The sequence below is a fragment of the Hoplias malabaricus genome, chromosome Y (genome assembly GCF_029633855.1).
Source record: "Hoplias malabaricus isolate fHopMal1 chromosome Y, fHopMal1.hap1, whole genome shotgun sequence".
Classification (NCBI taxonomy): domain Eukaryota; kingdom Metazoa; phylum Chordata; class Actinopteri; order Characiformes; family Erythrinidae; genus Hoplias; species Hoplias malabaricus.
The window spans coordinates 40,372,157-40,444,245 of NC_089820.1; the positions used below are offsets into that span (position 1 = coordinate 40,372,157).

The 72,089-nt window shown below is 38.2% G+C and overlaps 1 protein-coding gene and 1 long non-coding RNA gene across 3 annotated transcripts; one reads left to right on the top strand and one right to left on the bottom strand.

Annotated features, from left to right (window-relative positions):
- Nucleotides 1-3,633: 3,633 nt before the first annotated feature.
- On the bottom strand, nt 3,634-19,442 carry LOC136679031 (uncharacterized). 2 transcript variants are annotated; one of them, XM_066657293.1, is made up of 10 exons: nt 19,368-19,442; nt 13,749-15,834; nt 12,268-12,367; nt 11,311-11,388; nt 11,062-11,154; nt 10,691-10,823; nt 9,449-9,563; nt 8,429-8,553; nt 6,699-6,782; nt 3,634-5,328 (listed from the first exon to the last, which is right to left on the bottom strand). In XM_066657293.1, the coding sequence occupies exons 1-10, from the start codon at nt 19,405-19,407 to the stop codon at nt 5,213-5,215; spliced, it is 2,970 nt and encodes a 989-aa protein (XP_066513390.1). In that variant the 5' UTR covers nt 19,408-19,442; the 3' UTR covers nt 3,634-5,212. The 2 variants fall into 2 exon arrangements, with proteins under 2 accessions (XP_066513390.1, XP_066513391.1); XM_066657294.1 differs by lacking the exons at nt 3,634-5,328; nt 6,699-6,782 and adding an exon at nt 7,945-8,003.
- Nucleotides 19,443-21,217: 1,775 nt separating this feature from the next.
- On the top strand, nt 21,218-48,132 carry LOC136678050 (uncharacterized). The gene is made up of 3 exons (XR_010796458.1): nt 21,218-21,332; nt 21,867-21,970; nt 35,660-48,132. It is a non-coding gene; the product is annotated as an uncharacterized lncRNA (long non-coding RNA).
- Nucleotides 48,133-72,089: the final 23,957 nt, after the last annotated feature.

Here is a 72,089-nt window from a genome sequence, read left to right on the forward strand (position 1 = left end):
GTACATCATGTTTATGGGATTTTCTTTCCAAACTATATATTATGCTATAATACCTCTATAATATATTCTTATATTCTTATATGTATAACTTACAACATTTTAAAATATTTTCAATATATTCACATATATATATCCAGGTGCTCCAGTTTCCTCCCACAGTCCAAAAACACATGCTGGTAGGTGGATTGGCTCAAAAGTGTCCATAGTGTTTGTGAGTGTGTGTGTGTGAGTTGCCCTGTGAAGGACTGGTGCTCCCTCCAGGGTGTATTCCTGCCTTGCACCCAATGATTCCAGGTAGGCTCTGGACCCACCACAACCCTGAACTGGTTAAGCGGTTATAGATAATGAATGAATGAATGAATGAATAAATGAATGTAAAACTTTTGCTCTGTGTTTACTTTCATGAAGTTAGCATGCTCCTGAATTTGGAAGAGTCTGTTCCATCTACAGATAAAATGTAGGTTATCCACCTATGGAACAGGAATAGAGCAATATCCTCATCTCGATTCATGCTTTTCAATGTTTGGAGTCTCTCCTTTGTCTAAAAACCTCCAGATGCCAGTTCTCTGCCGTGAGCAGAGAGAGAGGGCCTAGCATACTGGACCGAGACATTTGTTTTTTACAGACACTGGGGTTTTGTGAACACATTAGACTGGGTTTAAGCATGTGAACGTACTGGAGAGCAGCAAACGGCAAGGAAACATCCTCTGAATTTTATAAAAATGTTTTATATATATATATATATATATATATATATATATATATATATATATATTGACTCATGATGTATTATTACTTGTAAAAATTAATGATCAATTCCGAATGCATTATTAATAATGCATTAATTAATACCATTTCTTTTACCCTTATTGTAAAATGTGGTACCAAAAACACATTGTTACTGTGAAAAGTAGAAGCTTGGCCCAGTTTAAATACATGTAGTTTATGAACCACGTTGTTGAGGTTTTTGATCGAGACCCCATCAGTAAGCAACTGCATCTTTTCCTGACTCATGGGAAAACGTCTCTCTAGGAACAGAGTCTTGCTCTTCTCCAGACTCCTTTTCTGACCAGCTCCACAGCTGGAGTCTGGAGTAGAAATAAAAAATATCCACTCCATTACAATTTAATGATTTGTTTCTTTTTATAAAACACACTCTACACTCTATCTAGATCTCAAGTTTATATTATAAGGCAACACTTACTAATGTTCCTGCTTATACTACTCCTTTGGTCACGCTGCCATATGCACTTGTGGCAGGGACAGAAGTTTTACACAATGGCACAAAAACTCCACTTTTTTTTAGATGCAATGCATCTTTAGCTGCTATGCTCATTACCTGTACTGTACACTTTATGATTGTAACACTGAGATATTTATTTACGTTGTTCACTTACTATATCTGCACACCTCACCTTGTTACCACCACATACACTGCCAATTAATGCACACAAACACCTAAGCTGCTATCACTCAGAGTACATATTTATTTTTTTAACTATAGCTTGCACTTTAACTTTATTCCTACCTCTACCTGCTGACTTTGCACATATTCTGTATTCTGCATTTAGTTTTCATGTACCTTAGTCTTGGCCATTTGTCTATTTCACTGCACTGGAAATGGAGTCTGAACATACATTAATTAATTTAATTCATTGTCTAGTTATCCAGTTCAGGGTCACGGTGGGTCTGGAGCCCACCTGACTCACACTCACACATTCACTCACACACTCACACCTATGGACACTTCCTGAAGTACTCTGGAACTCAGTATTGAGCACTATAACGAGTACTTTTGAAAAGGGATGGTGGGTTCAAAAAGGGCTGGGTGGGAGTAAGAATCAATTATTTACCTTGTTAGCACAGAAATGAAATTGACTACATATACAAGCAAAAATAAATATTTAGTATTTAGATTGCTTAGATAGCAGTAATATAAGCAGCAAACATCTGACTAACTTAAGATGACATTTTGTTGTTTTGCTGCTTTTAGGCACAACTCTGAGGAAGCTAAGTGTGTACATTTCAAACTAGCAATGGTATTTAAAATATCACTGGATTCGTAGTATTCTTTGCAGTATTTATTTTTCTTAGTTATTCTTATTCAGTATTCACTTTTTATGCCCGAGCATCCCCTTGAGTCCCCCCTCAAATGCCCTGGTTCAATTGTTGCAACTGAGGCCAGAAGAATTATCCATGCTCTATGCTTTAACACTTGGTGATCTGTGAGATTGTTTGTACCACAATGAAAGTTACTGAACTTTTCAGTACGACCCCTTCTACTGCAGTGTTCATTTGCTGGTGGACTCTGCCCTTCCAACAGCCAGATTCCGCCAGTGTGTTTATGTATGGAAATGTATTCTCTATGCTTGATTTTGAAACCCTTTAATATTTTTGAAATGTACTGTACATTGTAGGTATATTATGTAAACAAGGTATATTTATTTGTATTTGCTGTCCAGATATATGTAACCACTTATCCTATTCAGGGTCACGGTGGGTATGGAGCGTATCCGAAATCACTGGGTGCAAGGCAGGAACACACCCTGGAGGGAGTGCCGGTCCTTCACAGGGCGACACACACTCACACATTCATTCACACACTCACACCTATGCTTTTCCTCCTACACTTTTGAGTCAGAGGAAACCCACGCAGACACGTGGAGAACACACCAAATTCCTCACAGACAGTCACCCGGAGCGTGACTCAAACCCACAACCTCCAGGTCCCTGGAGCTGTGTGACTGTGACACTACCTGCTGTTACTATTGTATATAAAAATATGTAAAATTGATTTTAAGTTTTGCAAAAACAAACTCAAGGTATAGCTTTGAACAGTGTATGCAGATTTGAAACAAGAAAAAAATATTATGCAATCTGACATAAAAAAAAAAATATATATATATATATATATATACACCAACAAATGGGCCTGTTGTGGGAAACTTTAGTTCAGACATTTCAGTTCAGACATTGTCTATGCACGATATCTAAGGTATGTTTTGGATCTTAATGGAGCAAACTTTAATTTACATCAATATGAAAGTATGTAAATTTACTCAAAAACTATTTAGATATTTGAAGGTTTTGAACTTTAGAACTGACATTAAGTGGCATGCCATGGAATTACCTAAAACTTAATTGAAATATTCTGTACTCAAGTCTTTGCCCACAAGTATCTATCGACAATCTGACAACTGTCAAGTCAGCAATATTCCCCATGATTGTGTAGCCTACAGAACTAGACTGAGAGACCATTTAAAGGCCTTTGCAGGTGTTTTGAGATAATTAGCTGATTAGAGTGTGGCACCAGGTGTCTTCAATATTGAATCTTTTCACAATATTCTAATTTTTTAAGATACCGAATTTGAGGTTTTCATTATTTGTTAGTTATAATCATCAAATTAAAAGAAATAACCACTTGAAATATATCAGTCTGTGTGTAATGAATGAGTATAAGTTTCACTTTTTGAATGGAATTACAGAAATAAATCAACTTTTTCATGATGTTCTAATCTTATGACCAGCACCTGTATATTAAGTTAAAACAAACAATATACAAAAAATAAACAAACAAACAAATAAACAAAAAAACGAAATTTTATCTCTAACCTAAGTTTTATTTTATCTCTTTAGAATGTATTTGGTTGTTCTGAATGATGTTAATATTGTTCTTGGCCTACAATATTCAGTACAGAATTTCACAATTGTTGAAACCTGTTTGTAAATGAGACATATTCAAAACTAATATTTAATCCTAAACATAGAAAAGAAAATCATGGTTTAGGGCCAAAATATGCTGATAATTTACACAAACATCTTAAAAAAACATACAATGATAAGTACACAGCAGTCTTTTATAACCAGTCACGGAATAATAAGTATTACCTTAATGTATATTCAGAGGTATTCCAATCACAATGGAAATAAAAATGGTAATAATAATGCATTGTTAACAATAAACACATTAGCTTTCTTTCCACTGAAATTACCATTTTTTATTACCATTATTATTTTTATTATTCCACCTGTTTATCCTAATTAAAGCCAGCATTAAGAAACTATCTATCCATGGGTTGCAGTCACATGATTTCTTTCGGCATGGCCATCTTTTTGGGAATTAATTTTCTGGGTTCAGAGTGCAGCACTAATGTAAACGGTTGGGGCATAAAGGATGCCGCAGTGTAGCATGAGGAGAAAAAGACTATTAGCCACATTAGCATTTTCGCCATAGGATTTAATGGAATATTGTTAGCATGTCAGGTACTAATGTGTTTCTCTGCTCTTCTAACAGAATCTGAGTGAGTTAGACATACACAGATCATATACAAGCTTCAGTAATCCTCTCATTTCACTTATGTTTGGTTTAGCATGTAAGAAACTAAAGACATAAGGAACATATTCTTTTTACTCAGCCACTGTTTACAGGGTAAATAACCCGACCTGCTGACCCTGTGCTTTGAGAGTGGAACGGATTCTTGGAGGATAACGATTTATCATGACTGCCTCAATTAACATTTTGATTTGACTTAAAATTGAATAAAGTAGTTCTCCTTGTCTGAAAGTGTGTGTGATTAGTGAGAGATGTTTCCAAGCTGCTGTGAAACTGAATCCCAAATATTTACAGTCCAATATACTAATTTTTCCTTCATTATGTACTTTTTCTTGGTCTTTATAAACAAGATTAATAAATAATTTTAATCCAGCACAGTGTCAACATTTTTAGCATAATGATTTTATATCAGTCATACCCATTTTTATATCTCTCATAGTTCTTGGTAATATTTGTATTAGTTTTTTTTTTTTCAGAATAAAAGTCTCTGTGAATTTAAAAGCTTTTTGAGACATTTGAGAAGTTTAAAAAAAGAGTTATAACCTGTACACAGGACAGTAATCTGAATGGTCCGATGGTGGACCAACAGTGGTCTACAGTCAGTGATGTGCCAAACGTTTTATGCCAGTAGACCCATATATGCCCAATGTCTGCTGACTGAGAAAGAGGAATAGAGCCCTGTTTATAAATTTGACATGGATAAATGGGTCAATGATCCATATTTAAATTTCTTTTAACGTCTAAATGAGACTGAATGTGTTTACAGAAATTGTGTAATGAGTAGATCCTCAATATGATGGCTACTCTACACAGTGACATCAGCTGCAACCTATGGATAGAAATCTTGAGAATCTAATATCTGTGGTCACTGTGTGGGCACTAAATCTCAGAATGATGTTCACTGCAGCACCAAACCATGGAGAAAAAAAATACAGAAAATAAAAGGATGTGGATCTTCCAGCTACAGTTACAGGCCAGCAGACCATCTGCACCACCTGAAAAAAACAGAGAGACATGATTCACTTTGTACTTATAACACAAAGTGGTTGAATTTCCTCAAATTATAATCAGTTTTATCTTGTTTCCTATTCAACAGGAACGCTAAGTAGTAGAGCCTCATTGTTGCTTATCTATGCTTAGCATTGCAGACTATGTAACTTTAGGAGGATGGTAGGATACTACCCTCCCTCCCCCATCATATCAGGGCAGTGTTGTACATGTGAATTACACTCTGGGTGAGCCTATGAGCCAAATATCAAATCTTCCTATACTAAGCAGCTCTGTTCAGAACGACCATTTTCAGTTCCTGTTCTTTTAAATATGAATGATCCTCGGTTTACTCCAAATGCAAGATGTCCAGGTATGAGGTGAGGAGCAGAAACATTGTTTTTTAGTCATTTTCACTCAGTTCTCTTAACTCGCATTACTCGTTTACAGTATATTTAATCGGTATGCTAATTTATCCATCCTCATTGTATTTCCTCTCTTTAACCTTATATTTGCACTCTCCCATAACTATGGGACCACTGCTGTGATTGGAGACACTCAGACAAGGGCAACTAATAATTCTGACATGCCTTTATGTAAGACTCCCAATTTAAAACCAATCCTATCAGGCTTTAGTCAGATAAATAAATACATAAACAAATAAATTTACTGGGTTGTTTTATTTGACAATGTGTTGGTTGGTAGAAACACCAGATCCCCAAATTAATTTGCTAATGTACTCAAAAAGTGATTTCATAATTATGTCACTGTGATTTCCACCATGTACAGATTTGTCTAATTGCAGTAAGTCTGTTGTAGCATTTTATTAAGGTGAAAACTATTGTAAATATGCAATATATAGTGATCCATTCCAAAGAAGAGCAGCTTCAATGTCTTATCTAGTTGTGTTTTTTTAATTTTCCAAAATACAATAAGTAACTACAAGTATATGTGGGCGGAGCTTAGATTGTTCAGCTGGGCTTTTTATGAGCACTTTGTTCTTAAATATCACTTCAATATTTAGGACATTTCAAATCTCAAAATTTCAAGGTTGCCTAGCTTTTTGCTTAGCAACATGCCATCATATTGTCCACTCACAAATTATGATCTGTTTCACAATCTAACATTGTAAGCAAGGCTTGAGTAATAACATAGGTGACGCCAGATTGGACATGTACCTATTCAGACACTTAAGACCTTGTTTGTGTTTGTGCTCATGTGTAATCTTTGGTGTGACTGCATTAAGAGATTGCTTAATAAAGCCTTAAACCTGAGCTGAATATCAGCACACAAACAAAATACCAGCAATTATGGGCATTGCATAACTTTATATATGTGAATGAGTTGAGTATGTGAGGTGTTTTGCAGTTAAACTTACTTTTCACACATTGTGTGCTCTGCATGAATTGGCCCATCTTCTCATTGTCTTTCACAGAATTCAACTTATTTTGATTCATCTGACCTGGGAGACAGGGTCAGATTTTGTTAGCACAGGGGAACTACGTTTTTTGATTGGTTCTAGCTTCACATACAATTTTTTAGAAACTCTTACTTACAGGCCACTTGAGACTCCACCTAAATTAACTCCATTATAAATACATTTTTGGATGATTAGGAATTATTTTCAAGATCCTAAACTAAATATCCAACATCAGTAACTCATTTGTGCATTATCTCAGTTTGAGACTGGGATAGTTCTAGCTAATTTGTGGAAAATAGATAAAGATTGGGGAGAAAATTAAGTAAAATAAGGAAAACTATGAAAATGTGAGAGAAGTTAGGAACCTCTGACACTCACCATCTTTAGAACACAAACATAATGTACAGATCCCATGAACAAGGTCATTTCACCCATCTCATATGTACACATTCTACAATAAATAATGAAACCTGTAACTGGAGCTTTTAAAGCTGAATAACCTGAATAGGTGCAATGCACTTTTTGTGTAATCTTTGTAATGTACTTCTTGTGTCATCTTTGTAATGTACCTTTTGTGTCATCTTTGTAATCTTTTTAAAGCCGTCTTTGAGGTCTTGGTAAATAGTAACATAGTTATTTTCTGATGATTGTGTTTACCCTGACATATTTTTGAAAGCAGTCACAAAGGTGTATTTAGTTATTTCCAGCTACAAACATATGATCTACTATAATAATGTCATTTAATATCTGTTTCCTTGCTGTGTGTCTTCAGGGTCTGAATGTCTGTAAATACCAATATTTTTATTATTATTATTTTATTAAATGAAACATTATATAAAAAATTATTCAATTTAATATGCAGTGTCTACTACTGCAACAAATTTAGACAGATTTTCTATTTTTATGTTAAATACTAAAAGTCCCTCAAGTGAAACTCACAGAATCTGCAGTTAGTTATGATAATAATATATAATTAATTATTTCTCACTTGTAGCTCATTAAACCAAGTGGAGAGGTTTTGTTGAAAGTCAAGATGTAAACTTTCAATCCATACCATGTAGAAGATATTACACATTCTCATTTGAATGTGAAGAAAAGTTGTTCTTGTATATGAAGTCTTTCAGAAAAGAAAACACTTTACATGCCTTCCATGTTGGGATGTTCTGAAGAAGCTGCACATGAGCCAGGGGTCATCATGTTCAATGCCAAGCATGGGTTAGAGAGCTGTGCAGCTCCCCAGCACTGGGAAGGTCAGTAGTGGAACTACATTTACATAGTATAGCAAAAAGATTATATTAAGTATAGGCTGTTGTTTTTGTTACAACAAAATCCATACTTCACTTTAGAAGACACTATGTGTAATACATAATGCATTGTACATAAGCCCCCACTGCCACATGCACCTTTACTGTTTCAGAACAACTTAAAGCTGGACATTCTCACATACCAGAGCCAGGCCTTGGGTTACAGTATATTGTTCCCTGTTTATTGGTGAGAGTGAGTGTAAATGGACTGAATGGTTCATTGTTCAGACAGACTGAACAGTCCCTCTCAGGTGGATGCTGGAGGGGGTAGCATCAAAGCGGGTATGGAGAAAGACAAAGGCTCAGTAAAGCACTCTGGTTATTCAGGCAGCTCAAGTGAACATTACAGTTTAATATCGCCATATTATTAAAAATCAATTTCACCTGACACAAGGAAGGTCACCTGCATGCACTTTCCTTCTGGCATTGGTGAGAGGGCTCCAGGCAAGATGGACACTCTGGACATGTTGATGTCCAAAATACCTGCTACCCTTTTACGGAAATCATACCTGTCAAAATAGTAAGAGCAAAATATACAGATGAAAATGTTAAATTTAGTGCCTTAGTTAAATATAACCATGACACCTGACAGTTTCTGAAACCTTAATGCCTAGGTTAACGGTGGTGTAAGCCATTGCAATGGAAATATTGTCCACTATATGTGTAAAAAATTCTACAGAAATCCCCTCTATTTAGTGAATTCAGCTACTTTAATGTGCACCTATTTTGAACACAGATATTCAGTGTTCAACTCCATAGAAAAATGCAGTGTAATAGGACAAAAATGCAAAAGTTATCTTCCCACTCTAGGCCACTATCTACACTCAAGGCCAAGCATGGACAAGAGGGGTATAAAGTTCCTTGGAAAATACACAGGCCATTTATCACAAATTTGATTACTTCCTTATATTTGCAGTGGAGCTACAAGTGTTACGTGACTATCAAAGCATACAATTTAAAAGTTAACCAACAATATCTCAAATATGTCTTTTCATTTCAAGTGTAATTTCAAATAAAGGCATTTATTTGGTTAATGATGCTTTATGACATACTGCTATCTATCAATTGGACAGGTGTCTATGCTTATTCCTCTCACAGTTACAGTGTCCTCAAACCTCCATGTTTATTCTGCATTGAGTCATCATCCTCTTAAATGTGAGTTATAAGCCAAAGTGTTTAACATCTAAAATTCTGAAATTTTTTTATGGAATAAAATGTGCATATGCCCTGCCAACATATAAGAAAATAGGAAAAATAGGGCGAGAACATATAATAGTTAAACAAACTACATCAATAAAAACTGATTGCATTAGCCTGCTTCTGTTAACATTATTAACACTTTAAATATTTACTTTCCTCTGTAAATATAAGCCAAATATCTTTACAAAAAATGTAAAGAAATACCTGCTGAAAGATGTCACGTTGCGGAAAATCTGCTGAGCTGAGGGTGATTCTGGGACAATGTCTGAACAAGCAATGGTTTCATTTCCTGCTATTAGGACCAGCGATCTGTACACAACTGATGAAAGGACATTTGTTGTTATAGAGGTAACCTTAATATAAATCCTCAGGAATTTATCTGATTATACATAACCCTGATTAACTAACTTGGTTTAAAACTAATTACCACATGGGAAAGATCTACAATTACAGATTGTACCCCTTTCAGCTGTATTTTAGACTTGCCAGCTTTCACTCTTAAAATAGGAGTAAACATAATGACTATATACACAATAACACCTAACTAAAACATTTACATTAAAAATCTTTCCAAATAGCATTATGCCAACTGCTGGCCCATTATAATGCACCTGAATCCGTTTGTGTTGTATTATTAAGTAATTAAAACTAGATATGCTTATGTAATTTCTGACATTATAGAGCATGCTATTCATCTATAAACATGAATAAAGGTATGCTGCAGAGCTAAAAGCAGCAGGAGCTGCCATTTTTGTATAACATAATTGTGTGTTACTCTACCTCAAATTATATAATATTTGGACATGGTTGGAGGCAAGTGATTGACAATTTAAGACATTTCCACAGTGCTAACTCAAGATTATAAGGTTCCATAACATGTTAGCTACACTGGCTTCATAGCTCCAGTACAACACTAAAGAGGCAAAATCCAGACCGTTGACATTTCTTTAGTGAGTAAGTACAAATTAGTTTAAAATTGGGTAAGTAGTGGCAAACCAATACTTTTTGACCAGGTCCAGCACCTATGGGGTACAATTAGATAAGCCAATCAATCATTATGCCCCTCTAAACCAAACCAAGTGGAAGCACTTTTTTTTCCAACCTGAGAACAGAAACTGAGAGAGTAGATCAGACACCTGCAACTGTTAAGAGAGGGAATTAACGCTTTAAATATATTCATTCACAACAGTGATATCTTGTGACTGAAAGAGTCTGATGCTAAGAATATCTATAGTAAGATTTGTGACCATTTATTAGAACTCGAATCTCACACCTGTGCCTCTTTTTTGCAATTTAGTGGAGATATAACTAAAGCTAATGTAGCTAATGTAGCAGTAACATGCCACAAAATAGCATGGACAATATCATAGGGGGAATTTAGGGCTTCAAAGATTTTCTTAGCCAGTAGCACAGCTCCAAAGCCCCACATTTCATGTAATTTTCTACCTGTGAAATCTCCAGCCAACTGAACATGTGAGTCAGTGAACAGCTGTCTTTGCGTCAGACTGATGGAACCATGTTTACCAGTCAGATCCCCCACCGCACAGGCCAAAGGAGTGAGCTGAGAACAGCTGGAGCTCTTTTGGGGAGGTGGTATGAGAGAGAAATCAAGAGTTATTCTTTGTAAAGCCTTAATTTTTTTCTTTAAGAAAACCTACCTACAACTTACCCTCAGAAGACTTATATTTATGATATCAGGCAAAATAACGTGCATATAATGTGTCAAAAAACCCTCATGGCTTTCTATTTCCTTGTTCTAATAGTAATTTTATATAAAATGTAATGTTAACTAAACTGTTTTTTAACGTTTCTCTAACCTGTGCTGTCATGTTAAAAGGGTTAAATATTCCTCCCATTCCGGTCTGTCCTTCAGAAAGATTTTCAGTAATAAACCAGGAGGCTTTGGTGACCTGAATAAAATAGAAAGAGAGTTGGAATTGCATGAAGAAAATACAGCTTGTGCAAATACTTTTGTTAGGCTATTATGAAGATTGTCTTGAGATGAAAACTAACACTAATCTTTACAGTATATATACAGTATAACTTATTAAACATCAGCTACTCACATTAAGAGTTTTGGATGCACAGACATCCACCAGCAAAGTCACGTCTTTGTAGCTGCCATCAGGGAAGGTCTGTTGGGACTAATGATATGTAAAGAATGCAACTAATTATAACTCAACACTATAGAAAACAATGTCCAAAATGTATATAGTCTCCTCATAAGAAGTAACTGTATATAATATTGTTTATAATATTGTAATATTGAGCCTGAGGTCACCACTCTCAATGCCAAGTATTGGCTGGAGGGTTATGGATACCAACTAGCATGCAGAAAATTATTTTCATGCCTAAAATTAACAAATCATGTCCTTTGACCAGAGTTTTCTGCATAAATATGTGATCTTTTACCCGTAGCCATATCGCAGGTACAAAATAACATGGCTTCTACAAAGAGCAATATGTTTTGTCATTTATGTCTCACAAGAATGTATCATTAAGGTACACATGAGGTATTTATACTGAGATGAGTTTTCTCCTAGTACTGTAACAAGAATTGCCAGCCACATTTATTATCTCCTCCTCTCTCTCCAGACCCAGCCTATGTCCTCAGCACCACAGTGAAGACAGAAAGAGGAGAGCGTCACATTTTTCTGGCAGATTTAAAGAGATATCTCTCTCTTCGCTATAACACATTACATCCAGTGTGCCAGCTGGAGGCCAGCAATGCAGCAGACTCCTCTTATAGAAAGAGAACTATTACCCTGTTTCGGCCATTGACTATAATGAACACTAAATGTCATTATAGTTTTCAGGTACGTTTATAAATGCACACATAAAATCAAGCATAATGAATGAATAAAATAAAATGAGACATTCTATAGCAGCTGCATATGGGTCTAAGATCATCCTGCCCAATGTCAGAAGGGTATAAATCCTCTCAGCATTGGGCTGTGAACCAGTGGAACTGCATTCTCTAGAGAGATTAAGCTTATCTTATACCACTGGGATGGTAGTTTTACCAAGGTTATTGTCCCAGTCACAGAGCCACTGAATGTTGCCTTGGCGATGACCCAGAATGCATCTGAGGAGTTTTCAGCCATGATGTCCGCACACTGCATTCTGCAAAACATTCAAAAGTAATGATACCAAAAAAAACATCAGAACATATTAAAGCCAATTTCACAAACAGTTGCTTTTAGTTTAAGACTCAAAGCTCTTCAAATATTCATCTGTTACTCACTATTACCAAAGTGAATTATTTTTAGCTTTTAAGTCTCTGTTTCATTCTATAATGATTAGCTGCCCTGGAATGTGCCCAAAACTAACTATAAGATTAGAGGAGACTGTGCTTTTGCTGTAACGGCCCCTAAATTATGGAACAGTCTGCCCCTGTACATTTGACAGGCATCTAAACTGACACTTCTTAAACTGACTTTCTCTTTTCTCCTTAGATTTTGTCACCTAGTCTGTTGATTGCAGTTGTTTCTGTTTTTATTCTGTGTTGTATTGTTATATTGTTATGTATTTTATTTTTTGTACAGCATTTTGGTCTTTTTGTGAAAGTGTTAACGTGCTGTATAAATAAAGTTGGATTGGATTGGATATAAAAGAAATGATTCAGCATTTCCAAGACACTCAAAGTCATCTGACTTCTGCTGCACTCCAAGGCCTTTTTCAATCAGAGAGGAAGTCACTTTGCTCAATGCCATGTGTCAGTTAAAAATGTACAAACATCATTTGGCTGTGGTTGAATGGTGCCTGTAATCCAGAACTGATATTTCAGGATGAAGTATTTGTGGCTGAATTAAATCACAGATTTCCACAACAGCATCCCACCATCTAGTCTAAAGCCTTCCCAGAAAAGTAGAGGCCGTTGTTACATCAAGAATTAAAAAGTCCCTAATGATGCTCATGAACTCTTGAGAAATATTGAGTGTAAGTGTCTTCAAACATTTGTTCAGACATAGTGAACTATACAACAGAGAAGAATTGCTAGGTATGTAGATATCTGACCCTATAATGGATCCCAGATTGTTCTGGGGTAAACTGATATGAGCAGTGTGTTTCTCTAAAAGGGTTCAGATATGCCCACTCCAGGTTTACAGAGCCATTTTTCTCCACATTTTCAGATTTTATATTTAATGATCCTCTTCCCAAAATATTTTGTCTATAGGAAAACTTTAACCCAAATACCTTCAGCATTATACTCCAGTAGAATTATTAGTGATTTAGAGATCTTAGGCCTACTAATGCATTTATATTCATTGACTGTACCTTATGGGAACTGAAGAACACAATGAGGAACCAGGAACTCGACCACAATAGAGCATGTCATAAGTTGGATTACAAACAGTACAAACTGCTTCTTTAATGAATATATTTTTTCTTCTGCTATTGGTTTCAGTGAAAACGTTAGCTGTAAAAGTAGTATGTAGCATTATTCTAGATTCATTAATCTGTGATCACCTAACAGGGGGATTAAGATAAAAACTGAACTAACCTGGATCCGTTTTTGTAATGGATAACCAGTGAACGTCCAACGATGCTGTTGGGTCCACTCAGTGGCATATTACTGTCCATGTAATAGTTTTGGAATTCGGTCAGATTTGTTAGAAACCCAAACTTTCCACTGATATCTCCAATCTCATACTGATCCACTGAACCATTGCCAGGAGCTGGAGACAATGATATGTTCACAGCATAGGGGTTAAAGTGACCCATGATGTTTTCATTGGAACAAGCCTCTGCCCCAGTCTTTAATGGCAGTAAATGGACATGGTAACCAGCAGCTCTGCCCTCCAGCCCATTAAGAGAAATGTGGAGGTTGGTGAAACCCTGGGGAGAGGATTGGAAGAAGTGGACTTGTCCTCTGGAAGACCCAGGACCTTGCCAGGATCCAGACTGAGCGGTGGGAAAGCGTAGGAGGGTGAGGTTAGCACAGGCAATGCGATCACCTGCCTCATCAGGTCCATGGATCACCACAGACCTGCCAATCATGGCACCCAGTCCAGACAACCAGGACGTAGTGTCTGTGAAGAAATACTTATTGGCTAGCTTGCCTATACCTGCACTCAAATTCAACAATCTGTGCTTATTGGATAAGTCTCCAACTTCACAAGTAAAAGGACACTCTGGTCTGCAAAATACCTTGTAGCTGCTCAAGTTGGTATTGATTTGGTAGGGGTTCCAGTGGCCCCCAGTGGACTGACAGCGACCCTTGTCATAGTCTGTTTCTGTGCTGATGGGGTAGCTGTGGATGTGCCAGTGATGATTTTGAGTTGCAGAAGTGAATGGCTGTCCATAACACAAGTCCAAGAAAACAGAGACATCAGAATATGGGTTTCCACTCAGCTGGGTGAACAGGATATATCCCACCACTGGGCTTTGGAAGATGGCCCTGGCTGTGATCACTTCTCCAGGATAGCCAATGTTTGTACAAGCAAATCTTGTTCCATTTGGCTGGTGGAGAACCACGGAGCGACCCACAATGCTGTTCTTCCCAAACAATGGCAAATTCCAGTCAGTGAAACTGGCCTGAAAGACACTAGCATTTACTAAGGACCCATGCCTGGAGCTCAGATCTCCAACTTCGTAACTGTCATGTGTTGAGCCGAGAGGTGGGGGGTACACAGAAGCTTGAGTATTTACACCAAAGGGGTTCCAGTGACCCCCAAGATTATCATTAGTGCAGGTTCTCTCGGAAGGTGATCTCAGCTGTGATGTGGGAAACATGTGTACATGATATGGCCCCACCCTTCCATTGAGGTTAGTCAGGTTCACTATCAGAATGGTGAGGTCAAAAGGTGATGGCTGGCAAAAAGTAAGGTGACCTCTGATACCCCTCATGTCTACATGAGCACGGACCACCTTTGTTTCTAAAGTCCTGAGCTCAGCGCATGAATAACCTGAACTGTGGTTGATAAGAGCAAAATTGAACCCAGCACCAAATGAGATAATCTCGAGACGGGACTTGACAGGTTCAAGAGGAGAACCAGCCTTCAGTTGGCCCAATGTTTTCAACCCACTTAATTCTAAACCGCCCAGTAATGATTCACAGCTAGTTGCAGAACTTTTGGACAGAAAAACACTAACATTAGCAACAGGGGAGTCAGTCTGGTCTACACTAACCAGGTCTGCAAGAAGTATGCTACGTTGCTTCCCTGATACCTGCCTGAGGTAAATATTCCCAGCCACGGTTTTAAAAAAGCGAGCCTGCCATGTGCTGACTGTTGAGTTAGCTAGGAGCCCTGCACAAGCCTTCACACCATTGCAAGTTTCTACCAAAAGAGATAGTGCTTCCAGGTTGGATTTCTGCTCAAAGATTCCAGAGATGTTTACCACAGAATCAGGGTTATCCACAGAGAATGTGAAGATACTCTCTCCTATGTTTGCTTTCTCACAAGGTTGGGCCATGTGACCATACATTACAGGAAACTCTGTGACGGATATGTTGAAGGACCCACATTTCTTGGCACTGGTTCCAGTGAGGTTCACAGAGGCTGTCTGCAGTGTGGAGTCAAACCAGACGGAACCTGTTACTCCTGCCATGTTAAAATTGGCCAAATATTGTCCATTGGTAGAAGAACCTGGGAATTAAGAGTAGAAACATGTGGTGGAAGGCATATGTTATTAAGGACATTTTCACATTTATCTTATTAACACTGCAACCTTTCACTGCTTTACCTAATGTTCTGTCACTTACTTCACTTGTACATGGAGCAGTATTTTATTTGTTAACAACTGGACACACTCCAGGTGTTTAAAACACTAGGACTGCCAAAGTTCCACATTTAGTAAAAGGAACATTGTAAATATAGAAACTATATGTTTAAATAGGTTTGGTATTGTAGTATGGTTATTGTGGTTTCTTCAAACTTCTGTTGATGCCTGGAAAAAACTGGAATGTTTGTTGCCATGAAACTTCTCTGAGTTTATCACAGTGTTTCTCCATGGTAAAGTAACATGAGCAACCGACATACTATCATTCCACCACCCTAAATACATTTTGCAAAATAATTTTGTAAGGTAGGAATGTCTATATGGTTAGAACAAACAAAATGTCTCCCTGAGTAAATATATTTTAGATATTTCCTCAGAGAGAATGAAAATGTGACAGTATCTGTCACTGTTTCTGTTTGTTCTGTGTCTTTTACTGTGTTCTGATAGCCATGTTCTCTTTTTCCCCCACCTGTATCTTTAGCTGTGCCCTGCACTTTCCACTTTGAGCTGTCAGGCAGTCATGTGATTAAGCTCACAAGCATTTCCTATTGTGTTTAGTTTTTTTAAGCTCTATGTTTGCAATCTTAGGCCCCATCCACTTTTTTTAAGAACTGTGATTTTCCTCCCTTCATTTGTGAAAATATCTCAGTTCAGACTAAAACAAAAATGGTTGCATTATAATGCCAGTCCAACAGGGGGACATAGTACCACTTAAAAAGAGTCATAAAATACCACAAATCATGAGAGAAATGCAGACGTTTCATCTCGAATGAATAAATTATGAAATTACTGAATCTAGATCTTAATAGTGCTGATAATAGTTTCTGATTATATATATATATATATATATATATATATATATATATATATATAATATATAAATATATAAATATATATATATATATATATATATATATATATATATATATATATTTATTTATTTATTTATTTATAAAGCTGTATGTCCCAGAGTGCATTGTGTTAACTACACTGAGGCCAGACATGGTGCTTTACACTAAAAGTAAACGGATAATTTATCTCAGAAAGAAAAAGCTGAAGTATGCAGACTTGGCGGCTGAAGTGAGGGAATGCGGGTGGCGGGCACATATAAGACCGGTGGAGTTAGGTGTTAGAGGATTTGTAGACAAATCGTCCACATCTCTGCTTGTGAAGTTTGGCATCAGGGGTCGGAAACTAAGGGCAACTGTGAAGGAGTTATCAGAAACAGCTGAAAGTTCTAGTCAGTGGTTGTGGATAAGGAGAGCCCAGATTACTTGGGGGAATGCACTCTAGAAGTGCTATTGGGATTGTTGGTGATGTAGCATGTAAAGTTCACATGGAACTGGTCACCAGAGTTCACTGTTAAGCCTTCTGGAGGTGTTGTATGCTTAATTCAGCAAAACACCATAGAGAGGAGGGGCCTGCCTAATGACCCCTGTGAAGAGTTAGTGATACAGTGGCTGGTTTGGATACTCAGGATAAGGATAGCCAGTTGCTGATTGGATCATAAACAGCCACAGCATCCTTGTGTTGAGGTGTAGGATTCAACAGGAATTTTGGTGGTTAAGTATGATTATACTTACTGATACAACATCATTCATATTTATTCATATGTTGGAATCTGAAAGCTAGTACTATCTGAATGTATACATTTGTTTGATTGTTTTAAATACAACATTTAATGAAACTAGCAGGTATTATGTTCATGTTTGATGTACAATATTTACACTTTTTCTTAGCAATTTAACCATTGTTCAGTTCTTCCAACTAACTAGGACTCCCCCAGTAATATATTGCTATCAAGTAAGGAGAGAGAAATAGCTTGAGACTTATGAAGCTACATTGTATCTTTTAAAAGTGCTGCTATCACAATAATATTGGAGTTCAACAGTTACAAGCACCCCTAAAAATTAATTTGGATAATAAATAACTGGCAATAAAACATGACCCATTGAAAACTGAAAAAATTCCTCTGTGTCTTTAGCACTTTTTCTCATGGATGCTTGTCATCAAACTCACAAAGAGGATCCTTTGTATTGCTCATAGATTTAAATTATAACTTGTATTTTGATTTTCCAGTCACAATTTATTTTGTCCTAACTCATTTGGCTTGTCATCTAGTTAAGTGCCTTTGCTTCAGATTTACAGTGCATGCAAATGAAGGTGTAGTAACTAATTAACTTTCAGCTCAGTTTCACACAGACATTGTCCTTTACAGCATTCTGGAGAAAGGCTATGAAAAATGAGAAGTCACACACCTCTGCAAAGGAACAAAGTGCCACAAAAGTGAGAGCAGTGTGCGACTGGAATACACAGAGCTCTTGTAACAGCGCTTTTTTAGCATCTGGCATCGGATGACAGTTGTGTAAATTTGGTGTTTTATTAAAAGTGATTATTCAACAATGCACTAATTTTCCAGGGACCTGTTCAAAGAAAATGCTGATGTCATAGTCCTTTTAAGGTGGAGTAAAATATGCAAGAATGAAAAGCCCATTTTAATCCACCTGACTTAATCCAAATTAACTGATGGAGAAAGGAAAGAAAAAAAAGAGAAACACAATGTGAAATAGGCACTAGCGTTTTTATCGGAAACAAATACTTTTTAGATGCGCTATGTAGGGTCAGGGTCACTGAGAGATGTTATTATGACATTAAAGTGTTTGTCACACACACACACACAAACTCTCTCGCTCTCTCATTTACAAACAGTTCTTTAGGGAGCAAAACAGTATTTTATGGAACTTTAGACCTCACACAAATTACAGAGGCACATTTTTAGACTGATGACAAAACAGTGATAAATCAAAAAACAATTTGGGAGTATTATGCCTAACCCCGTTCACTTCACAAACTTATCTTCAGTCATGTGTTTGTAATGATTTACTGTGCTAGCATTCCACTCTCTCCAGAAATTAGGTTTTTATCAACCCATGTGCATATCTTAAAAAAATGTTTTTGTTTTGTTCCAGGTGATTTTTTTTACATTGCTGAGACTGCCATAGTCATTTATACATAATTTATGTAACATTATGAACCAACAACTGAGCTATCAGTTTTGCGCTCTTAACGTGAGCCATGTTCAAGTTCTTGTTTGTGATACATTTGCTAAATGTAATAAGTGTAATGCCAGAATAACTTCATTCTAGAGTCTCAGTGCAATAGAGTCAAATTTAAAAGAAAATGGCATAGGACATCTGCTGTGACTGGAAGAGTTACAGTACACATGAGCTACAGACAGAGAATTAATCTGTCACCATCAACAGACTCAAGGGTCTAACATTATTAGAGAGCTAAAACCCTGAAAAAAAAACAGAAGATGAATGGATTTCAAGGACAGAAAATGACCTACAACCTGCCTTGTCCCCAAAAACAATCCAAAATAATCATAAACAGGACTTACCCCACAGACACAACAGGAGAAAAGCTGCTGAAAGGCACATGTTGGCAGCTGTGTGTTTCCGTGTATGTGTGTGTGACAGGGTGAGAGAACAAGAGTGTGTGTGTGTGTGTGGGTGCTGGGATTACTTGAGTTGTTTCAAAAGGGAAGCCCCTCGCTGCTCCTGTGAATGGGTCTGTGTGTGTGTGTGTGTGTCCTCAAATCTGTGCGATATTAAATTGCTGTAATTGTTTTTTCATGCTGTTCATGCTCAGTTTGCTATACACACTAACCATAGTCAGGAATATTTCAATAATAGATGTATGACTTCTCTCAGAAAATCTTTTGTTTTGCTTGTATTGGGGAAAAAAACTGAGTAAACTGTCCACCTACTATTCCACACAGAACAAAAATAGGCACATTTGGCATAAATATCTTTATGTTATGTAGACCATTGTACAGAGTTTGGATGTATAATTTATATATTATTCATTAATTCATTGTCTGTAACCACTTATCCTATTCAGGGTCATGGTAGGACCGTAGCCCACCCAGAATCTCTATTTTATATATATATATTTTATATAATTTGTCAAGACCCCAATCACTGTAGAGAAGAATCCACTAATGATAGCACAAGAGCCCCTTTGGTCACTTCATGAATGCTCTTCATGAGTGCTCATTAAAGAAAGAGAGAGAGAGAGAGAGAGAGAGAGAGAGAGAGAGAGAGAGAGAGAGAGAGAGAGAGAGAGAGAGAGATTTAAATTTATGGTTAGGATCCTGGGGTTGTGGGTTTGGGCCCCACCTTGGATGACTTCTGTGAGAAGTGGTGTGTTCTCGATTGTGTCCGTATGGGTTTCCTCTGGGTTGGTAGATGGTTAGGCAATGCAAAAAATGTCTATAGTTGTAACTGTGTATTTGTGTGAATAAATGTGAGTGTGTGGTTCCCTGTGATGGACTGGCACCCTGTCCAGGGTGTGTTCCTTCCTTGCATTCCGGGTAGGTTCTGGACCCACTGCAACCTTGAACTGGATAAGTCACTGACTGAATGAGGTTTTTCCACCCTCCTCCAAAAGTTGCATTATGCAGTTTCTGCAGTACTGAGGCCTTAGTAGCAAGGAGAGGCTCTGTTCTCCCTATTACATATCAGTGAAGCATCATAATGATTATGAAATTGTAACTTTAAGGTAAAAATATTACATCATTCATTTTAAAGCCCTCATTATTTATCTGAGTGCTCGCCTGATCTCTAGTGGCTTTTGTTGAAATGACATGCAATTCCAAATATAGCCACTAGAATGAGACACAGGCTCGCTTTATTTATCACGGTGATTTTGCAGATACACCTCTATATGCAAATCTGAAAATGCAATACAATATTAGAATCATTTCATTGAAAGTCTTTAAATGATGATGATATATCAATAAACAGCACACCAATAATCAATATCTTCTTTCTACTACAGCAGTAGCATCAAGCTAATACAGTGGACCTTCAGTTTCCTCGTATAAAGTATCAGTGAAAAACAGTATATATATATATATATATATATATATATATATATATATATATATATATATATATATAAGAATAGAATATACTGTTTTTCACTGATACTTTATACATATATATATATATAGTTATACATATAACGAACCATTAGTTTGTAGAGGCGGTTATTAGTAATTTGGTCCACTGTGTAGGGAATAGGGAGCCATTTGGGATTCCACCTCAGTGTCTCACTGCTATAATGTGCTGCCCATCTGAAGACCTGAGGGAACAGATGGTGGATGGTTTCCTGCCACAAAGTGAATCTATGTGCTGATCTCTATGTCATCTCCACTCAGTCTCGTTCATCAAACTCTTGTTTACAGATCGAGCAGAATATGTGGATCCTCGCGAGCCGCAGTTCAAATCGCTGTGTTACGGCGCGCGCTCCACTCGCCGCGGGACTGAGAACAGTTTAATGAGCTCTGCGCGCGCTCCAGGTAAAAATAACCGCCATTCAGACGGTGACGGTTGGAGCTAACGCTTTTACCGCACGCTAGCTTTCTGAAGTCTGACATTATTAGTAGTAGCCTGTCTTTTCTATCATAATATCACATTTTCTGCCAGAAAGAGACGGAGGACATTCGATACCAATAAACTGAGTTTATTATAGACTTTAATAACCGCTTTCAAGCTGTTTCTAAACCTCTGTGGTAGTGTTATGTTGCTGAGGTTTGGCGAACGAAGCTAATCTAAAATAAAAGTACTCAACAAATTTGTGAAATATCTACAGTGGGGGTGGACTAGAACTTGAGTTCGTGAACACATTTGCTGGCAGGAGGACATGGCAGTGGATGCTCTACTGATATTTTGTTGAGTTTCTGTGTGTATGTTAAGCTCGTCCAACTGGTATCTCTACCTCAACATTTTCCTCCCTCTCTCTCTGCTCGACTCCTTATCTTTGTGTCTATCCGTCCCTGACACCTACATTCTTTCTATTTACATTTCTCACCCTTCTGTTCTTTTATAAACAGGTGCATCTGAGCTAGAGCTACCCTTATAGCAAGGAGATGGCCCACTGAGGGCAAAGTTGGAGGTCCACTAGTGTTTTGCACGGCGTTTTCTGGGCGGACCTCTGGTGATTAAACAGAATTTTAGACAAAATATCACATTTTAGCACTTTTCCATTCACAGTCCAATTTACATTTTTTTCCTTCATTAGGTTCTTTGTTATCCTTTATAAACAAGTTTAGTAAATAATTTTAATTTTGAGTTTGGTGTGTTCTGTATGGAATCATATTTGTGGCAAAAAGAATCGCACAAAAAAAATAATCTCAAACATAAAACTTATAAATTGCAAACAAAATATCCAGCTTTGACGTTTGTGCGTGAACTCTCAATTTTGTGTGCAAGCACTCCAAGTTATGATCGTCTGATCCCTGAGTTTTTGGCACAAACCTCCCGCGTGGGCGGGTTTTCTCAGGGGTGCCTTCCCATTGGCTAATGAGTTTTTGAGTGATAACACAGTGCACTGACATTGTTCACGACTCAACTGCAACAAGCATGTGTTACTTGGCTTTGGGATTCCGCATGTGCCTAATATCAAGCATATGAACTAGTGATTGACCGATATATCGTTCAGCCGATTTTTGGCATTTTTTATATAATCGTCATGGCCGATATATTAGAAAGAGGCCGCTATTTACACAATGCACACAGGCAAAATATCCCCGTGGACCCGTGGCACACCTACTTTCACGTAGCTTAGGCTCTCAGCTTTCCAATGACATATCAGTCAAGTCTATAGACCAATCGGGCAGAGTTACGGCAATGCACACCCAAGGAGGAGGGACAAACATGCATCAGAGCGGATATGTTTTCAGTGCCTCAGACACCACGCGAGAGACTCAAATGGTTCTATTTGGCAGCCACAAGCTCCACAAACAATAATCAAGTCAATAAACTTGTTTCAAAGCTTAGATGTCTTTTACTGGTTACATTTCCCCCACTGAGGACATTTAAATGGAGCAGGGGTGTGGGGAAGCTACCTCACTCTACAGCCAGTCAGAGTGCAGCTCTCGCCTTTTAACACATCAGTCATTTAAAGGAACACTGTACTTGGTGTGAAACAAGTGTAAACATCAGAAATAAACTCAGTACATCAGAATAAAGCACATCATAACTAAGGGTTTTTACAGTTTGGTGAGGGGTAAATGGCCACTTGGTGAGGGACAGGAGACAAGTTTCTCATAGAAAGTCAAGAAAACATTGTAAGATGTTGACATTAGGTCTAGACAAGATATATACACTGTGTTTTTGCAGTAAAAGTAATCATTTTACTTATGGAGAGCTTGGGGTCTAAAGAGACACTTGGAGAGGCCATCTGTCCACTGTCTGCTCCAGCTTGAATAACTTCAAATCAGTAGGAGGTATCAACTCCAAATTTTACCTGATGAAAGTAGACCCCTGGAAACACAAGTTTAAAAAGGAAAAAGTAATGGGACTCATGAACTCTTCAGTTTATTGTCACTAACTTTTTTTTTTTTTTTCAAAAATAAGACAAGCGTCTACATTTTTTGTGGTTTTCATAAGCTTTTGACCACTTCATATATATTTGAGGACCTCTAAATGGTTTCTTTTACAAATTTGTAGGTTTTTCAGTAAAAATCATGATAATGTCTCAAGTTTATTCACTGCCTGAGGATTGGGATTGTCGGCTTTACATATTGGCCATCGGCCACTACTGCTGTCTAAAAATCTGCATCGGCCATCAAAAAACCCATATCGGTTGATCACTAATATGAACGTTGCTGAATAGCTCTCATAGAATTTCCCTGTTCTTGTTTATTAATATTAATAATACTTATTATTATAATTATCGCTGATAATGATTAATTTTTTTTTTTTTAAATGAATCATTCACATTCACTTGTTTGCAAGTTATAAGTTTTATGTTTGAGTTGATTTTTTTTTTTTTTTTGTGCGATTCTTTTTTGGCACAAATCTGATTCCATAGTTCTCACCATGTGAGTGTGGGTTTCCTCCCACGGTCCAAAAACACACGTTGGTAGGTGGATTGGCGACTAAAGTGTCCGTATGTGTGTGTGTGTGTGTGTGTTGCCCTGTGAATGACTGGTGCCCCCTCCAGGGTGTATTCCTGCCTTGCACTCAATAATTCCGGGTAGGCTCCGGACACACCGCCACCCTGAACTGGATAAGCGGTTACAGATAATGAATGAATGAATTAATAAATAATTTTAATCCAGCACAGTGTCAATATTTTTAGCATAATCATTTTATATCAGGCTTATACTCATTATTATATCTCTCATAGTTGTTGGTAATATTTGTATTTTTTTGTTTTCCAGAATAAAAGTCTCTGTGAATTTAAAATCTGAGGAGATTAAAAATAAGTTATATCCTGTACAAGACAGTAATCTGAGTGGTCCGATGGTGGACCAGCAGTGGTCTACAGTCAGTGGTGTGCCAGCCTTTTTATCCCAGTGGATTGATCGCTGTCTGGGTAAAGCATAAAATGTGCTGTTTATAGACATACATGAATTGTATTTGAGTTAAGGTGGGTTATCTAAGGTCAGTGATGGCATGAGGATAAAACGGTGAAGCAGACGTAGGTAGTTCCTCTTCTGCTACAACGAACACACACGCACACACCCAAGCTCTGTCCAATTGGAAAGGCAATACAGATTCTATCTCTCTCTCTCTCTGTCACCCTCACTTATTTTTCATAAGGACACTATGAATAGTGCAGATGCTGTGGAGACTATGCCTTTTTTCTCTTTTATTTCTGTTTTCATCTGTCCATGTGAGGTTGCAATTTTCATCCACTATACACTTTTGTTAAACACTTTTATGGGTTGTTCCTCATTCGTGAACATAAATATTTTATTGGATCAGATTGATCTGATTGGTCAGAAAATATGACCCAGTGATACACTAACATAAAACACTGTGATACATTTTAAAAACAACATTTTTATCATATCTTATAACCGTTTTAATTTGATTAAATTATATAATCTGATTAAATAATTAATCTGAATCTGAATATACTGGGCTGCCATTCATTTAAATGCTATTAATATTGTTTGCTGTATGGTAATTTTTCATTTGCATATTTCTAGGTACAGTAATCCCTCGCTACTTTGCGGTTCATCTTTCGCAGATTTGTTACTCCGCATGTTTTTTCAAGGGAGCTTATGGCTGCTATATCTCGGATATTGAGGGAAAATCTAGGAAAACCGTGAAAGCCAAAATATTTCATTAAAAACTTGCTGACATAGTGCGTTGTAAGATTGGGGCAATTGGAGAGACGTGTTCTCCCCGTGTCCGCGTGGGTTTCCTCCGGGTGCTCTGGTTTCCTCCGGGTGCTCTGGTTTCCTCCCACAGTCCAAAAACACACGCTGGTATGTGGATTGGCGACTCAAGTAGGTGTGAGTGTGTCAGTGAATGTGTGTGTTGCCCTGTGAAGGACTGGTGCCCCCTCCAGGGTGTATTCCCACCTTGCGCCCAACAATTCCAGGTAGGCTCTGGACCCACCGCGACCCTGACCTGGATAAGTGGTTACAGATAATGAATGAATTTGACTGGGCCATTCTAACACATGAATATTCTTTGATATAAACCATTCCACTGTAGATATAAACCATTCCACTGTAGCTCTGGCTGTATGTTTTAGGGTCATTATCTTGTTGGAAGTTGAGTCTCCTTCCCAGGCTCAAGTCTTTTGCAGCCTCCAGCAGGTTTTCTTCCAGGATTGCCCTGTATTTAGCTCCATCCATTATACCATCAACTTTGACCAGCTTCCCTGTCCCTGCTGTAGAAAAGCATCCCCGCAGCATGATGCTGCCACCACCATTTTTCAGTGTGGATGGTGTGTTCAAGTAAAAAAAAAAAGTAGTACTTTTCCACCCCACGTAGCGCTTTCCATTTAGGCCAAACAGTAAAAATTGGTCTCATCTGACCAGAGCACCTTTTTCCACATGTTTGCTGTGTCCATGGCTTGTGGCAAATTGCAGATTTCTGGAGTGCTCGACTTATAGTTGTCCTGTGGACAGATTCTCCCAACTAAGCTGTGGATTTCTGCAGCTCCTCCAGAGTGACCATGGGCTTCTTGACTGCTTCTCTGACCAGTGCTGTCCTTGCTCGATCTGTCAGTTTGGCCATGTTTTGGTAGGTTTGCAGAATACTTTTTCCATTTTTGTATGATGGATTGAACAGTGCTTCTTGGGATTCTCAAAGCTTGGGATATATTTTTATAACCTAACCCTGATTTAAACTTCTCTACCACTTTATCTCTGACATGTCTGGGGAGTTCCTTGGTCTTCATGATGCTGTTTGTTCTCTAACAAACTGCTGAGGCCTTCACAGAACAGGTGTATTTATACTAAGACTAAATTACACACAGCTGGACTCTTAACTAATTAAGTGTCTTCTGAAGGCAGTTGATTGCCTTGGATTTTATTTAGGGTTATCAAAGTAAATGGGGCTGAATACTTTTGCACTTCACATTTTTCAGATTTTTATTTTGGTAAAAAACTTTGAAAACCATGTTTCATTTTTCATTCCACATCACAATTATGTGCTATTTGTGTGTTGGTCTATAACTTAAAATCTCAGTAATAATATACATTTAAGTTTGTGGTTATAAGGTGTCAAAATGTGAAAACGTTGAAATTGTATGAATACTTTTGCAAGCTGCTGTATATTGTATCTTTATAAACTTGAGCAATCTTGCACACTACAAACAGATTTCATCTGATGTAACACTTTTTGCAATATCAAGAGAGTGTACTTCTTCCTCTTTGTGTGTGTGTGTGTGTGAGGGAGAGAGAGAGCGAGGGAGGAAGAAGGGATGAATATAATTATGAGAGCATTAGGATATCAGCCCTTAATTTGAATGTGTCCAAGTGGACAGCAGGACTGTCGTTAGCTTCCCCCTGTGTGTCGGCCTTATCAAAAACATATGTGCCGCACACTGATGGAGTTATGAAATGGAACATTTTCCTTTGTTATGAGGCACTTCACGTGTGTGTGTTGGAGGGGTTGTTTTTATTATTGTAGGGTTCTCCTTTCTCAGTGGTCTTGGAGGCTCCATCTGTGTTTAATTTCTGTTTCCTGTATTTAGGGCAGATACAGTGCCTCAGTTGTATGACTTTCCAACCCATGCTGGACATATATTAAATATGCATAAGTTTCCAGACCCCCTTATAATTAATGAACTTCGCATCGGGTGGGGGGAACCTATTGAAGTCAGACATGTTAAGCCATACACACTGTTTGTGAACTCTCTAAAGCAAAGCATCATTCTCAATACCATGTTTGGGTTGGAGGGGTTCAAAGCCTCCCAGCTTTGGGCTGTGGAGTCGTAGAACTGGGTGCGTGAATGCACTTAATCCAATAATTTTAGATAAGATGAAATGCTAGTAATAATAATAATGCAGTATCAGTACCTGATCTCAGTAATGTTGATGTGGCTGAATGCAACTGGATCCTCACAGCAGTGGCCAAGTTCTTACAAATATCTGAATCAATATTGAAACCCTCTCTGAGTACTGATCTAGGACCAGTTTGGGCCTTTTACTTTTCCTGTGTTAGGGGCTGTGGCCTTTTACACAGAGGCGAATGCTTTTAGGACTGAGGCCCATAGACCTATGGTCTCAAAATAGGTTCTAAAGTTCTGATAACCAAAAAACAGAATCCATAACCAATAAATGTCATTTTATAATTGAGAAAAATGTCATTAATATTGAGAGTTATAAAATCAGGCTTGTAAACAGAATATTTCATTGAAAAAACCTTTTCTCGGTTGCGCTTCGCTCAGTGTCGCTTTCGCCTCCAGAAGTTTCTCGCTTTTGACTTTTGACGGTGTTGGGATCTAGACAGTCATTGGCTGCTTAAGTTAAGCCCCGCCCACCCTTGCAGATTCTGCACACCCTAACCCTGATTGCAAAATGACTCTAAGCCTCTATGACGAACTGTGCATTACTAAAACACATAATCGTTAAAAATACTTGACATGGCTTACCAGCGTTTGCCGGTCGGCCTTTTTCCAATCAGGGTAAGATTGCCGCGCTCTCGCTGACGTAGCGGGGTGTGCAGAATCTGCAAGGGTGGGCGGGGCTTAACTTAAGCAGCCAATGACTGTCTAGATCCCGACCCCCGTCAAAAGTCAAAAGCGAGAAACTTCTGGAGGCGAAAGCGACACTGAGCGAAGCGCAACCGAGAAAAGGCTTTTTCAATGAAATATTCTGTTCACAAGCCTGATTTTATAACTCTCAATATTAATGACATTTTTCTCAATTATAAAATGACATTTATTGGTTATGGAAGTGAGACTGAGAGAAGCGTAACCGAGAAAAGGCGGCATGAAAGCGAAAACGTATTCTTCAAGAATATTAAACTCAAAATAGACGATTATATACAGAACAATATTCTATTTATAAACATGTTCTTATAACTCTGAATATTAATGGCAGTTTTCTCAATTATAAAATGACATTCATTGGTTATGTGTTCTGTTTTTCGGTTCTCAGAAATTTAGAACTTATTTTGACGCCATATAAACCCTTCAGAAATATGGGCTTAAATCATAGATAAGCACTACTAACTGCAGACCTGATTAATGTGGACCAGACATAACAACCACACCTACATGGCTGTCATATACTCTGTGTGCTGCCAGAGCCTCTGATGCTATGGTGATTATGGGTTGACAGAAAAAGGTTTTTAAATGGCAGATGCTGATATTTAAAGAGCAGGGTGACTGATGGCTTATATATATTGCAACGGATAAAATACAATTTAGTTAATAATAGTAAATGAGATTAAAAATTTGTCTGCAATATCTCTGCTGTTTGCACTCTGCAGTGTACTTATTGTAAATGAAAACCTCAACTAAATATCCAAAGCCAATAAAAATAAACTTTGTATAAAAACGTATGAATAAAGCACATAGCAGCATCTGTTTCTGAGAGAACAAACATCTGTAAATTACATTTAAAAAAAGTAAACAACTTTAGTGCACACAGTAGCACCCAGCCCCATCTCTTTATTTTTAGTCTCAATTAACATTTCTTTAACACTAATGTATTAACTTCAACAAAGAAAAAATATATTTGAGAATAACAAAACGTGTATTGGTGTGTTCTCTGTGTCTGCGTGGGTTTCCTCCTCCTTCAAAAGTGTCCGTAGGTGTGAGTGAATGTGTGTGTGTCTGTGTTGCCCTGTGAAGGACTGGCGTCCCCTCCAGGGTGTATTCCCGCCTTGCGCCCGATGATTCCAGGTAGGCTCTGGACCCACCGCGACCCTGAACTGGATAAGCGGTTACAGATAATGAATAATGAATGAAAACATGTATTGCCTCCACTTTATTATATAAGAAATCAAAAAACTAAACTTTGGAAAAACTAATATCAATAAATTTGTAAACACTTGCAAAAAAATAAAACCCCAATGTTAGAAAAGTGCACATTGTAATCACAGTCCCAGTTAAGAGCACCAAGTTGTAATGCAGCAAACAAAGTCTTCTGTCTTCTTATAAATGGCCCCCACCCTCACTGAAAATTATTGCAGCATTTCGGTATCTATTCAAAGCTGTTGTATATGCAGAGGGAGAGACACACACACGCGCACAAAATGCAGAAACTGTATGTAGAATGTTACATAATGTTTGTTTCCCCAAAGTGCTGTTGGCAAGTTAATAATGTTAACACTAGCTTTTGCGCTGTTAAACAAGTGAAATCTCCCATTAGCAAATGCAACAGACTGTAACATTGGGTATCTTAAAACTACCAGATCAATCACTTATGTTAGCAGACTGCTGATTTGAGATGAGATATTTAAGCTTTTTAAGCTGCTAGATAGTTTTGCTGGTTGAAGGCTCGCTAACGCTACAATTCCCAAATAACATCACAAACAGTAAACATTGTAAAAATTATAAATGTTATTAAAAGGGGCCAATTAAATATATTGAGCTTTGAAAGATGAGAATTAAAGTCTTACCGTGTTCTCTGAGGAAACATGTCTAGGAATGTTTCATTTGATCCACTGACGTCTGCAGGTAGAATGGTGAAATGGACACAAGGGGGCGCTCTAATATCGCTACACAGCAGCCCGACTGACGGGGCTTCCTGTGGCTGTGCCTGTAGGCATTTTTAGATAATTATGTATATATGTAAAATATATTGTTCTTCTTAAGTCAGTTTATTCTTCTTTTTATTATTATTATTATTATTCAGCCAATTTCTTTGCTGGTTAACTAGTCCCGCAGTTTTCGAGCTATCGACTCCGTTCCACCTGGAAATCGTGCGTCCTATAGCGACGATGCGGGCTTGTATACAGCTTTCCGATACCCGCACTCGTTCGTCCGCTACACTCGTTTTTCGCTCAGTTTTTCCCCAGTCATTTCTATGGAATTAATTTTCAAACTGCTCTAACTCGGTCATTTTTCAAGCTACGGACACGGGATTTCAGACGGTCGGACCCGGGCGTACCGGGTCCCATCACTTCCGTTTTCGGACCTCTTGCACTCATCCTTCCCTTTCTTTTCCTCCTTCAAAATCCCCCATTCATTTGAATGGAGGATGGGTACAGTGCGTGACATCATCGCCACTCTAGATTTCATGGCCAAAACCGTTTTTTTCACTTTTCAGCCGAACAATTCGCCATCACTTCCTCATACCTTCACCTAGAAACTTCATTTAAATTTTAAGTGGTAGAGAAACTTGTCCTTTCTAGCACCTGTAAATTTGAACATTATTGAAAATACGGTTTTTGAGTTATGAATTTTTGTTCGGCACTAGGGAGGGTTTTGGCTCCCATAGAGTTCAATGTTATTTTGGATCGGCTCAGAGTGCGGTTTCTAAATTTTTCTCCTGTTTTTAACTCGTCATAACACGGTCAATTCTCGCCCAAACTCCAAATTTTTTATACTGGCTACTTCCTTAGAACCTCCTTGTCGCAACGGTATATGCAAGCCATTTGGGATATATTTTCCGACCTATAAGCATTTGTTTGGAGGGTGGGTACGCTCCCATAGGAACGCATTGAAATGATTTTTTTTCTTTTTCAATTTTCTTCCGAACATTTCACCATAACTTCCTTATACTTTCACCTACAGACTTCATTTAAATTTTAAATGGTAGAGAAATGTCCCCTTTCTCAAACCTGTAAGTTTCAGACCGTTTGATAACGATAATACCGTTCTTGAGTTATGAATTTTTGTTCCACACTTGGGAGGGTTTTCCTCCCATAGAGCTCATAGAGCAGATTTTCAAAACTTTGCCTGTATTTAACTCGTAATTACACCATTAATTCTCGCTCAAAGTGCAAAAATATTTACACCATCTCGAGCACCAGACTCTCCTTGTCGCTACGGTATGTTTCGTTCATTTTTGGACCTGGAAAAGTTTTGGAGATATTTGAGGTTTTTTGGAGGGTGCCCCCCTGGTCGAAATTCATTGAATCGTGAGTCTGTCAGTTGTATACTGTGAGCGTGCGTGTGAGAGAGACACAGAGGGGGGAGGGGCAGAGGGAGACACTGACGGGGAGAGGTGTGAGGGCCACAGAAATACACAGGCAGTCTGTAACACTTTAAAGGTCATTTTTAAGGGGGATGTCTTAATTATCCAGGGTTTCTTAAGGTGGAATTTTTAAAGAATACCTCATTCACAATATACTGCCTGTCTTTTAAAAATTTTAAGACGCGGATCGGGGGACGGGGGTTTCGGCGGCGCAACATCTCGCGTTTCCTCCTGGAAATGCAGACCTCTAGTTGGTCTTGCAAGCGTAGGCCGATGCTGATTATCTCAAAATGGCATTAATCGGCCAGAGGATCAGTCGGTCGATAACTAATGCTGGTACTCCTTGGTAGTTTGTGACTTCTTAGAATATTGAAGAAGTCTTAAAGGATACCAGTATTATATTATTTATTTATTTTTAACATTTTATTCTCTTTTTTACACAATCTACTCTATTGGTATAATTCTTGGACCTGGGAAATATGACTGTCAGTACTTTGTAACAGATGGGCAGCAACACTTAAGGCACATCCTAAATATACTAGGAATGGACATTTCTTTGAAATTTAATTTTATTAAATTAACTGTTCTAATTTAGTTGATTTTTCTAAGCATTCATTTTTTTAATGTTTTCTGTTCTTTGTGTTTATCAATAATTTTTATTTAAAATTTATAACAGTGTGGAACAGGTTCCATTTTACTTTCTTCTATCTCATTTTATCTGTTTTTACCATTTAAAACCATGTAGTATCTTAAACCTAAATAATACAAACGGGATAAACATGACATTTCTGTAGTAATAAAACCATATCCTTTAGCTCATGTTGACTGACTAAGGGTAGAGGTGAGAACGAAGCCTGTTGGAAAAGTGCCCTGCTGCATTTAAAATTCTCTGACAGCTCTCAGTTGAGGTGAGAGCCAGAGATACATAGAACTGGCTAATTGTAGCATTTTGCTATGTTCAATTCCCAGGTTACAATTTTTCTTCACTTAAAAGACTAGAAATGTGTTTGAGTTCAGCCTTGTTCAGTTCAGTTTTGTGTTAATTCCATTCAGGCTTAGAAAAGTTAATTTGAATATAATTAATTGTCCTAATGTTTTGTTTGATTGTCTGCCTACCAAACATGGCAAAACAGGACTGAAATCAAACCCCAGGATAATATAGTTAGATTGATGCCGCACAAGTGTTAGGTTACCAGTGGTCGGAACCAGGGCGGAGGACGTCTGTCCAAACATGCATATTATAAGCAAGTCTAGTTGTCCCAGTCTTGGTTTTACTGCATACATAGTGCTGTATTATCCAGTGTAATGTGAAAATACCAGGAAGCAGTTTTGGCTGTATCCTTTCAAAGAATGAACTTCGTGGGCGTGGGCAAAGTTCTCTGCTCAGCTTCCTTGCCCCCAGCCGTTCTTTTGGACTAGTGAAATTCCTTCAAGAAGAGATCTATTTACATATATAGTGGAAAGTCTTTGACATGGTTACAAAAGCACACAGACCAGAATGAGCTTCGGATAAAGGAGTGTTTGATTGTCTGGCCAGTGTAGTTGTTGTGCTGCTTTTGAGTGGCCGGGCACTGAAGGGAAAATACTGGCCTTTCATTTAGAGTTCAAAAGTTGTGATGAAGAAAGCTGCTGTAGTTAGGGGTTCTGTAAAGCCAGGCCGGTCATAATGTTTAATATTTAGGTGTTTGATCAGTCTGACTAAGCGGCTCAGGGTAAATGAGCTGGTGTAGCTTGATGATTTAATGATGTTTTAATGATGTTTTTGGGCATAGGGTGAGGGGTGTGTATGGTCTCTACACTCAGTAAATGTGTTCCAGGTCAGAGGTTTAATGAGCCCAATCACTGTCATTTCACGTCTGTTGGAAGCAGCCAAATGATTCCCATATGGACACAGTCTCTCTCTCTCTCTGCCTCTCATAGAAATTAGTCCTCTTCTTATGATAAAGCTTCAGAGTTGGGCATTACAATTGAATTTTTTTATGGAGAAAAATCAGTTTTTCTGAGCATGTCATCAATATCAAAAAGCACTGCCTGGGGGCTCTACTAAAAAAGTACCATTTTGTATTCAATCATTGCATTACACCTTCTATTGTCTTGTGATTTTAAGGAAATCCACTTTTATCTTGAATCTTCAGTGAAAAGTGGTAGAATAAAGGTGTTTTGGTGTCAATCTAAATCTGAGTGACTTGTTCTGGCTTCTCCTAAGCTGTTCAGAGGACAGAGGAGCAGTCATTCTGGCCTTTTGTTGGAGGTTGAATGCTTTAAACTGAGGGGGATCTGAGAGAGAAAGCCCAGTCGGCATGTGGTGGCATTTCACAGAGTACAGTGTGATCTGTGTGGAGCTCTATGGAGGCCTGCTCTAAGCTGAGTGCTATGAGAGAGAGAGAGAGAGAGAGAGAGAGATGTATGATGGCACACTGATGCCTTTTTCTTGTCTCTCTTTATGGAGTCACATCTTTGTAATATTTAATGAAAGTTGTAAACATGTCAGCGTCTGGAATAGCAGGGTTCCTCTGGCCTGTTGCTGCCAGGCTACTGTGGTCCAAGTTCATCAGGCATGTGACGGACCCTTTGTGCAACAGTCAACCATTTAAGAGCCAAGCTTTGAGTCTGAGTCAGGACCTTTTTCCTCAGTGTTAAGGTTAAGCTGGTCAAGTTGCAGCAAGAATAATATAAAGAACCTCTCGTCAGTTTCTTGAAAAAAAATTTCTAGTATTTTGATTATTTATATTGTATTTATAGGGAGTTAATTTTTAAAGTTTTGGTGTCACACACATGTACATTAGTGAGGTCAGGTAATAATCTGGGATAATTAGTTCTGACAAAGCCCTGGTGGTCTGAACTCATCCGTATGAGACATTTTAGATGAGCTACAGCAAATAGGATTAAGAACTAAAACAATTGTCTATGCTATTGGTCCTGTTCCATATTGAAGTCCTATGTTATTATTTCACTGTATTGTCTGCACTTGTGTTTTGGACTGCACCATGGTCTTGGTGGAACCTATTTTTTTGTTTCACTGGTGGGCGATATGACCCCAAAATTATATCACGATATTTCAGGGTATTTTGGCGGTAACGATATTCTTGGCGATAAGAAATAACACTTGTTATTTTGTAAACTGTAACTTACCGAGATTTTGGTTTTGTATAAAACAATAATCCATCCATTCATTATCTGTAACCGCTTATCCAATTTAGGGTCGCGGGGGGTCCAGAGCCTACCTGGAATCATCGGGCGCAAGGCGGGAATACACCCTGGAGGGGACGCCAGTCCTTCACAGGGCAACACAGACACACACACATTCACACCTACGGACACTTTCGAGTCGCCAATCCACCTGCAACGTGTGTTTTTGGACTGTGGGAGGAAACCGGAGCACCCGGAGGAAACCCACGCGGACACGGGGAGAACACACCAACTCCTCACAGACAGTCACCTGGAGCGGGAATCGAACCCACAACCTCCAGGCCCCTGGAGCTGTGTGACTGCGACACTACCTGCTGTGCCACTGTGCCGCCCCTATAAAACAATAATGTAGCATATAAATCTACCACACCACCAAAGTGCAGAAAATTGTGTGCAAATAAACAGCAAAAGTAAACAATTATACAAAAAGTAAACTTAAAACTTCACAGTAAATAACAAAACAAACACAGAATAGTTGCTTTGCTGAGTCATTACATAAACAAGGCAGATTATCACGATATTGATTTTTTTAATATTGTTTAAAAAATTATGATGATATTATAGCAAACAATATATATCACAGCCCTAACTGGTATATAGCTAAAATGTTCATATAGGCTCTTGAACTGTAATAATGTTTCTATCAAAATACATGTGCATACACACAAGCTCATCAGTAATATGAGCAGACAGCTAAATTCTCATTGCACAAATATTTACTTACCTCCTACACTTTTTGCAGAACAGATAATCCATGCTGCCTATGTGTCTTTATTCATATACTAGTAGGATTTTTTTCCCTTAAATGTGCTTTCCCTCCAAAACAGCACCAGGTATTTTGGATGAATTACATAAAAACAAGTTGTGTAGTGTGAAAGGTACAGCGATCTGATGGCTTTACAAGTTGTGTAGTACAATTTATATCTATATGAAGTACCACAATTTGGTTTTTCATATAGATATGGACATAACTATTTGATTAATTGAGGAAGGATATTAAAATGGATTATTAATTTAGGAAAATATGCCAATTAGCTTTTCTACTACTACTCATTCATAGGGTTTCATCTATTCATTCATTCATTCTTCTTCTACAGCCACTTCATCCAGGGGTCTTGTGAGTCTGGAGCCTGTTTGGAGTCATTGGGCACAATGAACACACCAAGGATAGGGCGCGAGTCTATAAAGTTTCATGACGGAGCTAAATCAAAATATGTCTGAACTGTATTCTCTACCAGACAGCAGTGTATAATGTACACCTTGACAAAGGTTCTAATCTGTCAAGCCAAGAAGAACAGAAATCTGGCTCCTACAATATTCCAGTTAGCAGCTCTGCGCTCTGAAGTTCCGTGCTCTGCAGCTTCACAAGGACTTTTTCCTGTGGAAGGGCTCTTTCTCAGCTTGCTTCATTGTAGACTCACCCAGGAGCACGTTGACAGTGTTTCTTAATAGAAACGCAGGGTGGAAGTTACTTACTCCAAACAGGAAATGCTATAGTTTATGGTAACATGGATGTTCATATTATATTCAGTAAGCACAAACACAAAAAGCTATCAGCAATTTTGACTGAATTACCCATCCCTAATTACATCAGTTTTGTATAGGCCTAACTGAGATTGCACTCTGTATTGTTTATATGATAAGTTCCTGAATATGGAAGGTTATGTAGGCAATTACACTGAAGTGTGTATTCTTTGCTCTTAGCAATAACACAGATCAGGTTTCCCAGGAATGTAAAGCAGGCAAATGCTGGCAACTTTAGGTGGACAGAATGGGTTTTGATGTATCTCTCTCTCTCTCTCTCTCTCTCTCTCTCTCTCTCTCTCTCTCTGTGTGTGTGTGTATGTGAGAGAGAGAGTACAGCAAGGGTGTGTTTCAAATTACCAGCTGCAGAAGTATCAACTCATTGTGTGAACAGTTTTTTGTCAGTTTTTGCATACACTATAATTGTAACTTAAGCACTTTTTCCTAGATGGAATTCATAATGAATGAAGTGACAAATAAACATATAATTGTAACTTATTATTCAAACCTATCTCCTGCTCTTTTGTCCATTTTATGGTAGCTTTCGTAGTATTAAAAAGGACAATTGTCATTTTATTACAGTTACACATAAACACTTTTAAGCTTAGGCCTATGTTTACTAATAGAAAAGAATAACACTGCATGATTATTGTTTTTAGCCAGTGAGTGTATTATGAGTCTGAGGTTTTTATGTTCCTTTTTATACCTAGCTATTCAAATGAGTCTGTGTGAGAGAGACCTTTTGACCGTAAAACACAGGGTGTGTGTGGCATCCCTCCTGTGAGGAAATGTGCTGTATCAGTGTGATTATGAAAAAAACAAAGATTCTATATATATAACAGCTCATGGGCCTGTGGAGTCCCACCCTACTCTTGGTTCCTGTTTGCGACGGTTTATCACTCAACAGCGAAATAGCCGCAGCAAAACATAAACTATGCCAAGCTCAGTTTAGATTAGCTTTCTCTTGATAGTGTTATGAGTCATGGTGGCCAAATGATTAGCTGGCATTAGCTTCATTTATTCATTCATGAGCCTACCCAAAATCTTCAGACAACTTTATTGTTCTTCTCCCTATGCTCTGGTTCAGTTCCACATATCATCCTGTCGCCATGCCCAGTGCCAGGCGTTGGCTGTAGGAGTAGCTGCTAAAGCCCCCACCATTGGGCTGTGGAGTAGTTGATCTAGTTCATGTTTTCTGGAGTGACAGATCTCTGTCAGAGTGCTGGAGTGGAAGAGCTGGAAATAATCTTCCAACATCAGTATCTTTTTCACACTCAGATTGTTGTGGCTGAATGCTATCAAGTTCTCTCAGAAATGTTCTCTAGAAGTCCACCCAGAAGAGTGGCAAATCAGAGACAAAATGCTTACTAACTTCTTAATTTCTGAAGTAATGTTGAATGAGCACAAATATTTACCAATTCTAGTCTAGTCCTGGACTTCACAGCATTGTGTATTGTGATTTTCTATTGAAAGGACAATATAGTTCAGGACTACACTTATTCCTTGCCCAGGAAACCACCCCATAGCATTTCTTGAATGAACTCTAAAACTGGAACTGAATAAAGCCTATATTTCTGTGAAGATCCACACTGTGTATATCTGGGTGTCAGCAAAAATATTTTAACATTAGCTGCATCCCCATTGCACACTTAATACTAATTCTAAATAGTGCACTTCACAGACTATAAAACTAATACTACTACACACAAACATTAGACAGAGGTGTAAAGTTTATATTGAATATAAATATTTTAGTATCTGACATACAATGCACTGTTTTTTTATGACCTAAACTGTGCACTACACACTATGGAGGGTGATATTTTAGTTTCAGCCATTTCAGCTACAGCTTGGTATGATGTGCATTGTCATAGCAACATATCATCACATTCTGTTATTAAGAAATAGACTAATATGTAGGGTTTAGCAGTATCCACATTCTTTGTACCGTCATACCGGCTAAAAATATTATTGCGGTATACGGTAATAACGTGGGGAGGGGGTACTTTGTCTGGCTGTCGAGTGAATTTAGCTAAACACAGCCTGACGGTGCACACCGACACGTGTTGACAATTAAAACCATTTCTGAGAGCAAATTTTAGCAACTGGTGCTGAAGGAACAGAAAAGTTTGAAAATAAGCAAAATAAGACAGTGTACACTGTTTAGGGGTGGCATGGTCATTCAGCAGGTAGTGTCACAGTGACACAGCTCCAGGGACCTAGAGGTTACTACTAATATGTTAATATTTTGCTTATTAGCCTGCCAAACTCACAATTTAGTACATAGTATATACTGTATAGCATTAGTGTATAGTACACAAATGGGGCACAGCTGTAATGTGATTATGTACACTGGAGGCAGAATTCAAACTAGAATGTATGCACGATCACACTAGAGAAACGTCTTATACTTTGTTGTATGGAATGATATGAAATTGGACAATACTGGAATAAAGAAAAGAAAATATATAGATTTTACGTTTTAGTGCTTTTTTTTTTTTTCATATTCTGAGGATGCATCACAGAATGTGTGTAATGCCATACCTCATCTGACTGCTGATTGTCAAACAGATTAATTTTATTTGGGTCTATCTGTCATTCAGCAGTTTACTTCACACACTGGTCTGCAGATCTGAAAAAAAGCATGAGATTTTGAAGGTGAAAATGTTGGCACATCTGGAAGCCTTTCCTCTACGCTTACTTATGACTCAATACCCCTTTTTATGTGAGTGGACAGACGGAAAATAATTTCGCTGCAAGGTTTTATTTGTTTAAATTTGTATGTAACAAATAAATTCACATATTCACGCTGCCTATTCACTCTGCCTTTGCATGTAAATGGATTTGTGTGACATCCCATTCTTAATCCATAGGGTTCTTAATTCATCCCAAAGGTGTTGAGTTGAGGTGCAGGCCAGTCAAGTTCTTCCACACCAAACAACAAAGTTGGTGACCTCTGCACCCTATGCACGTCAGCATCAGCTAACCCCGCTCTGTCATTTTACGTGCCTGAGTTGCTGTCGTTCCCAATTGCTTTCACTTTATATACCACTATTATATATGGTATATTATAATACCACTGACATTTGACTGTGGAATGTTTAGTAGCGAGGAAATTCTAGGACTAGACTTGTTGCACAGGTGACATCCTATCACAGTACCACGCTGGAATTCACTGAGCTCCTGAGTGCAACCCATTCTTTCACAAATGTTTGTAGAAGCAGTCTGCATGCCTAGGGGCTTGCTTTTATACACCTGTGGCCACGAGAGTGATTGGAATACCCATTTCAGTGGTTTAGGTAGGTGAAAGAATATTTCTGGCGATATGGTGTATAAGTGGACCTTCACCAATGCATATGTTTGTTGTGTCTGACTTGAGTGTGTATGTCTGGCAAAGCTTGAGCATTGACATTCTCAACTATCAGGGTATATGCAAACATGAGTACATAGATCACATTAAAGAGAGAGCTAGTTCCTATTTTAAGTTGTCGGTTTTTAATATGTGTATATGTGTGTAACTTACCAAGGTTGGTATTTGAAGATGTTATTCTGCTCATGTTCAGAGGCTGGACTGGATCAGTTTCACTACTGTAAGCTGAAATCAGATCACGAAAGCTTAAGCATATGGTGATGCTAAGGTATGCTTGGCCTATGCTCCCTCTCCAAATATATGTCACCCCTGTGCTATAAGTGGACACTACCCCCGTGCTGTTTACAAAAGTTTTTTTTAATGCCTGTTGACCATGTGAGAAATGCTTCACACAGCTCTAAAATATAGTTGGGTGATGTCTTCTCCTTTTATATACACTATGAAGCCATTTCTTCTAAAAATGAGAGAAATGTATTAATAGGTTGTCCCTCCTTTGCTGCAGTAACATCTAATCTTCTGGGAAGGCTTTGTTTTGGAACTTTCCTGTAAGGATTGCGGCCATTCGGCATTGAGATCTAATGCTACTGTTCAGTGATTAGTTCTTGGATCATAAACATTACTTCAAATAATTTCAAAGGGCCTAGATGGAGTTCTGTCACTCCAGAGAGTTGCATTGTTCACTTAACATTATATATAACTGATTTTACTGCATTTACTCTGTCATACATTTAATATGTCCTTTATTATCCTCTGTGTAAGGCTAATAAGTATGAATAATAGTGTGTGTGTGTGTGTGTGTGTGGTTATAGATGTGTGTTTTAAACTGTATGCGGTTGGTTTGGTATGTGTTGTACTGAGTGCGATTGAGGCGTGTGTGTCTTTCTGCAGTTGTTGGTGAAAAGTAGAGTATTGCATGGATGTGTTATTGTGACAGTACTCTCAGCAGCGTTCAGGACACTTCCCGTAGTCAAAAGCATGAGCCATAAATATGTGCCCATTTCTGTTGCACTTTCTTGCTACCGTGTTACACAACACAATCACACACACACACACCCTTGGTGGCCTTTATAGATTAGAGAGCAGCCCACAGGGCCTATGATTTCTTAAATGAGGAGGACCTGGACAGAATCGCAGAACAGCGGGTATAAAAATTGATATCGGATATAAAGAAGAAAATGTGTAGATTTTGAAAATATATAAAAACGTATTTTTTTGTTATATTCAGAAATGTGAATTTGTTCTTTAAGCACTTGCACTTCCTACTACAAAACCCAACATGTTTCTTTTATTTATGCACATATATTTCACTACAGTAAAGAAACCCATGAAATAATCTACATTTTGTGGAAGTTACAAAAGCAAATGGGGCTATAGGTAACACTTTATTTTTGAGTCTTATATTGATTAGTTTTTAATGCATCAATTGATCTATCTTTGTAATGTAAGGGTCAACAGTAAGGGACTGTTTTCAAAGTATGTATTCTAAATACAAAGTATGTAATGTGCTGTGAACATTCATACATTAAGGCATTTGATTAATCTGGAAACTAATGCGTTTTAATGCTTTTTTTTTTCCTCCCATAATTCACTCATTTTACAGAGCCCCTCGTGATGTATTAGAGGTTGTAAACACATTATTTTTGTTAAGCTTATATAATTAAACATAACAGCTGGCCTACACAATGGTAATATATAACTCTGTACATATACACACATTGACATATTCCACATATATCTGACCATTGGGCTGTCTGTGCCACTTCATTCTTAAATGCCCCTAAAAAACTTAATTAAAAATGCCAAGATCTAATTTATTTCATTAGTGGTGAGAAATTAAAGGTAACAACAAGCGAGTCAGTGAGCGGATGTGCAGTGTCTTCTACACAGTCTCAAATAACAGTGCGGTTGATATACAGAGATTTGGAAAAAAGCTTAAGCTTTTCTTGTTTGTGGTAGCCTAACACCTTACCGTATTTTGTTTAATGCTGCATATGTATATAATGCTATATTTAATGGTATTTTTTGTGGTACTTTAGTGATGCTTACATCAGTATAAGTAATGAAACATGCAGTTTAACTGTGGTCTGATAATTACAGCCAGAAATATTTTATGATAATGAGTATGAGCATTTATATTTTGGGTTATAATACCCATATGTAGAGTTGTAATGTCAGTGTTATTTGACACTCAATTCACTCAGTTTTTTTTCCATTATTTCAAGACTTCACAAGCAGTTAAAGATTACCACATAGACCTTGGACAAACTTAGTACAAGATCAAACTTCAAACTTTCACTTCCCTCATTTCTGAAGTGCCTGATCCCTGCTGCAATATGATCGCAGACATTTTGTAATAGCCCTTTTCTTTCCTTTTCCTTTTATGTTTCTTCTTAATTTTTTCACTTATAGCATGCAGATATATATTGTTTTTCTACTCAGTCTGAGGGCTACAGTATGAATCGGTGAACACTGTCGCTCCTTAAACCTGCCACCATAAATCAAACTCTGTTTTGGCACATGGAGCTGAAACAGCCGTCATGTTTCCATACCAAACACTGTGGATGTTACACTGAGCTGTACCTGCTCCAATATCACCTGACAACACCTGGAGAAATATTACATGGTATAAAGGTGTGTGGGAAATAAATAGCTCCAGTTTTCCCTGTTCTACTCTTATATTTCCTTATTGCACAAGTTCCAGCTTGTGATGGAGCTCAGCATGAATATTTTATAGCATCTCTGTGTTTCCTCAGTCACTTTCACATTCTCTCTCCTGGTCCAATTAAGGGTCAGTGTCATCAGTTCTGTATGAAGACAAGTAGTGTTTTCATGATAGATAACCAGCATTTGCATCCGCAGGTGCTGAAGACTAATATTTTGGGCTAATTATCTCCAAGATACACCATATTTCCAACAGAGTGGTTGGCCTGGATAAGTTGTATTGAATGTAATGCCACTTAGAATATAGAGTCCAACTTAAAAGTCTAGGAGGCATTGGCATAGCATTTAAAATATACATTAAATTTACAAGCTTCAGGGCAGGACATGAATATTCAGTTATTCAGATGACTTTTAATAAGCCTTTAATTTTTATTCATTTACTTATTTAGGTTCCTTTCTTCAAATATTATTGTAATAGGACATATTGTGAAAACAGTGGTATGGAAGCGCCTCTCAAGCTGTCCTGGAGAAATGTGGTCACAGTTCATTTTGTCAGCTCATAGCTTGAATAAGGCCTCCATGGAGCTCAGGCACAAGCTTAATGGTGACATGTTCTATCAAAGAAGTACTACCAGCTATTATTGATCCTCTTTTAACTATAGTAAACTCATCCCTTAGTCTGGGCCATGTACCCAAAAAAGCTTTTAAACTAGCAGTTATTAAACCTATGATCAAGAAACCAAATCTTGATGCTAGTACACTGTCTAATTACAGGCCTATTTCTAATTTGCCATTTCTGTCCAAGATCTTAGAAAGAGCTGTGGCCCAACAACTTAGTTCATATCTACATAAGAATCATATATATGAAAAATTCAAATCTGGATTCAGGCAACATCATAGTACAGAGACAGCTCTAGTCAAGATAACAAATGATCTTCTTCTTGCCTCTGATCAAGGCCACGTATCCCTGTTGGTGCTTCTTGACCTAAGCGCAGCCTTCGATACAATAGACCACAATATTTTCATAGAAAGGTTAGAAAACATGGTTGGAATCACAGGGACAGCCCTATTATGGTTCAAATCTTACTTAACGGAACGTTATCAATTCGTAAAAGTAAACAATCTAAATTCAAATTATTCTAAAGTAAGATTTGGAATTCCACAAGGCTCTATTTTAGGACCATTATTATTTACATTATACATGTTACCGCTAGGCACAGTTATAAGAAACCATGACATTAACTTTCACTGTTACGCAGACGACACACAATTGTATATTTCAGCCAAGCCCGATGACAAACACAGATTAAAGAAAATAGAGGACTGTGTAAAAGACGTGAAAGGCTGGATGTTGCGTAACTTCCTCCTTTTAAACAGCAACAAAACAGAGGTCCTGCTTTTGGGTCCAAAAGTGGCAAGAAATAAATTATCAGATTTAATTTTAAATCTAGCTGACTTTCCAGTTAAACCTGGTTCAGCAGCAAAAAATCTTGATGTCATAATTGACCCGGATTTATCATTTGATCAACACATAGGTAGTATCACTAGGACAGCTTTTTTACATCTTCGCAATATTGCTAAGATTAGAAATGCCTTATCCCTTCAGGACGCAGAAACATTAGTACATGCCTTTATTACTTCAAGACTTGACCACTGTAACGCACTACTGTCAGGATGCACCAGCAGCAATTTAAGAAAACTTCAACTAGTTCAAAATGCTGCAGCTTGGGTCCTCACTAAAACTAGAAAATTTGAACATATCAGCCCAGTTTTATCATCACTTCATTGGCTGCCTGTTAAATTCCGCATTGACTACAAAATTTTGTTATTAACATATAAAGCTCTACATGGGCTTGCTCCTGAATATCTTTAAGATACAATTTCCTATTATGAGCCTCCACGTTCACTCAGATCACAGAATACTGGATTTTTAATTGTTCCCAGAATTCAGAAGGCCTCAGCTGGGGGAAGAGCCTTTTCTTATAAAGCCCCCAGACTCTGGAATGATCTTCCAGAAAATGTTCGGGACTCAGACACAGTCGCGATCTTCAAATCTAGGCTAAAAACACATTTGTTTAGTTTATCTTTCGGTAGCTAATGCTCCCCCGTAGATAAAGGCGGCAGATCCGGGGGGGTCCATGGACACAGGGAATTATAGTAAACTGAGACGCTGGTGCTGTCGTCCCGCCGCTTCTCGCGATCACTCAGGTTTGTTGACGGTGGAGTGGAGGGATGCCAGGGTTTCAGGATGCTCCCGTGTCTGTGTGTCCTCCTGGTTCTCTCCTTTTAGTTAAAGCTGTCATAGTCAGATCTGCCGGAGTCATTAGCTACACTCTGGAAATTTTCATATTTTCTACTTTACAAACACAAAACAGTTCAAAACTAATTCCATCCCTTTACATCTTTCCGAGTAAACAACTGCCCACCTGTCTGTCTGGACACTGATGGATGACTGTCGAGACCCTCCTCCACGCTTCAGACCAGCTGCCCACGCTCCAGCAACCACCAAGTGCCTCGAAGCTGTCCCTACACTGAAGTTCTCATGGACTACTAACTATCATCACCAGTAGATTGACCAGAGGAGGATGGGTCACCCCTTGTGAGCCTTGGTTCCTCCCAAGGTTTCTTCCTCAGCTGGGGGAGTTTTTCCTTGCCACTGTCGCCCCTGGCTTGCTCACTTGAGGGTTTTACATTTGTTTTTACATTTCATGTCAAATCTTTGTCTTACTGGAATTCTGTGAAGCTGCTTTGTGACATCATCAGTTGTGAAAAGCGCTATATAAATAAATTTGATTTGATTTGATTTGATTCTATCATTGATCTACAAGGTATATGAATTTCCCTTAATGAATTGTCTGTGACATGCTTTGGTCAAAATACCACAAAGATCTAAACAACTTAACTAAAAACCTGGCCTTGTCGTTATTCTTATTTGCAGACCGTTCTAAAGTAGACACAGATTTCTCTGTGTCACAGGTCTCAGTCTTATCTGACTGCTTTCCCAACTGCATCACTATTTCCACTAAGGATGTGCTGTATGTATGTGTGTGTGTGTGTGTTCGAGGTGATCTGTTACTAGTTTGTACACCACAGTTACCTCAGGAACAGGAAACAGATTCCATATCCTCTTCCAGGCAGATTGGATGGACAGGACATGGCTTTGTTTTTTTTGTAGGATGGACAGTGATGCTCTCAGGGGTCCACAGACCCAGTGTGTGCTTGACACCCGTCTTTGAAAAGAGGGCAAGTGTGTGATGTCATTTGTTTTCCCTCCATCCATCTCATGTGTCTGCATTGTCTCCAGGTCACTTTACATGCTGTTTAAGGACTGGGAACAGATTTGCCTGCATCTGTAATGTTATACTCCATTGTTTGAGGACAGTGATATTGCAGTTGACCCAGTGATGTTCAGAGCTTTGTCTCCATGGCAATGGAAACGCTCTGGACAAAGCTGATAAAGCAGTTACAAACAAGAGAGTCTGAGACAGAGAAAGAGAGCGAGAGGGAAAAGGCATCTTGCAGTCAAAAAGTTCCAGTCTACATTTAGGCCTCCTCTCTTGAAAACCTACACTTTACAGCAGTAGGTATGTGGATGCTCTGCCTAACAAATAAGTAAATTTCCCCTGTATTTCCACTGTACACAAGCAGGAGTCAGCAAGTTAATGTCCATGATTTTTTTTATTGCACTGTAAATAAATGTCTGTAAATTATACAGTGAAAAGCTGTAAAACCATGACAGTAAATGACTGTAAACTCTAAAAATGTTGAAAACTTTTTCTGTAAATATGGTGAAATACCATAAATAATTTTATCAGCCAAAACATTTTTACATCTCTTTACTGTAGAAAACACATTATTTCACTGTTAAATGCACAAACCAGTATGACCGGTACAAGTGTCCAATGACTAGGAAGAGCTGAGCCTCATTAGGGAGCTCCCAACATGCCTTGCTGCTCCATATTTTCTGTGATTTTCTGAATTTCTTTGTTTTTCTCTGGCTTTGAGACTTTTTGATATTGGGTTGAATTGGGGTGATGATTTTGTGTATTTGTTTGTGTTTCTGTGCCTGTTATGATGAGGTGTGTGTGTGTGTTCTGGAAAGGTTACCATAAGCCTGTGCTCTGAGTGCTGGCACCCAGATACTAAACATTGCTGATGTTTTTTTACTGTACATTTTACAGATGTTTTTTTTACAGCGTGGAGCCCCTTTCACATGTGCACAGTAATACAGAACTTTTCTGGACATTACCTCAAGGAGCTGTACATGTGTGCCAGACATTACCCGGACTTTATCCTGCCAGACCCCTAGTACAAAGTCCGATAATGTGTGAATAGAGCCGGTAATGTTTCATAAAATCATGCTGTGCCTCACAGGCTGCACTACATAGCTGGAAAATTTGCCTAAACAACACAGAACATTTCGAGATTTGAGAACATGTCTGATTAGAGCTGCATGATATTCAAAAAATGACTGAATGAAATTATTATTTTTCTATGTGATATAGATTTTTTTATATATATTTTTTCGCATTTAAACATTTTCCACCAGATTCACCAGAAGTCAATAATCCAATATGTCATGTTATTAATAATGCATGTTTCCTACTCCTAAATAAGGAGCTTATCTGTGAATGAATTAGGGGTGTCTAGAAGGGATGCAGGAGCATCTATGTAAGGAACATCTATGTACTCAGAGATAAAACATCATTAAACTAAGAAAACTTCAGTCACATTGAGGAATTAACATGACAGACCGATGGAGTCATTTAACTTTTTTCACAAGTGAAACCTCTTTTAAGAAGTAAACGTCATTTAAACAAAACTAAACAAATAAAAGAGCAGCTATACACACTCAGTACCTAGCATCAATCTCTGTGTAAAATATTTACACATAAGATATTGGGCAGATATAACCCACTGTGGTAGATATCTCATGGAAAAAAGAACAGAGTGAATTTTCCTTTTGTGTCTTGCAGCAAAACGTTGTAAATGAAGCTGTATAAGCTATGTAAATGAAAAAGCGTGGTCTTAGCCATTTAGCACTGGAGCTTCAGAACTGTGTTTTTATCCTCCCAAACCAACCTCACCTTCCCCTTTTCTGCTCTGTCTGAGTCTGTCTTTCTATTCCATTTCTTAGAAATTAGATGACAAAAAAAATGACGGTGCTATGCAGCATGATCCGATCCCCAGTCCCATGTGACATTGCATGTCCTGCAATGTGACTATGGTGCATGTGCACAAGACACAAATGTCAGTAGTCAGTGTCACTACAAGATATGTTAACATTTTCTGTTAGCACCAGAGGCTGAAATTTCACTTTACATGGTAGAGTGAGATATCAGCTGTGTATGGAGTATGGGGCAGGGGAAGCGTGGCAAAGGTGGTCTGGAGAGTGATCCGTCAGGCCAGCCGACAGAAACAAAGTCTTTACTGTCTTCATGCAGTTCAATAACCCTCATGACATCTGGAATCAGATGGCCTGTACTTTTACGGCATGGCTGATCTTTGAAGACCTGGTTATTGGACTTGGCCTGGAGCCAGGAAGCAGGTCCCAGGGCCTTCGTTTGAAAAGGAAAGATGTAGGGAGCTTTTGATCAGGAAGGTCGTGCAGATGTTTGAATCTCATTTTCTTTCATGTTCAGTGTTATGGAGCAGAGAGAGTTTCTTCAAGGCAGGAATGGTGAGGGGAGAACCCGCTGTGAGTTTGTGGCACATGGAACCAATGTGACCCAATGTTTTCACATAACAAATAGGAAGGTGTGCAAAAAATTCTAGGGACTGTATTCATGAGCTACTAAGGAGACCCTGACAAATGTCATGGTATGTGGCACTCATTGGGGTCCAGGCACAATTTGGAAACTAACAGTAGACATATAATTGCACAAAATATGGTTGGCTCTATGCACAACTTGGACACCATGCAAATGTAATCTCCTGAGGTCCAGTCAGAACCAAGCAAGCAGATGAGTATGCTCCTACCTGATTGGCCAAATGCAACTTGAACTTTCTCAGGGTTAGGGCTGTCACTATTTATTTATTTATTTATTTATTTATTTATTTATTTATCAGTTGATATACTGTCCCAGAAAAAAAATGATATATATATATATATATATATATATATATATATATATATATATATATATATATATATATATATATATATGATAATACAATAACATAATAATGCAATTACCAATTATACTCCTTTTAAATAGCAATAAAATATTAGCAAAAATTTAGCTATTTAGAAATAGATATAAATGCAACTTGAATTTTTAATTTATTTTTAATGTTAAAAATGTATGTTTCTTTCAGAGGTCCTGGATCAGACTGATTGTTGTGTTTGTAGTAGGTGAAGTGTGAGTGGTTTTAATCTTGCACCATGTTGGTGCCCTAGACTGACATTTGGGCTTGTTTCAATTCACTGCCTTGCTTTGCATAGACAACACACAGGCAATGATGCAGAAGGAATTAAACTGTACAGGAAGAGGACAGGGCCACCACCCCAACCACTGGGGTGTGTGTGTGTGTGTGTGTGTGTGTGTGTGTGTGTGATTGTTTGAGTGTCTCATGGTTCAGGAGACATCGATATGTCCCATGTCAGTTCAGTTTTATCTCCCCTTGTTGGCTTTGACCTTAATGGTGTTCTCTTTGTTTAAAGCTCCAATCAGGAATTGCTAACATTGCACAGGACACATACAGATGGTGTTGTAGTGGGAGACTGGATGCTGAAGATCTCTTTAACAGAACACAGGACTTCTATAGATATTATAATTGTCATATTTTTAAGTGTGCTGTTCTATTAATTTGCTATTGCTTGAAAATGATATGTATACAATGTAGTATAATTATTGTTATACTATAATGATCTTACAGGTGAATTTTCTCAGTTTGCTCCTTAACTGTGTCCAGTCTGTAAACATCCTGATGTCAAGCATTAACTCCAGTGTTGTAAAGCCTTGTAAAGCAACAGATTATGACTGGGGAGCATTGGAACTGTGTTTTCTGGAGTTAAGATGCATCAGTACATGACTTCACTTATGATCATGTATGTTCAGTACCATCACATCCTCACAGCAATGTTCTGTATATCTTTTTTAATAACTTTCTAAAAGGTAAAAGCTGTTTGAGCTCAATTTTTAAAATTGAGACTTTAAGATGGCTGCTGCTAACGTTCAGCAGTATCACATACTTTTGCCCATTTTTATAGATATCAGCAAGGCCGTAGGATTAGCATGGACAGAGGTGACCCCACCAATATGCGACGATTATTTAATTGTCCCCACCAATAATTTGATCCCCTCTCATTAACCTAGAGGTGCAGAAAGGGTTAAATCACATTATCTACTCGAGGCCTAGCTCCCCGTAGCACGTATGGCCAGTGTGATTGGCTGTGCATTTCCCTGCTGTCACGTGAGTCTTTGTAGCTTGTTATCAGCAACCAAACTGGAAGGATAATTTTCCAGTCATAAGCGAGTATTACTGTGCAAGACACAGGTGCATCGTGGGTGACACATGGGTGTCAAAAGCCAGTGAGGATGGCAGCAAAAAAAAAGAAGGTGGACATGAGCTATTTTTCAAATAAACATGTAAGTCACTTAAAGTCATGATTAGCCCATCATTATAACAGCAGGCTTAAATCGTCTGTAGCTTTGAATAACAGGCATAGGTCCCCACCAATGTCAAGAGCAAATCTATGCCGTTGGATATCAGTATATTATAGTTTCATGAGTGAACATTCATAAAAGTCTTGAAATTGTAGGGTGTGTTGTTTTTTATTTTATTTTTTTATTGCTAGCTACGTTAGCCTTATAGCTCTATTGGAAATTAAAGAAGCAAACGTCAGACCCTCAACATTATCTTGGATTGTTTTTCATATTTGCATAGGGAGAGAAATTGCGTAAATGTGAATTGTGCCAGAGCTGTCACTAGAAGATTTTATTATTTTCAGCTTTTAATGCTGACCCACATTGTTGCAATAGGATGTGTGTGTGTGTGCGCATGTGTGTGTTTGTGGTGTAGGGTGGGGCTGTGAGTGTGTGAGAAGGGGGAGTTGAACGAGGATTACAAAGGTCACCGCATGTTTACAACTTTAACATTGACCTTTCCCCAACACTAGGTTCCTGGCCGGCCTCAGTTTACGAGTACGCCACTTAGCCTGGAAGAGTTTATGTGGCTCACACAGGCTACTGCTGTGAAAGCAATAATTTAACTTCTCCCAAATGTTACTGCGTGGATATATTTTGAAAATAAATCCTGATTTCTTTGCTAATCCAGTCTCTTTAATGTAACAGATAAGCATTACAGCCACTGGAATACAGCAGAACCAAAGGAAGCATGCAGTTTGCTGGGAAATGTTGCATCCAGGTCGTGAGAAATCCAGGCTGTGTTTCTGAGTAAGAGAGAAGAGACTGACTTGCAGGACTTCCTCTGAGCGTTTAAACCCTGTCTGAACTTGGAGGAAGGCCAACTTGTGGTAAAATAGAAATTCATGTAAATGACTTACTTTACTGTCAAAGGGCTGTGAGTCAATATAACCGGTAACTCAAGGGGAACAGGTTACAAAGCCTTTTCTAATAAAGCCAGGCCAGTTTCTGTTTTGGTCACTCAAGGTTAAGAGTGGACATATCAAGGTATGTTGTATTAATAATAATAATAAAAATAATACCAGTTTATTTAGTGATTTTTCCCCAGCTCAGAGATGCTTTACTATTACAAAACAACAGCAAACAAGACAAACATTTGCCGTGCTGTCAGAGACAAAACAAGTACATCAAATATTAGCAATAAGAAAGCCTCCAGCTCTCACTCTAATCAACCACTTCTGTGAGAATAATTCCAGGTTGTGGTTGGGGAAGTTTATTCTTATTGTGACGAATTAAATCACAGCACGGTTTCCTAGAACACTGGCCTAATAAACCATAAACACTGCTTAGTAAACAAAAGATCATTGTACAAAGCCTGTAAACAACAATAGTCATGTCTATCACATTTATTGCAAAGTAACAAACAGATCATTCTTTGTCCAGTAGTTTTTCTCGCTACTATTTGTAATCACTATTTTTAGATGCATAATACCTGATGAAGCAAACTTGTTTCTTACTCATTCTCACATGTGTAGCCCTCATGAGTGTTGGCATATTTTGACAATTTATATATACAGTGAAACCTTGAATTTCGAGTGAATCAACTTACGAATTTTCTGAGATACGAGCCGTTGGTCTGTCGAATTATTTTTTTTTTGTTTTATGATGTGAGCGAGCTTACACCACCTGCCATTAGGTAGCCCAGCGCGCGTTCAGTTCAATAGGTTATCTTGCCGCATGGACATCGTTAGGCCTGTTAGTCCCCAATTATTTTATTTTCAACAATGGTTCTGCCTCCAGTTAGCCGTTGACTATCAGTGTGCATTGCTTTTTTGGCAGAATACGCACACGTAGTGTTGCCAACTGTCCTGTAAACTACAGAATTGTCCTCTTTTTTTTTTTTTTTTTTGAGGTTATACATTTATATTTGAGACAGAAACACGCAGCTCTCACGCAGTGAGGGGTGGAATCTGCACGGCTTCTTAACAGAGAACATGATTTTCATTGGTCGTAACCTTTATTTAGCCAATCAGCAGCCAGAGTTATCTGTACATCATTCAGTGTGCAGCCAATGGAGTCACAGTCCCTCCTACAGTGATTTGTTTTGCTGAAACACTGAGAACTACAGCTCTGCTTTAGATAGAGATAGTGTTATCTTACCTCCTTGTGGCTTTGCTTAATCTGTACCTCGTCAAAGAAGTTTGCTACTATGAGGCAATTACCCCAGAACCCCCTGATTAAAGCGTAGCCTCCCTTATCATTTATCTCTAGTGACGGCCCTGTCTTATCATGCATCTCAGTTATATCGCTGTTTTTTAAAGCATTGCAGCTTTAATGGTGTAGCAAATAAATTAAGCGATAGAGCACGAAAAGAAAAACTCCCCCAACCTCCTCCACCTCTGCCAACATCTTCGTCAGATCTTCAAGGTAAATACATTATTAGAACCAGTTTATTTAATTACATGCTCTTTTATAATAATGTATTATTATTTTTTATACATTAGTTATATATAAAGTACATTTTTGTATTTAAAAACAACAAAAATGGTGTGGTTTTGTGGGGGCTGGAACTAATTAGTATTTAGCATACTAATAGCATTTCGATTAATTTTAATGGTGAATTTTAATTTGATATACAAGCAAACTGAGTTACGAACTCGCTCACAGAATGAATTAAACTTGTAAGTCAAGGTATTACTGTACTTCTGATTTTGCCTTTATATGCCACATTAAACAATAGGGGTGTAAGAATACATTTACAGAATACAGAATACATTTTTTTTGGTACGGGGGTTGCTATATGAGCTGTGAAACAAATACATTAAGATACCGGGTAAACAACGCCATGCTATTTTTTTGATTAGCCTGTTGGACGATTAGCTGGATGTGAAATGGCTAGCTGAGAGAGCAAGGGTGGATTAAAACTTTGTTCGTATTGTTTCGGTCACACTGAGGGCAGATACTCCACGACTCTTAAACCAAGAATGCGCCTCTCAGTGGTCGTCACCTTTAGAATAGAATAATAGAATAGAATAGCTTTAATTGTCCCTGAGAAAACAATGTTCAGAACAGTGTTAAAACAGTGAAATACAGTTTTAGCATCCTCTCTCAGGCAGCAGTTAAAATATAAAAAAAAACTATACATGTGCAAAAATAGCATATTGTTTAGAGTGCAAAAATGGCAGATTGTTCAGAGTGCTTTATTAAGCCAATCAGCCTACAGGGGGATATTTTGCTGTGGTGCTGAGAGCAGCAGGTCAGTGCTGAAAAACTGAGAATTTAAAGCTCTGCTTTTAGATAGAACTTATGTGAGCACCATACCCCATTTTTTATATATTTTTATTTTTCTATGAAAATTTCTGGTACCAGTCATCCTGTCCAAATATACTGTTGTGTTTGTATTGGCCTCTTTGACCTCTACATCAAAAACTAAAAGGGAAATTAAAATCATGTTCTTTCTCCTTGTTGTATTGAAAATGTATTGTATCATGGAGCAAAAATAGCAATATGTATTGTATTGTGAAATTTGTGTATCATTGGACCCCTATTAAAAAAATATTTACCATGTTTTGTTTGTTTCTTTCTTTTTTTTTTTACAGCTATCTATCTGTTTCTGTTTACTCTCTCTCTTACTCTCTCTTTCAACTCCCACACCCTCAGTTTGCAGTAGAGGCAGTATAATATTTTATTCTTTCTTTTTTTTTTTTTCTTATGAGAACGTAAATGTCTAAGATATTAAAATAAATGCAATGTCTCTCCCATCCCATTTTGTGCACCTTTACTCATGTGGGAGCATGATTTTTTGAAATCACATTTCAATAATGATATCTCTGTTTCTACTTTGTCTGTCCTCATAAATCAAAAATGAACATAGAGCACAAAGCCTGTACTTGACTGAAATTGTCTCGCAAATTAAGTGTCGAGTGACTTGTTTTGAACAAGTCATGAAGTTTGGTCATTATTTTAACTATTTTACAGCTATTTTTGCAGGTGGACTTTTAACCAAATTTTGTTTTGTTGCTGCTGATTGTTAGTGGAATGCCTTGTGACATTTATTTACATAAACTTGGCATTGGATATGATTACATCACAGTGATGGAAGAAGCTTTTAAGGTATAAAGCTTAGAAAATATAAAGTACAGCTCATAGACATTTTTACTTTATATTCTGTTTGAATACCACATATATGATGAATTTATGAGTTTGCTACAGAGAGCAGGCTTTATTCAAGCTATTTTCATGTGTTGGTCATCTGTGCCTGGCCAATGTTAATGCCTGTTTCTGTTTGCCTGCCTCAGTGCATGCTGAGTGACTGTCATTAGACCAGTGCAGCTGTATCTGATGTGTAAGAGTGATGCTGTTAGTCTTTGTTTAGGCAGAGTCAACAAAACCCAGATTAGAGGCTTTTAGGGAACACTGCAATGGACACACACAGCACACACTGAGCTACTGTTGTCAGAAGAAACAATACGTTAAGCACTCAAATGTCTTCTTTTAATCACTTCTAGTAGGAACTACTCTTTCCGATTAAAAAAAAAAAAAAAAAAAAGGCTACCATATAGAGAAAGGCTGACCAAATGATTTATGAGCTCATCACATTTGACAGTCATTTTGATCTAAAGTAGCTTGATCAGCTTATTTAGATTCCAGTTTTGACACTAAACCAACCAAATTCACCAAACATGGTATTCATCGAATTATTATAAAGCAACAACAGCAACCATGACATTTTCATCATTTTTAAACCAAGCGTAAACTATGTTATGGTGCTAAAGTTGGCTGCCCATGTGCCATTCCACCTTAAATAGGAGATTGTAAAAAAAACAATTGTGTTAATATTGTGGTGCTTGGTCAGATCATGATCTTGGTTTTGGAATGTCTCTCAATGAGTTTGAGAGAGCCCTAACTGGAACATTCTTTTCGGTCACTAAAACCGAAAACCAAGCATTATTGTGTAACCATATTATTATTTACAGCACAATATATTTACCTGCCATTTTTACATAACACACACCTCTGATCTTCATAGCTCACTATGTAACGCATCACTATGTAATATCTTTACCTTATTGTGATGCTTCACTGACCTCTATCATTGCTAATCCAGGCTATTTCAGGATAATTTTATGATAACGATATTCTTGACAAAACACTGAAAAATATTTAATTAATTTCAGGAACATACAATTGTAAAAAAAAATTAAGTTTTATTTTAGTATAAATGTAACAGTTTCAACATTAGTTGAACAATAGAAACAAAAACAAATCTGTAAACATTTGGTATTTTTGTAAACATTCATTTAAATTCTAATTCATCTAAAAGATTCTGATTTTGTACAAAATAAATAACGTAACAAATAAGCAAACAGTAAACATAAAAAATTATATTAAACCCTTCACAGCTTCACAGTAAAAAACAAAACAAATACAAAATAGGTGCTGTGCTGAGTCACTGTAGTCTGTGCTTGGGTTGGAGCTCACGTTGGCTATTGAGCTCTCTTCCTCACACTCAACTGGGTTTAGTTGTGTTTGTTGTTATAGGCTTCTTTTAAATCTTACATATAACCATGGTTTGTTGTATAGCTGATACCTTGTATCGAAACATCCCCCACACGACTGAAGTCTCCCCTTTTTGGAACAAACTCTTCCACTGCAGAGCCACTTTCTGCTCATACTTCTTGTTGTGCCTAAGTGTCTCATTTAAGGAATGTATCCCATATTCAGGGTTTCCCGCAGTGCTTACTGTTAAGGTGGCCGCCTTGACAACGTTGTCCACCCCTCTCCCCACACCCCCACTCCCACAATTCGTTTCGTGCAATTCGTTCAGTTTCTTACCAAGGCTTCCTATGTGTTTGCGCATGGTTTTCTGCCATATCCAGTGATCTGTGATTAATAAATCCATTGTGGAAAACACCCAGTAATCAAAGTTCCAAAGTACTTTCTATGACTCGTTTAATGCGGTTTTCAGTCACAAACACGAATTCTGAAGTATAATCCAGTGTTTAAGCCGAGCTGTGTGTTGTTTCTGAGTTTCCCTATGGCTGTGTGTACACAAAGTCAGCATGTGCAGCCCATGCTTGTAAAAATGTTTTGAATCATTGATTTGAATGTGAATTTGATTTGTGAACAGATTCACTCAATGAATCAGCTCTACTCTCAACCCATTGTGTACGTCCCTTAAAGCGTCCAAACACCATACAGAGCACATAATTCATGAAATATCAGTGGATTTTTATAACATCGAACAATGACTCTGTTCGATGTTGGATTTCTGGGCAGTGCTTTACACTCTGCAACTCTACGGGGAGCCTTACACTCTACAAAATCTTGCAGTGTTCCTTTAATGAATAATACAATAGCAATGTCTACCTTTGGATGGTAGCTACAACTTAAAAGCTCAGTGTTTTATTCGAAAGCTGAAGCCATGACTTCCATGGACTTGATGCTTGGCTTGACTGCCAAGTCAGCAGTGTGTGTGTGTGAGAGAGAGCGAGAGAGAGAGAAAGAGAGAGAGCAACTCCTAATGATCCACCATTGTGTAATCCCCTGTAGCTGGTGAAGGACATGCCCTTTCATTTTAATGAAGGTATCTGGGGTCCAATCTGACCCCCACATCCCCCACCAATCCAGACTGGGGCACTCTGTGTAAAGATAGAAACACTCTGGGCCAGTCATAGCTAGCATTCTTACATAATTAGCACAGTGGAAACCAGCACACATCTCTGACCAGCCGGGGTAGCTGTCACAACACTGGTCAGTTATGTTACATAAGCACCGTCGTTATCTAATCAACACTGACCCCAGCCCGGTTCTACAGAGACGGGTCATATTTGAGTGACCAGTCTTAAGAAAGAGATACAATGTTGATCCAACTCATCAGAGAACATAATCAGGAGAAACTGCATCAGACACAAAGGAGACATTGGAAACTTGTGTATAGCTAAAAATTATCAAATTGTTTACAGCAAGGTTATAGTTGTTGATGGGAAATTATTTTTTCTTTTTTTTGTATGCAGTTATAATTTCAGATCTGAGCCACAGTGAGACAAAACTTAGCTCTCCACTTAAACTCCAGATAAGACATGTAAGAGTACTGGGCTCTTTTTCTTTATTTCATAAAAAATATCTGAGCAGCTAAAGTCCACAGTCTCTCCGTCTGACCTCAGTGTTGACCAGGAAACATTACAGAGGCATTTTTTACTGCGAATATGAATTTATCATAGCATTTGTTGTGTTAACTTTTTAAAATAACAGGCTGCTGATAAAGTTTGGCTTGGTTCAGGCATTTGGCCTTGTCCTGCAGACACACACCCACAGACTGCTGTCCACAGCAGTCTTTGAAAGGCCTGAGTGAATATGCTGAGCGGAGTGCTTCCTGAATGCAGAGTCCTGTTCTCTTTCTGATTCAACTGTTAAATTCAATCAGTTTATGTGCTGCTTTCACTTCAACCCTTCAGCATCCTGCTTTCATTTTTAACCTCTGCATTATCGCTTCTATTAACTTGTGGTAACTAGTGTTCCTCTCCAAGCTTGTTGAGATGTCCTGATTCCTTTGTTCTGCCTTCATTTAAGTTTTGAGAAAGGGGTCACACAAGGTTTAAAAATATTTGGAAAAATTTCTAAGCACAAATGTGGGAACCCTATTTATGGTTAATAGCAAAACTGATCCAGTGCTTGGCTGAAAATAGAGTATAGGGAGAAGTAAGGTAGACTCAATGGGCTCACTGGTAATAGAGAGGCCTGGTAATTTGCTTTGAAGATTGCCTTTTCTGAGTGGAGAAAGGGGAATAACTGTCTATAACTGTACAGACATGCTGCACCCATTAAAGTCTGCGGGGGTGGGCTTCACTCAGCATGTGTTTACACAGATGTGTTTGAGCCCAGATGACACAGATGGTTATAGTAATAATATGTATAGTGTGTGTGTGTGTGAGAGAGAGAGAGAGAGAGATTGAGAGATTGTAGTTCCCAGAATGCTCCAGGTGTGATCTGGGGTTGGAATTAGGGGGTTAACACAGCGAAGAACTGTGAAACGGAGAAGCCCCTAGAGTCCACACCTGTCCAGACACTTTAAATGACTCTGCTCTGGGCAATGCCTGACCTCCTACTCATATTTTATCTAGCTGTATACTATATATTAATTCTGCTTTGTAACTGAATTCACACACTTCAAAGGGTGTCTTCAAATATTATGTATTCATTATCAAAAATAGGAATTTACAATTTCAGAAATATAATTAATTTTTCAAGGTCAGTACTATTAGATTTTTAGCTTTTGCAAATGTTGAGATTTTACAGTATTTATGTCATATATTAGGCGTACAAATAAGCTTTAAAAAGTTTTTTGTAACATATAATTGAATTCAAAATCCAACATTCTTCAGCTCCTTTGCCATTTTATGGAAGTAGTTGCTAAGTATTGAGAATGACTATTGTCATTTTGTTTCAACAAAATATAACCAAAAAATGAAGCAAAATGGCAAGCAAGTAGAATTTGTTCATCACTTTATTCATCATGAATTCCATCAAGGAAAAGCACTGCAACCATTGGTTCTGTAATTGAGCAAAATATTGTATCTAAATGTGTCACGCGCTTGCCCTGTCCTATGTCTGTTTCTCCACCATGTGCTCATTTAGCACATGACCCTGTTTGTTTTTTTCTTGTCTCAGCCCTAGCCCTGCCTTAGTCCCTCCTCAGTCTCATTATTGTTCCTTATTTGTCCTGTGCACTTATACCCCTTTGTTTGCAGTGCTCCCTTGTCTGGTCTTGTGTGTAAATGTTGGTTTCTGTTCATTTCTATTAGTTTACCCATGTCCCCGGTACACGGCTGTTTCCTGTCTGACCTTGTCCAGTCCTGTTCAGTTATCTAGTTTGTTTTGTTATGGTTTTGGTTTTGTTTTGTTAAGTAAAACATATTCTCTTGCGTGCACGTCCGCCTCATCATCTTCCCTGTCCAGCCATGACCAGAAGACCAAACCTCCAAAATACCCACACCAGTGGGGGAATGTTTTGGAGGCAAAAGTGTCCCCCACACACCAAAAACATCAGAGCTGGCGAAAGCAGAGTGCTGGAGCCTCCCCCTCACTATAGGACTGCCCCTTCAATCCAGGGAAAATTTTGGGGGGGTGTTGAGGGTTGGTGCTGCCCTTCGAGCAGCCCAAGCCCCTGCCCCCGTGGACATCAATTCAGGGCCCCCTGCCCCCGTGGATGTCATTGCATGGCTCGCTGCCTCATTGGACGTTGTTGCAAGACTGCAAAGTATCGTCCACTGCTTCTGTCCCAGTGTCGGCAGCGACGACCCTCACCCCTCACCTCGACCCTGTGATAGCTCTTGTTCCTGTGATGGTGGCATCTGCTGCTCCTGTTCTGATCATAGTGGCGACCTCCACCGTTCCCGTGATGGCTGCACCCGCCGCTTCTCTTCCCATGATGGCGGTGCCTGCCGCTTCTGTTTCTGTGACTGTGACTCCTGCCGCTTTTGCTCGTGAGTCAGCCCATAGAACTTCTAGAACTGTGCCCCGGCTGGTTCCTCATACTCATACCAGTCCTGCACACTCACAATTGTACCTCTGTCTGTTCCTGTCTTGGTCCCAGTTTCTGTCTGTGTCCCTGTGTCTGTGTCTGTCTGTGTCCCTGTGCCTGTGTCTGTCTCTGTCCCAGTCCCTGTCACCGTGTTCGTGTTCATCCGTGTTAATGTCCTTGTCCCTGTTCCCCTACCTAGTCCAGTCCCATCTGTTTCAGAATCTGTCCAGTGTCCAGTCCAGTGTTCCTATGCCCAGTTTCCTGCCTTTGTCCCATCTTTGCTCCAGTCCTGTCTCAGTCCCCTGTTTCCAGTCCTGTCTTGTCCAGTCCTGTCTTCATTCCAGTCCAATGTCCAGTCCAGTTTGTGCCCCTGTCCTGTCCAGTCTCCTTTTCAGTCGCGCGTTTTGTCTCATGTCTGGTCACCTTTTCAGTTCCCTGTCTTAGCTTCTGTACTGTCTTGTTTTCCAGGCTTCTCTCCTTCGCCAGCTCCTGGGGGATCTAGGTCTGTGTGCCTTAGTGCATTTGTGCATTTAGGAGGGGGCTTCTGTCACGCCCTTGCCCTGTTCTATGTTTCCTCACCATGTGCTCATTTCGTACATGGCTGTTTTCATTTTTGTCTCCGCCCTAACCCCGCCTTAGTCATGCCTCAGTCTCAGTGTTCCTTGTCTGTGTGTGTACCCATGTCTACTCCGGTTAGTCCTTGTCTAGTCCTGTTCAGTTATCTAGTTTACGTGTTTGTTTGGTTTTGTTAAATAAAACATTCCCTTGCATGTACATCCGCCTCATCATCTTCCCTGCCCAGCCGTGACAAAAAGTATGTCTGAGCTTTGGTTAAGATAATGTAAATGTGGTGAATTTGCTGTTACAAATTGTGACCATAATAATTTTTTTTGTAAACTATTGTAATTTTTTTTTGATGCTACACAGCAGTTCCCAAACTTTGACAGTTGGGAGAATATTTGAATTTTGAATTAGTTACATTCTACACAAAAAAAACAACCCTGTCAAATATATTTGTACATCTAATAAATTGGTTTGGCACAGATAAATAAACGTTTTCAAATACGAATTCTATGTGCTTTTATATAGTTGCTCTCTAACAAAATAATCTCAAATATATTAATCCCTAATTCTAAAAGTCATAATTTCTAGAGTTTCTAAGCAACTTTACATATTTTGTCACAACAAAATTACATTAACATAAGGAGCTTTGTAAGGATTTCTATATATGTTTATTAAATTTGAAAATACAGAAATGTTTTGTAATAAAGATACTTTTGTGCTGTTCCAACTTAACCATCAGTCTGTGCAAGGGGTAGAGTTGGAAAGAGATGAAAGGGTATCTTTCTTTCTTTATTATTTATTTTTTTGAGATTCTGAGACACAAGTGTAGCCTTTAACATCCGGTTTTCTGTTGTTCTCCAAACACATGTTTAGTCTTTACTGTTTTTAAATATTGCTCCCTGGTGTTTTGAACTCCTTTCCGGCTTTCATCTTTGACATTCCAGAGGTTGAGAAAGATAACAGGGCATCTCCGGTTGTGAGGCCAGGCTTACTTATTCATTTCAAACATATCACAAAAAATGGCAGGAAGGTCTGATGAAAAATCATTTTTATCCCAGTGTTCTGTTGTTCTAAGGTCCTAAACATAAACATTAGTGTGCCTAAGAATTGGTGAGAGGATTGTGTTTGTAGACTGGAAAATTTCCTCGCTTATCTTTCTATTCTACTTATCCCATGATAAAGATTTGTGTGTCTGGATATAGTGGGTTTCCTGCAGTAAACATCACTTTTTTTTTACCTTGCTACCTTGTCATGTGGTGTATTTTATAAACTAGAATATGTATCAGGAGAAAAATAAGCAGCCAGTGCCTTGGCTGGCCACTTCCCCTTTGAAATTGCAGTGTACCAGACAGTCTCAACTGGATAATTCAGACTGATGACATAAACCTAAGGAGCCTATCTTGTCAAATATTGGGGCAAGTCATTTGAGCTGCAGGCAAATGTCACGGATGGAAACAGGGATGTAAACTTTCAAATCATGTGATTAGAAATCATAAGATTTATAATTGTAAGCTTCTTTACTGACAGCTTTTTAACAGTAAACTTCAGTATGGCATATTTTGTTATTCCATGCGCTCATCGTAAACTGTGTTATTGAAAGCTTTGTAAATTAAAGTTTACAATCAAAAGCTTCCTAATGGGAACTTGATGACTGACAGTCATCATAACAATCTATGGGTTGCAGTCACATGTTTTTTTCTGGCATGGGTAGTGATTAACTTGTTTCAGAGCACAGCATTAATTAAAAAAGATGGGGTGTGTGTGTATGTATGTATATGTGTGTGTATAGAGTATCACAACACCCAGAAGCACAGAAGCAGCTTTGCGTCGTGGGATAAAGGTTACCAGTGTTCCATTATTAAGGAGAAAAACCTCCTCTGCTGTTAACCACATTAGCATTTTTGTCATAGGATCTAAAAGAAGACTCTAATGTGTTTCTCTGCCCTTGTGAACAAATTACTGTTAGTAATTCATACACAGATCATATACATACTTCAGCAATAGGGCATGTCTTTCATGTTTTGTTTCAGTGGGTAAGAAACTACAATCACAAGCCACATAGTCTTTGGTCTTAGTCCTATCCTCTTGTTTACAATACTTTTATCCCACTTTCTCTCTGAGAGTGAGCATGTTTTTGGAGGATAATGTTTTATCGCGACTGTCTGCATAAATTATTTCTCTGATTTGTCTTCAATTTTAATAAAGTAATTCTCCTTGTCTGAAAATTTGAGTGAGAATCCTAAATGACCCTCCACACATGCTGTAGGGCACATTGTCCATCATAATATAATGGTTATTGCACTCGCGTTGTGTGTTGTATGTTGTGTTTATAAGCTTTGTAACAGACTTGTTCAATCATGTCTTTAAGTGTGTGTCACAGCTTTGGATTCCTTGTACTGTCGTCATAAACATAGCTTTCAAAAATTTATTTTGTCATAAGCATTTTCAGGGTAGCTTCATAATCATCATAATTATTTGTAAGCTCAGACTTACAAATAATTTCTGTATAATGAATCTCTTTATTTTGTCTTTGTGTATTAAAGGTTGGACAGAATTGGCAGTGGCAGCCGAAGTTGGATCACTGGTCCACACTAAGCAGGTAGTGGCTTTACTTATTAACTTCAGCCTTCACAGAGTGATGTCTAATATGGCAATTAGAGCTGATCTGGGCTCAGTTTTCCTCTTATCTCAGCAGAATGAATTGGGTTATAAATGATAACAAAAAAAATCTGGGCCTTGCTCCACAACTTTATTCAGTTTGATTAAGGTGTGTTAAAATAAAGAACTGCACCAGGTCTGCAGGTCAGTTATATGAATCTGGAGACTTTGTCAAACTCTGACTGACCATTTTCAATATACATGGTCCAAGATATATTCCATATTTGGTCTAGACTGGGCCTCTTGTTGTGTTTTGTTTTTTGAGTCTACATAAAAGAGACGGGAACATTGTCTTTGGACCTAAATAGTGTAAAGACCCAAAAGAGCTTGTGCTCAGAAGAGAGAAGGTTGAGTGGGAAGTGATGCTTTTGTGCAACTAGCAGTAATTATGTTTTTGATTTTTTTAATACAGATACAACATTATTTATAGAGTGCAAGATTTGCAAATGGACACTCTAATTTGAATATTTGTTTGATATATAAAAACATTGTGGTATTTTTGTGTAGTTTGTGTTGGAAAAATTGCTTACTCAGACCTAAATTGTGGCTAGGACAATCAATTCTGTAAAGCAGCTTTGTGAAAACACCAACTAAAAAATGCACTCTATAAATAATGCTGTATCTGTATTAAAAAAATCAAAAACATAATTACTGCTAGTTGCACCATTAACTAACTCAATGAAGTAAATCTATTGGTTCAGAAATGTATTCATTCAAGCAAATACATTAATTCCTTAATTTTCTGTAACAGCTTCATCATGTTAATAGCTGAACAGGAATCATTGGGTGTAATACAGGAACACATCCAGGACAGGGCACCAGTCCATCACATCAAACACTCACACATTCTCAGGCAAAATTCATGTTTATCATGTATGTGCACAGAATTTCAAATGGTCAAAATTATTCATGAACATATCTGACCATGATGATACTGATGCTGATGTACACATTTATAAATGTTTTGTTTACTACATCAGTGGTCCTCAAACTGTAGTATGTGAAGCAGCAAGTGGTGGTGTGCCAAGTGACCTTGTAATAATTAATGCTTAATAAAAAAATTATTAATAACTGAAAATCTGAAACTGAAAAATGTTCCTGTGTAAACTATATAATGGTTCACAGTTTTCATAATTAAGCTTAGTTATTTAATGTGTTAAAAAATAATAATAATAATATAGCATAGGCTACGAAGAAATGGTACTTCTGTCTTGTCTGTAAGAGAAGGGCTGGTGCAGTTTTCCCATGCTTTTTATTTCTAGGGAGGGAATGCTATCTCCTAGTATTTTGCAAAATCCATGTAAAGAAAGCTCAGTTTCAGCTTCTTACTAAATGTAAGCAAAGGCTAGAGACAGACGTGTGTAATTTGGATTTTATTTCAAAAACGGCAAAGTGGAAACGAAAAAAACAAAGACCAACCCAGCGAAATAGTATTCACACGTTAATTTTTAGAATTAGAATTATTTTAGACCAACTGTGTGTAATGAATGCCAATTATAGGATTGATAAGTGGTACCTGGAGAAATTGATTTGATAATACGTGGTACTTGGTCTAAACAGTTTGAGAACCACTGTACTACATCATTTGAACACAGCTGTATTTCACATTGTGTAAAGTTTTCATGATGAATGGACCAATAGAATTGCTCCAAAATTACTCAGAATAAAAGTTTTTACACTGACTTCCATTAAAATCCAGTAAAGTTACTAGTTTGGGAGATACATGTTTTTTTTGGACAGTGACGTAATATGACATTAATGAATATTTTAGCTCTCAGTCAACTCTATGCAAAAAAAATAAATAAATAATTGAAAGTTGTCTCCTCAGAAAATTGTTATTTTAAAAGTTAAATAAAATGGTTACATTTTATTAGCCAGTGCAGACAGCTGATAATTATCAGATTTGGGCAGGTTTGTTCTCCTCCAAGCATGTTGAGCTCCAGTGTTGTGCTAGCAGCAGTTGCAAAAGATGTGATGGAACTTTGCATCTTAGAGGAAGTATGTGCTAGCCTTTCTGTCTCTCTCTCTCTCTCTCTCTTTCTCTTTCTCTCTCTCTCTGACAACTACTGCTATATTTGGAACTATTCTGAGTGACGTGGATTTAGTAACGTGGAGCTGGTCAGACGATTTACACTGCTGGAAAAGCACTAATGACACTTCTAGTGACCACAGCAATGTTTCCCTTTAGAACCACTGGCTTTACAGCCTTAACTCCTCTCTCATCATTTCTCTCTCTCTCTCTCTCTCTCTCTCTCTCTCTCTCTCTCTCTCTCTCTCTCTCTCTCTCCAGTTTATTTCTGCATTGATTCCCTGATACCACAGAAAGACTTGTACAAAATATTCAAAAGTTTTAGCTACTTGCACATGCACCCATTGTGGACACCAACGTTCAGTTGTGCTTGCATAATCTCCACAGTAAAGCATGAAATCAGTTGGGATACTCTAGTTTAAGGTCACCTTTGTTTAGAACTGTGTTCCCTGGTGTGAGGGATGTCTGTCTAAAACCTCTGGAATGAGTTTCAGAAAACTACTCATCCAGCCTCAATATTGTAACCTCTGTTGCATTTAGTAAAGAACTCTTGTAGAACCATAATTCTTTAAATATTTGCAGACATGTGGAAGCTCTTTTTTGTGTATTAGAAAAGAATATTCCTCCCCACAAACCTTTGCTCATTTTAGCTGTATGATTACTGGCTTTATCCTCCAGTCAGGTGCCATATTTTCCCATTGTAAAACCCAGGGGCTGGCCATTGCTGTTGGGTGAAATGAGGCAGAGCTGGGCTCAATAGACCAAGCTCAGCCCCTGGGCTTTGCACCAGGCTTATTAGGAGACCTGCAGAAGCGCAGTCTGAACTTGCCCTAGACTGGAACCATGAGGCGTACTGCAGCCATGAGCCTGGAGAAATTGACCAACTGGTGTTTGTCTTGTAGCATGGACACAGCTGTCGAGTGTTCTATGTCTGGATTAAGTTGATTATTTACAGGATTGAGGGAAATGAGTGGCTCTGTGTAGTTGTTATGCTGCTTGCCAAGGAAAATGAGGAGATCCAGCATTGTCATGTATCTTATTATGTGATTCCATAGAAGTCATGTTTTGCATTTAAAGCAGATTCCAGTGCAAAGGAAAGGTTAAGTTTAAAGAAAATATAATCCTTTTTAATAAGAAGAGGAACACTCAGAAGCAGAGCCACAAACTCCTCCACTGTCCCATGGAAATACTGGAGATCCCTGTGTTGTTGTTTCTGTAGAATGGGGTGAACCCAGTGTGAGTTGTGTAGGTGCAGTGTTTAAAAGTAAAACGATCTCAACACACCTTGTTGCTAAATTGCATTGTTTCTCGCTTATTCCAGTTTGTTGACGTATGTTGGGTAATTGCACTGGCTTGTAGCCCTTAGGCAGCTTGGTATATTTTGTCCATTTTGAATATTTTTGATTCTACATTTACATGTCACATTAAACAATGTTTACCATGATTTTCGTATCATTCATATTTCATCAGTTTCTCTCCATCATGCTATATCTCTCTCTTTTTCTTCTGTCTCTCTCTCTCTCTCTTTTTCAGCAGGTTCGTCCCTTCCTCACCCCATTACTGTATTCAGCTTGTAGTAAAGAATAAGTAGATTCCAAGCTTCTTTATAAGAGGAAAGATGATGAATAATTTCAGCGTCCGTCCCATCCAATGTTGCACACGTTTGTTCAAGTGGGAGCATGATTTTTTCATCATATTTCAATAACAATAGCTCTGTTTCTAGTTTGTCTAGTCTCATAAAACAAAAATGAACATTGATCCCAAATAATTTACAGAAATTGTGAAATTACTGATATTTTGACGTGTCTCTTCTTAAACCAGTCATGAGGTTGCTATGCACAGCAGGTATCTGTGCTAGTCTCTTTCTGCCCATATGCTTCATATCCCATGCAGCCACATTTACACTCTTTAACCCTTTCAGTGTCCACTCATTAGCTAATTTAAAGTTTACTTGCTAATTAAGTCTGGTTAATTGGTTAATTTTTCATTTACACACACTATCATCAATCTAACTATGTCAATGTAAGCACTCACTATTCAGATCTAATTTTACAAACATATACAGAGCCTTATTTAGTGTAAACCTTCCCATAACAAGAAGAAACATGATGCCAGATCAAATCACTATACTGCACTATATGTTAATTAGATATGTGTACCAAAGTATCTGAATATCATTTGGCACTTCATTACTCAAATAATGAAGTATGAGACCATTTCTTTAGTTTTTGCCCATGGTAAAATATTCAATAATGCCAAATAATGAATAAAAATATTTTTTATTGTTTGTGATTTAAATGGCTCTACAATTGAATCATGCTTAGGAAAACATAATTCAGATGTAGTTATTAGTTTTATTAGTTTCTGAAAGTTACTGCCTACATTTTTTTTTTCTACAGAAGAATTGTTGAATGGAAATGTACATACAAAGAATGTACTCCGTTTCTGACAAGTTTCCATACAGTTTCCGACCCAGAATGTGATCGTATACAGACGTTTCCATGCCTATTATTCTATTTATTCATTGTCTGTAACCACTTATCCAGTCCAGCGTCGCAGTGTGTCCGGAGCCTATCCAGAATCACTGGGCACCAGGCAGGAACACACCCTGGAGCTGTGTGACTACGACACTACCTACTACTGCTGCGCCACTGTGCCGCCCTTATTATTCTATTTTTTGGTTTAAAAAGTTTAAGCCACATACCTTAATGTAGTGGTGGGTGATATGGCCCTAAAAATATATCACTATATTTGACAATTTGACAAAACATTGAAAATTATCTTCATTTTTAGAACACATATTAATGTTTGTGTTTTTTTACTTTAAATTTTGTGCATGCATATAAACAACAAATATGAACAATTATTTTTTAAAAAAATGCTTTAATTCAATTGTACAATAATTAACAGAAAAAATAAAAATAAAAGCTGTGCTGAGTCAGCTTAGTCTGTGCTTGGGTTACAGCTCACATTGGCTGTTGAGCTTTCTTTACCCAATTTTTGGCTTTCCTCATACTCAACTGGGGGCTTCTGCTTAAAGTGGTGGAACAGATTACTTGGGTTTCCTTGTAACATCAAAACATATTTTACATATTACCATGTTGTTTTGTGGTACATATGATGTACATATGAGGTATCCAAACCACATCCACATGTCTGAAGTCGTTTCACATTTTGGAACAAACTCTTCCACAGCACAGCCATACTCTGCAGTACGTGTTGTTGTGCCTAAGTGACTTAGTGATGAACGTATGCCATGTTATGCATTAACTGATGTCATTATGTAAACAAGTCAGAATATGGCTATTATCACAAAACGGATGTCTAAAAAATTATTTTGACATTATTGCAATATTAAAAATGGTACCAATATTACTGTGATTGTATCATAAATGATATAATATGGCACAGACCTAGAAGGTAGGGTTCCTTATACCCCCTCCAAACACTCCACACTATTCTAGATAGTACTTCTGTTTTTATATAAATAAACTTATAGGGAAGTTAGTGTTCTCCTCCGAGTGTGTTGAGCTATCCAGCAGTTTGGAAAAAAAAAAAACAGTGTAGCTACCCTTACACATCTTTTGACACTTCCACCTTTGTGGCATGTTGAGATTCTGAGGGTTAGGACTGGCAGTGACTAATTTAGAAAGAAAGGAGGGCCCAAAAACAGATCATGCTACACCTGTGACTTCTTTCAACTCCATGAGATAAGATTCTGCTATGTTTACCCTGTGTCTGTAGTGTAATAGTGGGTTTTAGAATCATAAGATTATTTGACTAAGCTTATTTAATGGAATCCAAAATAAGCCGGGTTGTGAATAAAGTGGATATGAGTTTTATTTGTTGTTCTAATCCTCTAAATCTGCACCAGCCTGCACCGTGGCGTTTCCCGAGCTTCAACTTGACCTGGCTTGGCTAATCAACTCCTTCATGAGGTAACACTGCTGTTGGAGTTGAGAAGAAAGATCAAACTGAATGGAGCCGGGGACCCCCAGGGGCAATGGGCCTAGGAACAGAGTGCTCTAAATCATCACTCTGTAAAGCGTCCACCAGTCTGTACTAAAGAGAGAGAGAGATTCAGGGAATGAGAGACAGGGTTAATGGAGGAAGGTGGAGCAAGGCAGGAGGTAAGAAATACAGGGAGGAGGGAGAAAGGCAGAGGGGAGAGGGAGAGAACTGCAGAGAGAGGGAGAAAAAGGTGGGAGAGAGAGACGGGGACATGCTGTTTTTCACCTTTTGGCTCTCGATGCAGAATTCTAAAGCAATGATGCAACTGAACAATCATCTCAGAGTCGCGTGAAGAACAGCAAGTTTTCCTCCCTAAAAAGACCCCAAACCTCTCTCTCTTTCTCTTACACTTACACTTTCTCTCTTCACCTTTCTCTCTTTCACTCCTTCTCTAGTGGGTGTGAAAAACTTAAATGTGTAAGATTCTTAACCTGATTTAGTGTTTGTTTGTAGGCCACTTTCTGTCTGACTGAACATATTCCACTAGAACCACTAGAGAATTTTGAACTTTATTATTACAGGCTTTAAAGTTGTAGATAAATTCAAAATTCTCTAATGGGTTTTCCTTCCTCTGGTTTATTGTGAATACTGAAATTGCACATAAAAAAACTGAATAGAAAGGCCCAAAATATCACAAAAAAGGAAAAAAGTTTGGACGAAGTAGAAAAGCTAGAATATTGCCAAAATGCAAAAAAGAGTTCTCTCTCTCTCTCTCTCTCTCTCTCTCTCTCTCTCACTCTTTCTCATTTTCTCTTTCTATATTTCTCCACCTCTTTCATGCTCTGATTAATTTGTTACATTGGTCTTTGCAAGTGTGATATAAAAGAGAGAGAGACTGAGTGAAAGATTAAAAAGGAGAAAGAAAATGAAAGAAAAGAAAGTGAAGGAGAAAAAACGAAACATATGTTGAGAGGGAGGGTAAGGGAGGAGAGTGGGAAACAGTCCAGCACTGCAGAGGCATTCTGTGACCACAGTACTGGTCAGACAGGAGTAAGAGTCTTTAGGGAAAACACCCACACATCATTGCTAAAGCTTTTAACAGCACTGAGCAGAGTGAAGTTACAGTCTGACAAAGTCTCTTTCTCTCTCTTGCTCTCTCGGTCACTCTGGCATGTCTATAAAGAGTCTCCCTCTGCTCCTTCTCTGGCTGCCCCTCAAACCCAGATGTCTTTTTTCCCCCCTCTTTCTCCTCTTCTCCATTCTTTCTTCCTCCTTTCTCTCTCCCTCCCTCTCTCTCTCTCACCTCCAGAATTCTCTCTTAAACCTCAGTCCTGCTTTGTTTTTTCACTCGTGGTGTGATGTGACTTGTGGGGATAAATCCACTTTAATGATGTCACTCAGACTGGGTTCTCAAAAATGCACCCCATCTTAAAGCAATAATAAACAGATTTTTCTGGAGTAAACATTACAACAAAACCCAATACAGTGGTGTAAGGATAAAGAGAGAGACATAGAAGATCACTGAACTTTAAAGATAAAATTTGAGGGACAAATGGAGACAAAGGGAAATCTGACAGCTGCACAAGACCTGGCGAGCCACAACTGTCCTCATCAAATGGAACAGCAAATCAGTTTAGAGAGAGGGAGGGAGGAGAACAAACCCACAGCTGTTTGTGTCCATCCTCGAGTGGTGAGAAGACAACTCAACACTGTGGGTCTGAAAGAATGTGAATCTGGAAAGAAGACTGCATTCGGAAAAAGAAACACAAAACAACTTCACTCTTAAAAATAACAATGTTTCAAATGATTCTTTAAACAATGGCATAGAAGAACCTCTTCTGGTTCCATAAAGAACCATGTTTGTTGAAGAGATATATATGTGAGTGTGTATAAAGAACCTTTGAAAGGGGTTAGAATTTTTTTTTTCTTGAAACAGTAGAGGTTTTGGTTACTGTGGTTTTTTATGAAGATCAATGGAACTATCCCACAAAGTTTTACAACTCTATTTATGTGTGTGTGTGTGTGTGTGTGTGTGTGTGTGTGTGCGTGCATGTCTCCCCCGACCTGGACTGGGCTGTGGACTTTATCTCATGAAAACAAGGGACCCATGCTGTCTGGATCACTCGCACATACCTCTCTCTCTCTCTCTCTCTCTCTCTCTCTCTCTCTCTCTCTCTCTCTCTCTCTCTCTCTCTCTCTCTTTCTCTCTCTCTCTTTGTCTCTCTCCTCTTGCTTTCTCCACTCTCTTTATTTCTCTCTGCAGTGTCTCTGTACTGTCTCGCTCTACATGCTCTTTCAGTTTTCTGTATCTCATCTTACTTATCTTTCTACCTAGAGGAAAGGAAAATCAAAAAGGAGGTCTCCTTAATGTCTCTGTAGTTTCTTCTAGACAACAATAAGATCACATAGAAAAACAAAGGAGGCTTTAGCATAAGTCTCCTGCTGCTCAAATGTGTCTCCTGAGATAAAGACCTCAGTAATTTCATCTGTCTCTATTTGAGTTTTAGTGGAGATCTCAGTAAAGTCACAGAATGTGCTTATATTTGCCAGATGAATTAATCATTATCCTCTCCTTTATCTCTGGCTGCACATTTTTATTTGCTGTTTGAATTGCCACAGGAACTCATTTGTAATTCAAGTTGTTTACTTTTGTAGCACATTCAGTCTATTTACTTTCATGCTGCTTTAAAACAGCAAAAATATGTCCATTTTAACCACATGTGGAGCAGGAATAGAGCAATATAATAATCTCTTTTCAGGCTTTTCATCATTTGGAGGTCACTCTACTCCGTCTAAACAAGGCCAGATGGCATTTCTCTGCCTTCAGCAGAGACAGAGAAAGAGAGGGAAAATCTAATGTGGACCAAGACTCTTTGTCAGTGATTTTCCAATGCATGGTCACAGCTCGGCATGGCACAACATAGTTTTCCCTACCACATCTCCCCAGCAAAATAGGGAACTTGGGCTTTGAAAACCACAACAAGTGGTGGTAATGTTAGGTGTGTATTCACATGTTTGTTTGTTTGTTTGTTTTTTTGTACTGATCTTGGCTCCACACCCCAGTTGTCACAGATCGGTAGAGTTTTTTCATTGCTGCACATCTGACTCTCACTGGTGTTTTTGTCAGCCACCGATCCAAGGAGCGATTGAACCTTTTCACAAGACCACAGAGTAATGTTACAAGCTACCGTTGTGTGTTGGATAAAAACAAATGTGACTGCTGCTGTAACTTGGTGGTTTTACAGATGGTGATTGACAATTCAGTCTGGACAAGTCCTGTTTAGTCCCTACTCAGCTCGCTTGGAACCCAGCACAAGCTGGAACTATAAAAGTACCCTGACAATCTGCTACCTTTGCCTAGTGGAAAAGCAAAAAAGCAGTCAATTCCAGTCATGTAGGTACCATGCAGTATAAAGCACCGTTTTACCCAGACACTGAGGTTTTGTAAACACATTAGACCGGTTTCCAGCACAAAAACAGACTGGAGAGCTAACAAATGATGAGGAAACATCCTCAGAATTATATAAAAAGTGTTTTTGATTCAAACTCTCTCTTTCGTCTATGATAAAGAATTTTGGGGTGAGGTCAGTGTAGGAGGACTGGGTTTGAGAATGTGTTTAGCTGCTCAGTGTCTAATGTTGGATGCATCTGTAGTCAC

Excerpts from the sequence above, each read along its gene's own strand:
- LOC136679031 (XM_066657293.1), bottom strand. The coding sequence starts at position 19,407 with ATGTGCCTTTCAGCAGCTTTTCTCCTGTTGTGTCTGTGGG. Across the intron at positions 9,564-10,690 it reads GTTGGCTGGAGATTTCACAG|TTGTGTACAGATCGCTGGTC; the intron begins GTAGAAAATTAC and ends TCCTTTCATCAG. Across the intron at positions 8,554-9,448 it reads AACGTGACATCTTTCAGCAG|GTATGATTTCCGTAAAAGGG; the intron begins GTATTTCTTTAC and ends CTATTTTGACAG.